The following is a 72089-nucleotide window of genomic DNA, read 5'->3' as shown; positions in this document are numbered from 1 at the left end:
AACACCTCGCCTAAGTACTATTATCATATGTTTTCATGAGTTTTTTAGCTTTTTGTATGATCTAATATTCTCAAAGTTTTCCCAGAGGTTAGCTTTTGCTGCAAAAGCGAGTTCATCTAGCAAGGCTTCAGTATCTCAAGGAGATAGCTTTACATATCGGTTCTGTCTCATCTTACTGATCAACTTTTAGGCAGCAAGGCTTCACTCTTAAGACATACTGCATAACAGCTTTTGACGTTCGTAATATGCTATCAGCATACGAACTTGGAAGTCTGCATGTTTTCTCACTAGAGATTGGATTAACTACTCGGATCTCATGAAGATCAACACGGCTTGTACCTCGACTTGATGAACGGTACAAAATTGTTCGTCATGGCCGACTCTTTGTAGGACGGACAACACTCTTTCCCATGAATACGTCAACCGACAACGGCACACATGATCGGCATGGCCGACTAATTGTCACCGTTTCTTGAAATCGGCAGCAAGATTCATTGACAGGAGTACTTAATGAGATCTACAATTATACAAGGTCTATTATTTGTGAATGATCGACAAGGTCAACTTTCTTTTGATATGGCATACATCTGTTAGCATAAATATGCAGTAGCTATGAGCTCTCAGGAACTCCATAAATAATTATGTGAAGCAAGGCTTCAATTTATACATCTTGTATTGAAGTTGGTCACGTTTGGCATATGCTATGAGCATACAAAATTGGGAAGGAATAGGCAATGTGTTTGCAGGTTATTTCATATTGCAAGTTATTTCATTTTGTACCAGACGGGTGTATAGGATATACGAGGGCATCTGTGCAGATATGGCTATGGGCCGTTTTGGAATGAGTTTTTTCTTCCAAATTTCATGACAATTGGTTGCAGCAACAATGACCAGGTTAGCCAAGTAAGTTTTTCTTGTTTTTCCCTGTTTACACCTTACTTGGCAATTACTGTCATTGTGCAAAGCAAAGTGCTTTGGCAACTTTATATGAAACAAGGATTCAGGGAACTGGCAAAATAGGGAATCACAGCTCACTGCATCCCTACCAGTCTAAAATTGTGCAAGGCACTTAAGAATCCTTACAAGTCTACACTGCGAAAAGGCACTTATAGTTTTGGTTCTCACACTAGAGGCCATCACTCTCCACAAGGGCTTACAATTATGCATGCAAGGCATCCTAGGGAGATGGATTCAATTCTACCGCTTCGTGCATTACACTTCTTCTATCACACTTGCAACTCTGTCAAGGACAATCACGACCCCTGCAAGGCCTTTGGATCGGACTGCGTTTTGTGTTTTTCTGTTACCTCTCTCAATGAGACAGTCATACCAAAAACCTGGGGAATGCTTATACGATAAGCTGCAAGTCAGGCATAAGATGCGTAAGAACACATAGCTTGGGCACACACTCTGAAAACTTAAGGAAAGTTCCTCAGCCAGCATGCTCTTCTTTTCGTTCTCTATCTCTCTCTCTAAGGAAAAACTGAAAATCTTCTAGGAAGCTTTTCATATAGGTTTTGCTCGTGAGTCAGCTTGCGCCGAGGTGCTCTAACTCACAGCTAGCACGTGGCTAAGATGCTACTCAAATTAGTCTTCATCGGTTCGTTGATTGCACACTATTTTGCATAGGGGCTATGATCCAAACAGGCTATGAGCCATTGTCAGGCCAAGGGTAAGACCCAACTATTGGCATTTGATGAGGACATGAACATCCATGTACTATTACATTCAAGTTGACTACTCCCAATGTTGGTGTTGGGTTCTTGTTGCATCCTTTGATAGTCGCTATTCCTGTTGTCAATGACTGACTTGTTGCTTTCTTGTACGTGGAATAACTGACTGCATTTACTCTAGCTCTTGTATCGACCAAAGCATTTGTGCTATGATTGTTGAGTTGTACTTTGATGCGAAGGTCCATTCCATCTAACCAATCATCATCCGTTGACACTGCATCTTTCTGCAATTTCCATTGTCGATCATCTATTTCCAGTGTGTTGATCGGAATAGGTATTTGTTGATCCTTGAGAGCAGCTTTCCTTTTGAGTACCCAAAGCTGAGCTTCCTCTTGGGTTTCATCAATAACCTGTTGTCGTTTTATCTTCCTTTGCTTAGTTGCATTCATTCTTTCTAGCAATTCATTGGTTAGTGGTAAATTGTACTTCTTTAAACGACATCCACTAATCCAATTAGCTATTGGTTCACCATTTAGGGTGGACAACTTAACTGCTCCACTTGGAGATACATTTTCAATGATAAACAGTCCGTTTCCCTTTTTCTTAAACTTGGGAGTGTGTTGTTTAAGGGAATAGACTAAAACTAAGTCACTTTTTCTGAATATTTTTGTAATTAAATGGGAATCAAAAAATTGTTTTTGTTTCCGCTTTTTTGCATATATGTGAGCTACAGCAGTTAGCCTTTGCTCATCTAGATTCTCTAAATCTTCAAGTCTCTCTTACAATTCATGTCCAGTCCACTCAAGATCCTTAGCTACCCTTAGTGTCGGCAATAGAAATTCTATTGGTAGTATGGCATCGAGACCATAAACAAGGTTAAAGGGTGTAGCATTTAAAGTTGTTTTGAATGAAACTCGATAAGCCCATAGAGTAGCATGGAGATTCATTTCCCAGTCTGCCCTTCCTGAGCTAAGCACTTTAGTCAATACCGAGCTAAGAATCTTATTTGTATGCTCAGCTTGTTCGTTTTCTTCTGGGTGATAGGGAGCTGATTTGTTATGGATGACCATAAACTCATGAAACAGATACTCGATTACCTCATTAAGAAAATGAGTTCCCCTATCACTGACAATTTCTATTGGCAGTCCATATCTTGTGAATACATACTCATATAAGAATGTGGCAGTGGTTCTGGCATCACTCTTTTGAGTTGCTTTAGCCTCGGTCCACTTAGTCAAATAATCCATAGCTACAATGATATATTGAGCTTGGGTTCTATAAGCGGGTGACTGTATTGGCCCAACAAAGTCTATACCCCATTTTGCAAAAGCTCTAGCTCCCATCATTGGTCTTAAGGGCATGCTATCTACACGTGTTGGCATTTTTGCTCGCTGACAAGCATCACACCTCCGAATATATTCTTTGGCATCTACAAAAAGTGTCGGCCACCATATGCCTGCCATTAAGATTGCTCTTGCGGTGGTCTCACTAGAAAAGTGACCTCCAGCTAATCCAGCATGTGCTTGTTCTATAATCGGAATATATTCGTCTTCATTTGCACAAAGACGAAATTGTTGATCCTTACCTCTCCAATACAATTGGTTCCAATAAGAGCATAGTCTCTTGCTTCAGCTTCAATTGCTCTTTGACGACGTTTACTCATATCCTCAGGAAATGTTCGGCTCGATAAGTAAGTGACTAGATAGTTACTCCACTTAGGAACAAGCAACATTTGAAACAATGTTACATGAGGTATGGGTGTTTGTTTTTGGCATTGAGGACAATCCTTTACAAAAGGGCGAACATCACTCCTCATAGTTGGCCAAAATACTCTAAGTCTCAAGATCCTTTGCATAGTTTGGTCTTCCGCAAAGTGAAGTCCTACTATGGTAATATGTGCTTGACTCAAGTATTGGGATTTCTCCTCAGCATTAATGCATAAGAGCAATATTCCATCTCGGTTTCTTTTGTATAGCCTACCAGCTAGTAATTGATACATAGCCGATTGCTCGATTAATCCAATTGTAATAGGAAGTGGTATTTGCAAATCCACTTGAGCTATGTTCATCAATGATACCATATTTTTTGACCATCGAGGTATCATTTCCACAGAGAACAGATATACATCTGGTAGATCATTATCTACTCCTTTAGGTGGTTCCCCTGAAACAATCCTAGACAAATGAATATGCTCTTTGATGAGTGGTGCCCTTTTTCACAACTACAATGAAATCAAATTCTTGAATAATGATGAACCGTCTCACTATTCTTCCTGTGTTGCATGGCTTGTTGAGCAAGTACAATAAGGCTTGGTGGTCCACAAAGAACACAAATTTGCTTGCCAATAGGTAATGTCTATACTTTTTTACGGCATAGATCATTCCTAATCCTTCCCTTTTTGTGGTGGTATGATTCTTTTCCGCCATGTTCAACTGTCGGCTAGCATAAGAAATAGAAAATCAATTTTTCGTCTCCTGGTTGAGCTAGTATACACCCAATGGAAAAATTGGAAGCATCTACATGTATGTGGGATATCTTATTCCATTCTGGTGCTTTTATTATTGGAGCTGAAGTGAGAGATTGCTTAAGCTTCATGAAGGATTCTTCACATGCCTCTGTCCACTCAAAGTGTGTAATCAAGCTATACATGGATTTTGCAATTATAGCTTACATGTAAATGAATCGTCTGTAATATCCACAATGTCCCATGAAGGCTTGAACCCCCATGACTGTTGTCGGTCTAGGCAAATCAGCAATAACATGAATTTTATCCATATCAGTAGCTATGCCATTTTTAGACACTATATGTCCAAGAATTTTTCCTTGTCTACCCATGAATGTGCACTTTTCATGATTTAAGCAAATCCTATAAAGTCTACATATTTTGAATACCTTTTTGAGGTGTTCAAAACGATCAGCCCAGACTGATGAATGTACGCATAGATCATCCATATATACTTCCAAGAATCTCCTAAGATATTCTTTAAAAGCATGACTCATCAATCTTTGGAATGTCGTAGGAGCATTAGTTAACCCAAAAGGCATAACCCGATAGTCAAAAATATCCCATTCCATTGCAAAAGCAGTTTTATGTTGATCTTTTAGGTCAACCAAAAGTTGATTGTATCCCAAAAAGCCATCTAAGAAGCTGTAAGCTTCTTTTCATGCGACTTGTTCTAAAACATGCTCACTGAATGGAAGAGGAAAGTTATCTCTAATGGTAGCTGCATTCACTTTCTTGAGGTTGACACACACTCGTAGTTTTCCCTTTTTCTTGGGTACTATCACAATTGGAGACACCCAATCTGTGTTTTTAATTTCATAAATGAATTCAGCTTCCTTTAGTTTCTCAATCTCTTCTTTGATCTTTCGGAAAAATGTTTCATTTGTACGTGTATGGCCTTTGTCTACTTGGTTTCGCATCATCTCTCATGGGTATGGTATGTTGACAAATTTCTGGATCAACACCCTTGAGATCCTTGTAAGACCAAGCAAAGATATCTCGGTATTCCTTTAGTAGGCTTAGTCAAAGCACTTCTTCTTCTTCTGTTAGGTCATTTGCAATGTAGGCTTGCCTAGGCTCTTCTCCCGGTTTAGCCAAATCATTCCATAAATATGGTCTGATTTTGAACAGTTCTCCCAAAGTAAGAGTGCATTGGATGGGTGTAGACATGATTGAATGAATGTTGTCTACTTCTAGGGTCTGTTCCGCTCTTTTTAATTGAGTGGTCTTACACACTATGGATTCATCTTTGCTTTCTCCCAAGTAAGAGGGTAATGTTTTCAAGGTCAATGGTTTAGACATTCCTGAAGCTTCACATCCGCAATCTTCATACAAGGATTGTACATCCATGTCCATATCAGGAGGTAGGTTGTCTAAACAAACATCCTCTATACGAACTGACTTTAGAGTTAGCTTCAAATTTGACTTTCCAATATTCGGCCTCTTTAACAGTCTGTCTATGCATGTTAGACTCGCTGAATATCACGTGAGCTGCAAATAACCTTTCTAGATTTTAGGTGTCAGAGACGATATTCCATCTCTCCATCTGCACCATAACCAATGAAGATGCACTTGTGTGACTTGGGATATAGCTTCTTGCAAAGTTTTTTGAGAATGTGTGAGAATGCTTTACACCCAAACACACGTAATCTATCATAAGTTAAATTCTTGCCAGTCCACATCTCCTACGAAATCTTGAAATTCAATAGAGTACTAGGCGATCTATTTATGATGTGTATAGTTGTCATGAAAGCCTCTCCCAAAAACTCAAGAGGTAAATTTTCCATAGATAACATGGTGATAGCCGTTTTTTTGGCTCTTTGTAATTGCCACAGTGAGTTACCTCACCCTACCAAAATCACCCAAACACTGTGGCTATCCCTACCATTTCACTGTACATAGGCGTGCGTGAGTCACAGGACTTTTCCCATATCTTCTTAAAAACCCTCAGCTAGCTAGTCACTGGGCTAGGTGAGCCAAAAATAAAATAAAAAAAATAAAAAAATAAAAGTATATTATGGCCTCTTTGTGTGTAAATATTTCATTGTATATATGGCCTAAATATAGGGATTTTTTATAATTATTTTGGTATTTTATTTAAATATTTCTACTTAGGTGTGTGTTTTATTAAACCTATGTACACCTTCTTTCATCCTCTTACACCATAATTTTATTTTTTGCCAATATGTACATACTCTAACCTCATATTTTTCCTTTATACAAATCACTCCCACATTTTCACCCTCACCCTCGTGAAAACAAAAAATTGATTTCTACTCATTGGTTACTTTTATTATATTATTTACTTGCATACATTTTCCTCTTTCACCCAAAATAATTCAAGAAGGGACCATATCATATGATTCCAATATCTTTCCATATCCATAACTCCTCCATATTTTTATTATTATTTTTACTCATTATTCTAACACCATGTGCTCATTGAGCTAAAGTCCATGAATAGTCCATACACTAGTCCCACCATGTATATATTTCTTATTTCACCAATAATCCTCCTCCATGCATGGGTCAAGGGCAACTTGAATGCTTTGTATTATAATATGACAAAGGAGGGCTCACTCTTGGATGCATTGTACAAATTCAACAAAGGAGGGGACCACTAAAAGACTTTTGCAGGCCTAAAAAACAGGCTTTTTGGTGAGAATTTTGGCACCTATCTCCACTCCGAATTTGGAGCGGTGGTCAAAAGAGAAAATGTAGCCCACGCTCTGAATAATCACCCCAAATTTTTTCATGATTTTTGGAGCTACCAGCTGTGAGCTATGATTTTTTTAGTGGACCCCAGTTTTCCCATGCTATGCAGCCACACTCTCTCTTCCACTTTATCATTTTCCTCTTTCACACACACTTCTCCACTCATCATCCCCATCTCTCTCACCACTCCTCTCTGCACACTACTCACCTTCTCCTCAACCTTGAAGAATAAGAGAAACCATGGTGAACTCATACCTCCCACACACAATTCCATTCCAAAATTGACCACCTAGTCTCATTTTTCCTCCTCCAAATTACCCATATCTATCAAAAAACCACAAAATTCAGCCTCTTCTCTTAAAAGACAGCATCATGGTGGTTGATTACTCAGCTTCAATTACCTTGTCTCCCAAGGAAGGTCAAGAGTGGAGAAAAAATGTACCGTCAAAGCTAGTGGACCGTCAACAAGCGTCAAAATTGGCCCTACTCAAGACACTTGGAGCATCAACCTTGTAAGAAATCCACCTTTTCTTACCTCTTAAGAGTTTTTCTTCCTTATTTGTATCCTACATGGATACTCCCATTGTAAATATTCAATTCCATTTGTAAATTAATACTAACTCTACTAACACTAACCCACTATGAAAAGTCCTATCACCTCCATTTCTCTCCTCTCTCTTTCCCCACCAACTTCTTGATAATTCCAAGCAAAAGAAATTAGATAAATTGCTGAAAATCTAACCCAACCATGGTTAGAGGAGTAACCCTAGCCTTCAAAATTGCTATAAAAGGAGGGTGTAGCTAGCATAAAAGGGGGGAAGCCATAAGCAAGAGCACTATGCTATAGCTTGAGAAGCCAAGCTCAACCTCTCTAGAAGGAGCTCTTGAGTGGAAGCTCATTGTCTTATGCATGTGCATGTGTTGTAATAGGGGATTAGCAAGGGAAATCTATGCCATTGTAAGAGAGAGAGTGATCATTCAATTGAGAGTAGGAAATCTATCATTTCTCCTACTAGTGTAAGCCCAACATTCGCGGAATCAAGGAGGGTGGATTTGGACTAATCTTGGATATTTTGTCTCCCTTCCAACGTGAAGTAATGGACAACAATGATGCGTAAGTGTCTTGGTTTTTTTTTAAGTTCTTGATAGCTTGTCTCTGGTGTTGTCATCAATCTAGCCATAAATCCCACATACTGTAAGAGGGCGACAGGGTGGAGAGGACTCCCCTGGCCTTAAGACAGTGATTGGGGTGGCTTTTCTAGTGATGTGTTGTGGTGAAATTTACGCAAGCTATGTTGAACAAGTACTAATCTCACTTTGATTTGTCATGACAGATTTGTAAGAAGGTATTAATGCAACAAGCACCCCCTCCCCCTTTCTCTCTCTTTCTTAAATATATAGTGGTGTTTGCTTGATCATCGCCGATACGTTTCAAAGCAGCCCGAGCACTATCTCTCTCTCTCTCTCTCTATCTCTCTCTCTCGTGTTTTAGTGTGTGAGAGTATTCCATTGGTGTTAGGGTTAGTGTAATTCCTTGCTTGTTTGTTGGTTGCTCTAACGATTCTCCTCTTTTGCGTCCTAGTTCGCTCTTAAACTAGGTGGTGCCCCTTGTGTAGTTGGGATTTGGCGGTGGGTTTGTTGTTTTGGTTTGTGTTGTGTTGTGCCCCAGCCCCATTGAGCAGCACGGGAGCCTTGAAGGGTGTCTAGAGGCCACTCTTCTTGTTGCCCGCCCCGAACCGCCTCAATGGTTGTGACTCTTTCTTGAATTGTGTGATTCATACGCTCATCAGTAATGCCATTCTGAGCAGGTGTATGCGACGTATGAACTCTCATTGAATCCCTCATTTACTATAGAAATTATTGAACTCTGTGGAGACATACTCTCCACCATTGTCCATTCAGAAATAATTTAGCTTTCTACCAGATTGGTTCTCAACCATGGCCAATAATTTTTGGAACGTAACAAACACTTCATCTTTCCCCTTCAAGAGGTAGACCCACACCTTTTGAGTAGAGTCGTCTATGAATGTTAGGAAATATAGTGCTCCCCCTAGATATTTTTGCGGCATAGGCCCACACAAGTCGTTATGAACCAAATCTAGAGTCTAACTTTTGATGTAATGGCGAGGAAAGTTTGCCTAGTTTGCTTGCCGTAGATGCAATGCTCACATAAATTGAAATCAAAGTAGTTTGACACATGTAAGTAGCCCAAGTGTTGAAGGATTTTCATTCCTTTCTGGCTCATATGGCTTAGTCGCATATGCCACAACTTAGTAGAAGGTTGCTCGGCTACATAGATAGAACTCTCTTTGACTGAAGAGACATACAAAGTGTACAATGAATAATATTTGTGACCTTTTATGATAACCATGTTTGCCAGCTGACCAGCTGACACCAAACTCTTAGTCAGTTTAGAAACATGTATGACTCCATGAAGCATAAATTCAGTGCCATTCATCATGCATAATTTGACATCTCCCATACCGCATTTATCAACCTAATAGGAATCTCCAATCTTGATTGAACCATGCATAGCAATATATGTGGAGAACCATTCCCTATGGGGAGTAACATGGAAGCTAGCACTTGAATCAACGGTCCAATTTTGTGTTGGAATTAGGGTTGCAGGAAAACACACATAGCTTAGAGAAGACAAAGGAAGCTCAAGGAACACAACAAGGAGTGTTTTACTTAGTGTGTTATGGAAAGGTAAGATAGCCCTCGAGTGATGGATGTATATACAATGCACGGGGGAAAAACCTCCTATTGAGGGGAAAATACCCCGACGGTCCTAAGTGTGTTCACACACATCAGTACCACATGTATATGGTAACAAATCTCCCTTGGGAGTGATGCGGTGAATGAGAGCTAGCACATAGTGTATAGAGAAATTCCATGCCCTATGAGGGCATGATCAGTCCACAAAGGGGAGTAAGCCCAAAGCTTTGCGGAAACATTCAAACTTCTCATGAGATAATGCCTTTGTGAAAAGATCCACAAGGTTTTTGTGTCTTGGCACATAAACCAAGTTGACCTCTCCTACTAAGAGCCTCACCCTGACATAGTGGTAATGCACCTCAATGTGCTTTGTGCGAGCATGAAAAATTAGGTTCCTCGCAACTGTCAATGCACTCTGATTGTAAGTGTAGATAGTGTTGGCAGTGTCCTGTCCAACACCCAAATCATCCATAAGGCGTCTAATCCATACACACTCAACCTTAGCTATGAAGGTTTCCCTGTACTTAGCCTCACAATTGGAAGGTGCCACAATAGGCTGCTTCTTTCTCAACCATGATATGCATAAATTACCAACCATGAAACAAAAACCACTTGTGGACACTCGCATGTCAAAACAGCGAGCCCAATCTGAGTCCAAAAAAACATCTAGATCTAGCGGCAATGATCCCCCCCTTGAGAAAAAATAACCCAAGGTGTAAAGCCACTCAAGTATTGAAATATTCGCTTGACAACCTGCCAATGCTTAGACCATGTGCTATGCATAAATTTGCTGACGTTTGAGATTGCAAACTAAATATTTGGCCTTGTGTTGCCTAAATAAATGAGGCATACAGTAGCAGTTTGGTAAAGAGTGACATCAACAAGATCACCAACATCATGAAGACTCAATTTCAAACTTGTTTCCGTGGGAGTGGCAATAGGTTTTCAATCCTCAAGTCCAAACTTACATAGCAATGTATGTATGTAACTTGTCTAACACAAGGAAATACCACCATCACACTAATTAAACTGTATGCCCAAGTAATGATGCAATAGCCCCAAATACTTCATCTTGAAAGTAGCATTCAAATTAGCCTTAAATTCAATAATATGTCTTTCATTTGGTCTAGTGATCAGTAATCATCCACATAGAGAACGACAATGAGAAGTACATCACCCTCATGCTTTACATATGATGTGCTTTCTGTTGGAATGTTACAAAAGCCTCATTTGACCAAATGAGTATCACATTTCTCATACCAAGAACGAGGAGATTGCTTCAACCCATACAAAGATTTCTTACATTTACACACTTTATCCTCGTGTCCTTTCTTGACAAAACCGTGAGGCTGCATTACATAAACTTCCTTGAATATGTCACCATTCAAGAAAGCAGTAACAATGTCTGATTGATGTACATCCCAACCAAAATGAGCTACCAATGCACATAGAAAACACATAGTAGTCATACAACAAGTGGGAGAAAAAGTCTCTTCATAATCTATGCTTTTTTGTTGTGCATAACCCTTTGCAACAAGTCAGACCATATAGCAATCAATCTGACCATCCGTCTTATGTTTCAAATTGTAAATCCACTTCGTACAAATGGCCTTTTTTCCAGGAGGAAAATCACATAAAGTCCATGTGTCATTTTCTATAAATGCATCATATTTTGATTGCATGGCAGCCATCCAGTTTTTTGAATTTTGTGTTGCATCAAAAGTTAGAGGTTCCTCAACATCACATAAGCTAGACACAACCAAAGCATAACAATATGATACATAAGCTGCATGGTGAGAACCTGAACAAGTACGACTAGACAAAGCTGCATTCAATTTACTCTTACGCAAAGTATGCGCCATCATTTTTGGCATACCTCTAGCCTGCTCATTCTTAGCCCTTTCCTCATCAAGTACATCATGTACATCTGCATCACTAATAGGCTGATCTGTAACATTTTTTGGACCCCACATATGATGTACATTTACCTCATTGGAATTTACATTCAAACTTCCACCACTAAAAAGAGAAAACAAAGTCATAAATTTCATGTGAGCTTACATTACTGTCTCTAGTACATGACAGCAAGGGTTGAACAGAATCTTCCACAAACACAACATCACGTGAGACCAAGATACGCTTTGTTTGTGGATGATACAACCTATAACCTTTTATTTCAGCACTATAACCAACAAAAATTCACTTGACAACCTTATCATGCATGCACTGAGTTTGTGGCACCAAAGCATAAGCCAAACATCCAAAAACACGCATGTGCTCAATAAATGGTTTCCTATCATGCAATGCTTCATATGCAATCATAGACTGCAAAGCTTTTGTAGGACACCTGTTGAGTACGTAAGTGGCACACATGATGGCCTTAAGCCAGAACAAATGTGGCAAAACTTGACTCTTGATCATACATGTTCCCATCTCTGTAAGTGACATGTTCTTTCTTTCAGGAACACCATTTTGCTAAGGCTTATATGGCATTATACATTAGTGTTTTATCCCACGAATAGCCAAAAATGCATTCAATTTATGAGACATATACTTCCCCACTCGATTGGAATGGAGGGCACCCATAGTATATTTTGAGACATTTTCAGCCATAGCCAAAAATTGATTGAAGCACATAAACACTTTGGACTTTGCTTTAAGAGGATACACCCATGCATGCCTGGATTAATCATCAATGAAAGTCACAAAGTAAAGTTAATTGCTCAAGGACGGGGTTTGCATGGACCCACAAACACCACTATGCACAAGTTGCGACTTGCATGTAGCCCTAATTGAACCATCCTTTGGAAAATTTGAATGTTGCATCTTACCCAGAATAAAACCTTCACAAACATGCTTAACAGGTGCTTCAAGAGGTGGCAAAGAAGCAACCATCTTAAATTTTTGTAAACGCAGTAAACTGGCAAAATTGAGATGCCCAAAACGTGCATGGTAAAGTTTTGCATCTAAAATAGCCTTAGAATCCACAACTTCATTTTCAAAATTCTGTCCACACTTGTCATACAAAGTGAGATTATACAGCCCATGACATAAAATCCCTGATGAAACAATCTCATCAGCAAAATTGAGATCATGAATTGTACATCTGTCATCCACAAATTTGACAACAAGACCAAGTCTAGCTTGTGCAAATACAGACAAAATGTTCTTCTTATCGGCATGTTGACGCTTGCCAAAGCTCACAAAAATCAGAGAAAGTGAGTAGGTGTGTGCTGGAGATGCTGGCAATGTGCTTAGAAGGACGCAACCTGATCTGATACCCATTGTTGGAATCGAGGTTGCAAGAAAACACACACAGCTTGGAGAAGACGAAGAAAGATCAAGGCACACAATAGAGAGTGTTTTGCTTAGTGTGCAATGGAAAGATAAGAAATATGTACAATGCACGGGGGGGGGGGGGGGGGGGGGATCCAAGTGAGGGAAAAAATGCATCGGGGGTCCTAAGTGTGTTCACACACATCACTACTACATGTATATGGTAACATTTTGCACATAACACTCATCAAGAGCCAATAATGCATCTGGACTCAAATTGAAAGTGAGAACAAGCACATCTGATGGTTGTTGCACATTAAGAACAACATTGATCTCCTCTATCTCTACACTGCTCTTTGGAGCATCAAAATTTACAATAGCTTTGGCCCTTTCATGTTGTAAAAGATGGCAATATTTTGTTAAATGGCCTTTCTTACCGCAACTCTACATTTCTCAAGTCATGGCCTCGACTTTTGCTACGATTGTGGCAATCCTTACAATCATGTGAACAACAGCGGTTGTGACTACATCCACCTCTTTGCCTATGGAAATTATGGCCACTTTCCATAAATGCATCTCTATGCCCACCATTATCGAGATATTGGCGTCTAATCTCTTCAATGAGCAATGCACTAGTAGCATCACCAACCTTTAGTTTACTGCTTGGTGATGAATTACTAATGGCAGTATTGAATGTATCCCAAGAAGAAGGCAAAGAGCATAACAAGAAAATGGCCTTCATCTCATCATCAAAATCCAACCCTTTTGATGTCAGCTAAGAAAATGTGCTATTGAACTCATTCAAGTGTACATTAACACTGCTACCTTCTTTCATATTCAAACACATAAGTTTTTTCATCAAGAAAACTTTTTTAAAATCAGTTTTTCCATCCCAAGCTACACATAGAGAGTCCCAAAGCTCTCGTGATGTAGTCTTGTCCATAATCGTAAAGAATATAGTCTCACCAAGATGTAATATAATCATGGCCATAGCATGGGCATTCAACTCTTCCCATTGATCATTAGCGTAAGCATGCTCTCTACGCTCCTTCAATGGTGCTACCAGGCATCAAGCATATATTGCTTCCAAATCGTAAAGTTTGTGCCATCAAATTTTTTTATGTAGTAGTCGCTCCTTTTTGAAGCACTACTAGTAGCCATGACTCAAGAGAAAATGAACAAAAGATTTATGATGGCGAAAATTGATGGGAGAATTTTAACAAAGTTTCCCCTAGAATAGAAGAAGAAACTCAAGACAACATGCGATAGAATCATTGGTTATAAGCACTCAAAGTGTGAAGAATGCATATGGTCAACTCGCAGAAAAAATTTGGCAGGGTCTCCTCTATACGGGGAGCAAAATCTCAACCCCGACAGGACAAAATCAATGCATAAACTAAGAAAAGTAACCACTCAACATAAGATTGATGTAACAAAGTATCATGTGACTGCCAACTCAACGTCAAAAGAAAAAGTGTTTGTCCAGATACATGGCCTATGGTGAGGATACCGAAAGATGGGTACTCCACTAACCTGTATCACCGAAAGTGTCTCAACATTTGAGAACACCCTATCTTAAGAAAACCTCACGCAAAAGACCCTGGCTAAGTAGACTTGTGACACAACACAGAAGAATAAAATACATTGATGAATAAGAAAATAGAGAGTACATAGAATACATAGATAAGATAAAGAATCTGTGTGAATATAAGGTAATAATTACAAAAAGAGCATAGCTCGTTTCATAACCTCCCGACCACCCGCGAGCTATCTCAATCTTGTACACAATCACACTCTTTATCTCAATCATACTCTCGATCACAATCACACTTGCAATCTCAATCTTTGGATGGCAATGACTATCATAATTTAGATTGCAACACGATCACAATCTCAATCTCATGACACCTTGCACAGATCTCGCTTCCCTTTGTTGAGTCGAGATACACCTTACACAAATCTCACTTCACTTTGTTGAGTAGATATCTCATTGGTTTCTTCCACGCCTGTGTATGGCTGTTTTTGTAAGCTAACCTGTTGTTGCTTGTAGGTTATCATGTTGCTATTGGCAATTTGTTTATGTCATAACTTTGTGATATGAACTCAGAATATAGACGTCAAGGTACTCAAAATGACAAGAATAGGTCTGGTCTATGAGGCCTCGTAAGCAGAACTTAAAAAATCCTCTTCTTTTGGCTAAAAGTGCAGCTTTTAGATCACCACTCATAAAAAGGCTATTTTTAGGTCTCCATAAAAAGCCTATATTTAGGTCTCCACAATGTTTTTTAACTTATTTTAGGTTTGTCCATGTATTTTAAGCTAAAACACATAAAAATAAAACATTGATATTGATAAAACATCAATTTCAACTACGTTTTTTCTTTATTGTTTATAGACAAACTATCCTTTATTCACTATTTTTTTTAAAAACATGTCTTTAGAATATTATTTAAAAAGAGAGAATATATTTTTTCTCTCAATATCTTCTACTCATTTGTATAAGATTAGTACTCTCTACCTAATGTACTATTCAATAATATTTTAAACCATGCTCACAACGAAAGATATGTCCTATTGCATTATTTTCGACTTTAAAAATTTTCATAAATACCTCCTATCACATTCTTTCCTTATTAACATTAACTTTGTCCTTGGAGTTGGAAGGAGGGGTATTGAGCATAAAAAGCATCGAAGTCAACTGACCAGATATCTTTATAGGATAATATCTCACATAACCAAATCTTCAAGAAAAATCCTCCTTCTAATCTACCTAACTCTACAATCAAAATGATTTCTAGTTCTACCTTTAAAACAACTATTTCACTATTTCATATCATTTGTTTAAAACAATATTATCCTTAAAAGAAAATATTTTGACATTCGTACAAAATTTGATGTTTGAAAGAGAAATTTATAGAGACACATAAGCCCGAGCCCACACCCTTTTAAATATACGTAGAGCAGCTTGGCTTACGCGTTGAAACAGGATAGCCTTACAAAGGCATTGCCTCATGAGAAGTTTGAAGCTTTCTGCAAAGCTTTGGGCTTACTCCCCTTTGTGGATTGATCATGTCCTTATGGCACGGCACTTCCCTATACACTATGTGCCAGCTCTTGTTCACCGCATCACTCCCAGAGGGGATTTACCACCATATATATATGTGGTAGTGATGTGTGTGAACACACTTAGGACCACCAGTGCATTTTTTCCCTCACTAGAGGGTTTCCCCCCCCGTGTATTGTATATACGCCCATCACTCTAGAGCTAACTTATCTTTCCATTGTGCACTAAGCAATACACTCTCTAGTGTGTGCCTTGAGCTTCTTCATCTTCCTTAAGCTATGTGTGTTTCCTTGCAACCCTATTTCCAACATATTCCAAATGCTAAAATACTCATTCTTTGATTAAAAACAATAACTACATGATTATTAGATTATATTAGAGCTAAAATTGTTTGACTTTAGCTCAAAATAAAGAGGAAATGTACTAAATTAACTTGAAAACTTATGAAATAATTTCCAAAGTTGCCACATATTGTTACCAAGCTATAATAGTTATATCATAAATATTAGGATTTTGATAATTATGAATGCTAAAATGATCTAATTTTAACTCTAAATTAAATATAAAAAAATTTACATGAATTTAAAAACTTATGAGATAATTTTAAGAGCTGGCAAACGCAATTACTAAGTAGTGCTAATTATATCAAAATTAAATTTATAGTTTTTATCACTAATAAAGTAAAAATAGATGTATATTAGAGTGGAAATATACTAAATTAACTTAATAACCCATGAGAGAACTCCCTAAGTTTCCACACACTATTAGAAAGCTCTAATAATTATAAAACCTAAATTGTTTGATTTTAGCCTTAAATCAAAGAAAAATTATGTTCAATTGAAAAAATTATGAGGTAATTTTTAGAGTTGAAACACACTGGTAGGAAGCTAAAATAAAAATATCATACTTATACTTTGAGTTTAAATTTTTATTAAACCTATTTTTTGATTTTGATAATAAATTAAAAAAGTGAAATTATCAAAATAACCTAGAAACTAATGAGATAATTTGAAGAGTTCAAACAAACTACTAAAAAGCAGAGAAATTAAAAAGAGAAATTATCAAAATAACCTAGAAACTAATGGGATAATTTGAAGAGTTCAAACACACTACTAAAAAGCAGAGAAATTAAAAAGAGAAATTATCAAAATAACCTAGAAACTAATGAGATAATTTGAAGAGTTCAAACACACAACTAAAAAGCAGAGAAAATAATATCATAATCAAATTTTTAGTTTAAATGTTTAATAGGACTAAAATCTTCTAATTTTGATAGAAAATTAAAAGGGAAAATGATCAAAATCACTTGGAGAAATATAGGGTAATTTTCAGAGTTCAAACAAATAGCTAAAACAATGAGATAGAGGTATCAAAATTTGATAGTAAATTAAAGGGAAAGATTATCAAAATACCTTAGAAAAATATAGGGTAGTTTCCAGAGATTACATTATGTTTTCAAAACACATTATCAAGGATTGAGATAGACATATCAAAATTAGAGTTTTATTCCGAATATTTATGAAGGGAAAAATATTTTGATTTTGATAGTAAGTTAAAAGGAAAAATGATCAAAATACCTTAGAAAAATATAGGGTAATTTTCAAAATTAGATTTTTAGTTCAAATATGTATCAAGAGCAAAATATTTTTATTTTGATAGTAAAAGGCAAAATGATCAAAATACCTTAGAAAAATATAGACTAATTTTTAATCATGGATATTGCCGAGGACAACAAATTAAAAATAAGGAGAAAGTGTTACGTCCCCAGACATCAGGATGGGTGCCTGAGCTATGTCCCACTAGTGTGAACTGACCATGTGTGTGAGCACACCCTTAGTTGAAGGGAGGTTAAGAAGTCCTATAAATAGGACTGAGGTCTCATTTTGCGAGTCATCTTGTGTGATCACCACACTTGGACTCTAGGCCCTTGGTAGGTCTGACCACACACCAATACTGGTGTGGGTTTGGTGGTATGGGACACCGACCCTTGTGGAAGAGTCTAGCCCGCTTGGCTACGGGCTCCCAATCTCGGGGAGCCCGTATTGGCTCTATGGCTGGGAGGTGAGCCTGATGTCCGCTCACTACGTGTGTCTAGATGTGAGTTTGGCTTGTGTTATGTCTTGTGTGCAGGATGTCTAGATAGGGACTAACATTTGAAATCAAGATAAGATTATCGTAGTCAGATTCTTAATTTAAATATTTATTAAGGCCATTTTTTTAAAAGTTTGATAGTAAATTAAAGAAGAAAATTTGTTAATAGGCTAGAAAATAATATGATAAATTCCAAATCTGGAATAGAGTATTACAAAACCATGATAAAAATATCACGGCAATATTTATTATATATAGAATATAGTCACTTAAAAAACTTGAATTCTTGAAAATTTGAAAAAAAAAGATTATATTAATTTGAAAACTTAGAAGCTTAGATTGCCATGGCAAATTCAATCAGTTTTTATACTTTACCTAATGGTTATTTTTTTAAAGAAAAGGATAGTTAATATGGCTCTAGAAAGGACGAGTTCTACTTCCATATGGAGGAAAAGTTCACTCTGAAGAGGGCCAGTGCCACATACGACAACGAGGCTAATTCAAGTAGTGTCCCTACCAAAAAGAGCATTCATGCATCAATATCACAATGAATTATAGCTTCAAGTGATCCCTAGGTGGATTATTAGTTTTTACAGACTCCACATTAGTGTAAATTATTATAAGTTGTAACATTGCATACGTTAAATACCTTAGAAATGATAAAAATGAATGAAAATGAAAGATTAACTTCTAAAAGACACGGTGCACTTGGTGAAACTTGTTGAGAGTGAAATTTGGCTATGTGTCCACTACTAAGTCATCCATTCCCATGGTCGACAAGTCTCTACCTCATCTCTACTTTGTTCATGTCTATGTTTCTAGATATGTTAGGATACCATTTTTTAATCCTAGGGGGAGCCACCGAGCTGTATGGGCAACTGGTTAGGGTGTATGGGCGCCCTAACCCTTTGGGTGATGTCTTCTTTCACCTAGAATTTGGAAAAGAAATGGGTGCCATTTTTTACCCCTATATAAGTGATCTTGAGATAGGTTAAGTATTGATCACGATTGCTTTTATTGACAGTGCCTTGTCTTAAGTCTAGAGATGTCTATTTTCCAATGTTGTTTTCAAGTACTATTTAAAAGAGACTCATGTTATGTAAAACCATTATTTTACTTGTCAAAAGAGTATGGTAGTAATTAGAAAATTAAAGATAAGAATTTCTCAACTCGACTGGCACTCGACATTGCACATGAGTATCTTTATCCCCATTTATGCAAGCACTCCTTATTCAACAAAATATCTCTAAAGAAGTAAACGGCCTAGCAAAAGGTAATTTCAAACTTCAACAACATCCAAAAAATGTACTTCTTTAAATCACCACAAGCATCTATCGATCTTATTGCTTGAAAGAAGAATTTCCCACATCAATTGGCAATGGAAATTGCACATGAGTATCTTTATCACCATTCATGCAAGTACGTCTTATTTCAAATTGGGACAAAAATCTAAGCAAGCATTTTACAACAATTTCAAGAGATTTACATTCAAAATTTTGAGATGCACAACCTTTCCCTCTCCCAAGCTGGTCAATAAACAACTCATTCGACCATAGAACAATCCACGTACTCACAATAGTTGGTCAACCCATTGTCCCATTGCAACAACAATACCCTCCCAACATAAATGCCAACCATGAGTAGAACAATCACATGATGATTTAGTGATAATGTACTGTTCCACCCAATAGTTCAAGATGCTTTGCACTATGAATTGTAATGATTATTTTTTTGAGTGCCACCACGAAAATTAAGGTTGTAAAAGCAATTTGAGTGTTGAAATGTAAAGAAATAAGTGCCAATAAGTACCATTTATAGACTTGAAATCCAAAGCCTGAGTGAGGAACAAGCCCTCACCTTTACTGTAGTGGAAATCTTGCTAATGCATGTGTTGGAGTGAAATGTTGCCTCTCATTTTGGTGGGGAGCACCAAACTCTACAATGACATAGATACAACAAAACTATAAGCCCATAAACTACCAAGTAAAACATATTGTGTAATGGAATTGGCCTATTTAATTTGAGAGTAGCGGAAATTAATGAGAGTACTTTTGAGAAATGACTTTGTGAGCATAGCGGGTGAACACAATTGAAGATAGCAACATAATCATAGCAATTAGTTCACTTGGCACGAACAATACTTTTGCAAGAGAGAGAATTTAGATAACATGACAACAATTGAGGATCGGATTTATGTGGAGCCGGTCCCCCCTCCAATAGGCATTTGTATTATGATTTCTCCCATTAAGAGAGACTTGTTACAATACAATCTTTGGGTTCCTTGTGACCTAGGTGATGCAATGAAGATGGAAAGATTCATGCATCATAAACATAACATAAACTTGAAGAAAGCTTTAACTATCCCAAGACTCAGTCCCAAGACCTCAAACACCTTCGAAGGTGGAGAGAGCTAGCAGGGAATGAGGGTAGGGAAGAGGAAGAAGAAACATTTCATAGGAGAAAGAATTAGTTCCTCACTTATCATAACTCTTCTTGCTAGCATACATAATAGCATAGTAATGAAGAAGAAGGAGATGGCAAGATTAAGCATTGAAGTATGGCTCTTGGTTGGATTTGCACTCCATAGCCAAGAGTGTTGGTGTAGGCTCTCAACCTCTACTTGCTTGGAGAAGGAGAGGGAGCTCTTGCACTTTGCATAGCACACAATGAGAGTGTTTGTGAGTGTGTGTGGGTGAGTATACCCCATAAGAAACCCCCTAGCTTGCTTGGGTCGACCCCCCCTTGTAGCTCATGCGTGAAGCTCATTGGACCCTCCAGGCCTAGCCAATCACAAGCAGGAGGCATTACAAGCAACAAGGGTAGCCTTGGGGCCTTGGGATAAGTGTCGCCCTTTCCCCTTTGAGAGAGAGGGCTTGATAAATCCAAAATCAATTAATTAAATCTCCTAAATTATCATTGGACCCCTTGGGTGGCCAACCAATAGGCTTCAGGTACACCATGAGGGCAACATGATGAGGAACTTGACAAGTGTCCCTTTTGCTTTCTTTGTACCATGCATGCCTTGTGTGAGTGTGTGGGTGTTCTCTCTTATCCCCCCTCATGTAGGGCTCGCCCCCTCCTTGTAGGGATTGAATATTTGACTTTTTGACACCTCAAGCCCCTCATGCATAGGCCCAGTTCCCACCACAAGCTTGGCCCTTAAGCACTTTAAGCTTGGGCTGGGTTCTCACCTCAAGTGCAACCCTAGAATCTCAAGCATGTCAAGCACCTCAAGTATCTCAATCATCAAGCATCTCAAGCATGTCAAGCACCCCAATCATCAAGCACCTCAAGCACCTTAGTCATCAAGCATGACAAGCAAGAAAAGCACCTCGAGCTGGGTCGGGTTTTCGCGCCTCAAGCTCAGCCCTAGCTTACTTAAGGTCAAAGGACTTTTACACACATTATTGGAGGTCTTCAATGAAGCTAACCCTAAGGTCTTATGCTCCATTGGTTAGCCTTGCTCTTTGATAGACCATCTCTCATTTGGGCCCCTTTACCATTGGCCCCGTGTTGAGATAGATCTGTAAGCACATGTCTATATCTTAACCCCTATTCCCGTTTATTCTCCCACATTAAGTGATCAATTTAATATGAGAAAATCATTTGGGTTGGTTAGATATTAGATATTAGATTTTATGACATAGTGTCTTATGCTCATGAGAAAAAACATAAGGAAATTCATGCTTATTTGCAAAGCAAGGAAAGAACCACAAATTTCTCTTTGCAAAGGAAAATTAGGCTTTCACCATAGATTTAAGGACCAAGCTTGATCCCCCAATGGTACCTCTCTAAATTGTTCAAATTTGATTGTAGAGAGAAGGGGGGGAGTGTGTGTGTGTGGAGGGAAGAAGTCGAAGAGAATTTAACGCCATGGGAAACTATCCCAAGAGACCCGACTGAACTCAAGATATCCCCCCCCCCCCCCCCCCCCCCCCCCCCCAAAAAAAAAAAAAAAAACCAAGCATTATCATAATCCCTCTTTCTACTACTTGCCCCTCGTTCACATCAGTGTCAATGACACCATCGTCCCCATTCCTAAATCTACGTTTGTTGTGAGCCCCGACGGTGTGCATGGTGGCAACATCCCTGACGCTAGCACACTCATTGCAAAGCTCGAGGCTAACATCTACTTGGCCGTTATTGCTGTCCTCAAACGTTTCACACTTGTCCGAGGAAGTGCAAGTGTCTACGACACTTGCTACACTTATCCCATTCATGATGATGGTTCTCTTCCCTGTGAGGACTATCTGGACATTCACATTGTCAAGCTTATCAACCTTGACTTGCATTTCAACAATGGTGTTGTGCTTGCGATCCCCAATAGCAACACCCTCGTCAATGTGCGAGCCAATAAGATGTGTTTGGACGTTTATGCAGTACCCGCTAGGCTCGTTTCATGCATGTTGTTTCCATGTCCCTAGGGCCATTCCATTGCCCAGCCTGAGCCCATGCAAATGTTCCCTCTCTCTCTCTCTCTCTCTCTCATTCATTAAATCTCCATATTAATGTATTTCAAACTTTAACAACCCATTCTCCTCTTGGCAATGGCATTCTCTCCCCCCCCCCCCCCCCCCCCCCCCCCACACACACACACACTCACCTTTTTGTCTCCACATGCCCATCTGAACATAGTTGATGCTCCAAGAGGATTTAAGCTATCTCCCGCTCCTTAAGACTTGCCACATGATTAAGGATCTTCGTCGTGTCAACTTAAATATTAAATGTCAACTTAAATATTAAACTGGGCATTGGGGCAAACAAATAGAGCCACGGCCCATGAGCGTTAACTTGAGCGAGAGATTTGCCGATTCGTCAAAGAGGTAGGATTCGTCATTCAGGAGTTGAATTCATCATTGATGGGCTACAGCTTGCGCATGAGGAGATAGCTTCAGAATCTTTAGATTCACCAACAAGGGTCCAACCTTTAGGGCCTCATAAACCGTTGATTGTCGAGTCGGAGTCTCGACCTAAAGGCTGAAGCAGCAAAGCCTGCGCTGCTGAGAAACTTGAAACTTTGGAAGACGATGGACTTCAAAATCCGGATGGAGTTGGAACTTGGAGGAAGAGAAAGGAGTCGAGACTCGCGCGTGACGCTACTATCGACACAAATTGCATGCAAAATTATGAGTGCCCATTAATGCTCCTATGTTAAGTGCAATATTCAGATTTCACATAGGTTATAAGTTATAACACAAGATACACAACACATTACACACACACACACACACACACACACACACACATGACATCTTGCTCCTTAGACTTGGGAGTCTAATGACACCTTGCCCCCAACACAAAAGCTTCATGCATATGCCTATATTGACCATTTTATGCTTCATTTGACGCCCAAGATGCCAATGACGCCCAAAATGGCCTCCAAATTTAAGGTTTGGTTTAAGTTTAACTTCAACTTCAACTTCAATCTCATGATCTTAAAACTCAATGTTAGCGAGTATGTGCCAACGATTTTAAAAGAATCGTTAATAGCACGAATCTAGGGTGATGCCCTCTCAGAAGCCGTAAAAAGGGCAGCAATTGGGATGCATTGGCGACGACGGAGTCGTCCTCACGAGCAAGGCGGGGGGAGTAAAACGCATGGGTTTGGGGCGCGGAGGGAAGCCATTGTAGCTTCATAAGAGGAGCGAGATGTAACAGGTCACGAGGAGGGTAATCCCTTTTTTGAAAAAAAGCGAGCCCATCTTTCGAAGCGTGGGCATGCATCTGGATGGCTTATGCCAGCACCCATAGAGTTATAGCATGATTTGCTGAGGGTTCAAATCCACGCATCTCAGTTTTGATGGATAATTCTAAAGGGAAAGCTTGCACCAAATGGCATCTAGGCAGATTCCATCCAATAAATTGTAGAACCTACCATGCCAATTTTAAGTGAGAGATCATATACTGGGTCAATTCGACATTCTATTAATTAATTAAAGGCATAGATTCCATCTCTCACTTTGGATAAAGTAAGACCTCTCCCTTCGACGCAGTTCCTACGCTCAGCTCCCATGACGATGAGATCCTTCCCGTCGGGTTCGATCTCTGCCTAACTCCATCGCTCTCCACCCCAGCCTAGCATTGTGCGCATCTGCTCCACTGCTCTAGACACAACAAAACGCTACCAACGATGCCTTGCCAAGCACTGTATCGAGTGTGCATTCAGCCCTGCCTGCGTACCCCCTGACTCTGTTTCTCCCTGCGCTGCCCTGCGCTCCAACAAGGTGCAACTGCTTGCACACACTGTCTGCCTTCCGTGGCCTTCCATACCTTGCGTGCCGAGCACACCAGCGCGACCATCGCCCTGCAAACAGAAACAGAGATGCAAACTTGCAGCTCGGACGTGCGTGACTCTCTTCTGCCCATGCTCATTTCCTCACTAGCACTGCCAACCTTGGGGCGCCCCACGACCGCCAGCACGAGCTCTCTCTCTCCTTCTCTTTGACACGGGGGACACGCTGAGGACGGCCAGCACCAGGGCTCTCTCTCTCTCTCCTTCCCTCTGACAAGTACGATCTCCATCCCTTTTCCCCTTAAAAGATTGCGAGCATCTTCCAAGATTCGCAGTAATTTGACCTGCTGCCAAAATCGCGGGAACATACCGAGTGTAAAAAGAAAAAAATGAACCTCCGAGCATTTCAAAATTTAAGCGTACAGGTTCAGCCGAACTAGCAGGTTCATCATTTCTGATGTAGCGCGAGACTCTCTCTCTCTCTCTCTCTCTCTCTCTCTGTGTGTGTGTGTGTGTGTGTGTGTCTCTCTAATTTAGGGTGGGGAAAGCTTGTCCTTATCATAGCAGGATGGGCGGACACAATCAAAGCGGGAGCTGCAACAAGTAACTTTCCTTGAAGGCCAGCTACAATCATCGGTAACTGGTCAAGGAGCTACTGAACGTAGTGCTATCAAATACAAGGAATCTAAAGCACAGCTCAAGCAGATGGAATCTTGAAGAGGCAAAGCAGCAATCGTGGTAGTAGCTTTTGGTGGATGTTCGAACGCCTTTGTTAATAGAATCTAAGCGCTAATGCTCCGGAAAGCATGTAGAATAAAGCAATGCTAAGTCCTGTGTACGGTACTTGCAGTATATTGTGCCTCTGTGCGAAAGGGAACTCCAAGCTCTTGTGTCGCTCCATGTCCAGGGCTGCAGTTTTGACCACCAGAGCCCTCGAAGGTGAAGCCGGCACATTGTCCCCTCAAGTGCTTCCGGCTCTGCCTGAGCATGTTGATGCTGCAGTGCTTGCCCTCAGAAAGGGCCTTGTCATTGCCGTCCCTACCGATACTCTCTATGGGTTTGCAGCAGATGCTTGGTAACTACTCCTGTCTCTATTTTGCTTTTGTCGATGTTTTCTATTTATGTGCAATATTACCCTTTGGCAACAATGTCTGATGTGTAAATAGTTAGTTGGAGCAACTGAGCTGAAAATGAAACCCGATTTACTTTTTAAGTATGCAAGTTGTGACTGTCCAATGAGTACATCACCTCAAAACAAAAATCCATTTGCATTATTGGAGGCTTAGGTTAAGCATATATCATCTCTTACTCAGGGATCAACCTTTATGTGCAATTTAAACTGAGTGGTAGGGCAGAAGCTATATAGCTCGTTGTTACATTGAACAGAGTCAAAATTCTGCACACATTATGTACGAATGGAAGATAAGCAGGTGATGGTCTTCCATCATCTTAAGGCAAAGCCATTCGCTCCATTTCTCATTGTGGGATCGTATATTTAAAAGGGTGTGGCTAACAGCAAAGCAAGCGTGTAAGCAAATTTAATGGCAAAGCACAGCGCACAAGAGCCTCAGCAAAGCAAGTGTTAGCAAATTTAAATGGCAAAGCACAGTGCACAAGAGCCTTGGTATCATGCATCATGCACGCACACCTCAAAATTATGCAAGTGAAGGTAGCCAAGAAATGGTTTATCGGACAATTTCAAGTGTATCAGAATCCTGTTACTCTTATCGCTGAAAATGTAGACATTCAATCAAAAGTTACTGCTTAAATTTTTGATCTGTGCATTTGCAGCTGTGAAGAAGCAATTACGAAAATCTACTCAATTAAAGGCAGGAACAGCTCCAATCCTTTAGCAGTGTGCCTTGCACATCCAGATGATTTTGAAAAGTATAGTGTCACAAACTGTCTTCCTGACGGGTTGCTGAAAGATTTGTTTCCTGGTCCTGTCACTGCTGTGCTTTTGCGAGGTTAGTTTCTCTATTTGTATCTTAATAGTTGTGCATTTAACTGTCTTCATATTTGTGCTCTGTCCCCTTGTTCATTTTCTTGAGAATGCTCTCATTCAAAAGATTGTCTTGCTCTTGTTGTTAGAGTTACACCACTCTGCCTCTATGCTCCTTCATCTAGGGTTAGGGCATGTCGCAAACTACAGACGTGTCAAGTCACTGAAGAACGGAGCCAACTTTGAGATCTTGGTCGAGGGGTCTAAACCCTAAGAAGAAGAAGCAGAAGAAGCCGAAGCAACAGAAGGAGTTTTACCAACTTGCAAAGTCTTGTCGAGTGGCCTATGTTTAAAGGGAAGTTCCTGCCAACTTATGGGAACCCGTTCGATGGGGCCTATGTGACCCAAAGACATCAAAGTAAAGCAAGCCCCCACACACACACTCAATTGTGTGGCGAGTTGTTGATGTGGCAGCAATACGGAGTCTCGGATTTTGCGTTGACAGAGCTGTACGGATTTTTCGATTTTACAATGGTATGCTGACGTGGCAGACCTGTACGGATTTTTGCATTTTACGCTGACTGTTGACGTGGCAAAGCTGTACAGATTTTTGCTTTTGCGCTAGCAGCTTTTGGGCATGTGCTTTTGGACCAGATGCTTTTGAGTTTATAGCTTTTCACGTAAACTGCTTTTCATAGGCTAAATATGAGCCAAGGGCTCATTCTCAAAATCTCAGGCATGCACCACGTGAGGTGCAGAGGATGGAGTATCGATTATGTACGGAGTTCAAGCAATATAAAGAAATACCGAAAGGGGCGCCAAGGTTTGGGGCTAGTGCTCTTCGGGGTGGAACTCTGCCACTCTCATCTCGTGTGTCGTGCACGCATCTCTTTCAATTCAATTGTTACTTGAAGTGCTTCAGTTGTTCAATCTGTTCTTTTTCGTAGGCATGTGGTGCACGTCTCATAACAGTGGTATCATAGCTTCAAGCGTTTGCTTTTTCTGAAAGCATACCGGTCCTACCAAAGAGTAGACATAGCAAGTTTGCGCTTCCAAAGTTTCTAGGAAATATTATGAAAGAATCTTCGTACCCGACCCCGAACTTATTAGCCACTCCCACCCTTACTTCATCGCGCATCGGGCGCGCTCCCATCTTCATCGCTCTGTCTTACAGGGCATAAGCCATAAAGATCACTTGCAAGAGAAGGATCAAAGATTTTTCAAGCCGCTATTTTTTTTCTCAGAGGCAGTGCCATGCAGTGGTGGATGTCTATAGCTACCAAGCCACACTCCAAGGACTTCGCAAGCTTTTAAGAAAAATTTCTCCCGAAGTTACATGGTTTTGGCAGCTTCCGGCAAAGTGGAGTATCCTGAAATGCTTGCTACAGAAACCCTTGCAGATTACGACTTGAATTTTCTCGACATCTCTCATCAGGTGTCTCTTCCGGAGCTAAAAACCTTGGAGGTCCGGTGTGATTGCTATGGCTTGGGACTACCATCGCCGCTAGAGGAACACTATTTGTCCAAGAGCTGATGGACCATGCTGTGGTCGGCTACAACCTTATGGAAAGAATCTAACCCTAATTTTTGGTGTAGGTTTCAAGATGGAAAGTCAGTCGACTTTTCGAGCTCGATTGATGTCGAGATTGCTTTTTAAGTTTGAGTTCTGTTTGAGAACTTGTTTGGTGATCCTGTTTGGAATTTGTTTGAAATATTGATGGTATTTGTTTTAAACTTGTCTTAGTGCCAATTTGAATTGTTTAACTCTGGTTCTAATACTGGTTTTAATGATTGGTGATTTTACTCCCGGGTGGAGTTTTGAGAAATGATGTTTGAGAATGCTTGTTCATACTCATTTTGGTTATTTGCTGGAGGAGTATTGAAATGTTTGAAAAGTGCTGTTTTTTTTACTCATGGTCCGAACCTGGGAGTATTAAGAAGTCAGCAGTGGTCACTCTTAGCACCTCCAAATGACGCAGGCTGTGGTCTGGGGGGCGTTTGGTTGTAAAAGGCTTTATGTTTCTATGTCTTGTAAGATGCATATGTGAGCATTGTGTTGCATTGTGATGTACCAATCACTGCATATTCCTTATTGGATGAGATACTTTTGGGAAACCAACGATCGAGGATATCAAGAGTTATGATCTGGAATGTGACTCCTTATTGGACGAGATACTCCCAAGATATCAAGAGTTTCGATCTGGATTGAGACTCCTTATTAGATGAGATTCTTATGGGAAGCCAACGACCCAAGAAATCAAAAGCTTCAATTTGGAATGAGAAAACTGATTGTCCCTCATATTGTCCCTCGGAATGACCCTTGGAATTTTTTGAGCTAACTTGAGTTGTTTTGCAAATATGCTGTAATCGTGGACGATTACTTTCTTCAAGAAGGGGGGATGTCACAAACTGATGACGTGTCAAGTCACTGAAGAATGGAGCCAACCTTCAGATCTTGGCCAAGGGGCCTAAACCCTAAGAAGAAGAAGCAAAAGAAGCCGAAGTAGCAGAAGGAGTTTTACAACTTACAAAGTCTTGTCGAGTGGCCTATTTTTAAAGGGAAGTTCCCGCCAACTTATGGGATCCCGTCCGATGGGGCCCAAGTGACCCAAAGACAGTAAAGCAAGCCCACACACACACTCAATTGTGTGGCGAGTTGATGAAATATCGAGTCCCGGATTTTGCACTAACAGAGCTGTACGGAGTTCCGGATTTACACTGGCATGTTGGCGTGGCATACCGGTACGGATTTTTGCGTTTTACGCTGATGACTGATGTGGCAGAGCTGTACGGATTTCTGCTTTTGTGCTGGCAGCTTTTGGGCATCTGCTTTTGGACCAGATGCTTTTGAGTTTATTGTTTTTCATGTAAACTGTTTTTTCATAGGTCAAATAAGAGACAAGGGCTCATTCTCAGACATTCTCTGCGTGAGTTGCAGAGGATGGAGTACCGACGATGTATTGAGTTCAAGCAATATAAAGAAATACCGAAAGGGGTGCCAAGGTTTGGGGCTAGTGCTCTCTGGGGTGGAACTCCGCCACTCCCGTCTCGTGTGTCGTGCATCTCTTTCAGTTCAATTGTTACTTGAAGTGCTTAAAGTTGTTCAGTCTATTCTTTTCCGTTGGCATGTGGTGCCCGTCTCGTGATAGTGGTATCAGTGTCACAAACTGGTGACTTGGCGTGCCCACAGTACACACACAACACACTTGTCCCCGGCTGGTAGGAGACTGGGCTCCTGGAAATTCTGATCGACTACTAACGTGGCACTATCGTACGGACATCACCGAAAATGCGGCGCTTTTTGCGGAATTGTACGGACAGATGACATGGCATCAGCGTTCGGAACTTTTGCTTTTTGGCTACGTATGGCAAGGCTAAAATCCTACGCAAATTAAGGGGCAGCTTTTGGGAATAAGATGCTTTATTTAAAAAGCTTTTAATTTTGAAGCTTTTGGGCTCTGCTTTTGGCATCCCTTGTAAACTCTTTAAATACGTGGGCAGGCTTCCCACTTCTCAAAGCATCTGGACGCAGAGTTTGAGAGTGAGCTCCTGCCTACTCTCTTATACTTTGAACACATATTAATATAAAAAGAAATACCGAAAGGGGCGCCAGTCTTTGGGGGCCAATATCTCTAGGCCCGGACGGGCCAGTGTCGAATCAATTGTGAACTGTGAACTGTTTGAAGTGAATACTTGTGGTGTCGCGGTAGATTCTCGACTTGGAGTGTCCAAGTCTGTTACAACGGTATCAGAGCGCGACCGATTTCTCTGCTACCGGGAAATCTGATCCTTTTTATGCGGCACTTATGGCTTCAGACAAAGATCAGGCGACTTCCGTTGCATCCGGAGATGCGGGAAGAGATCACAACGAAGATTCATGCGAGAAGTATAGCCCGCCTCGGCCTACTGAGGCAGAGATCAAGGAGATGGAGCGTTGACAATTGATTAGCGATGCAACAAAGATGACGCTAAATTTTGCGAAGGACCCGAAATTTGCAAAATTTATGAGCCAGACCTCCTTCGACGAGGTGTATGCACAGTGGCAGTAGACCATTGAACCACGCCCCAAACCAGCACTCAAGAAACCTCCTACCCCAAGGATGTTTACTGAGTAGGAATTAGAAGAGGTGGTTGATGCACGGATTTCTCAGCTTTTTGACGCGCAGAACAAAGCAGAAACGCACGACAGAAAGCAGAAGAAAGGAATGACTTCCCGGGTTATTTGGGTCGTCAATCTACTTTTGCCTCTGCCAAAAAGCAGAAGGGTGTACGGTTTGAAGGATTACCTAGTTCTTCTTCTTCTTCTTCTTCTTCTTCGAGTTCTTCTAGCTCTTCTGATTCGAGCGAAGAAGACAAAAAAGGCAAAAAGCGAAGTAAAAAGCAAAAGGGCAAGAAAAAGGCAAAGAAGTCTAAATCTTGCTCAATTTTAGATAGTTCTACAGAGGACTCGTCTTCAGATAGTTCGGAGTCCGACGACCGTAGATTCTATTAAAAGAAGAATTTTTTTTACAAAGCCAACCAGTATGACTTTTTGGAAGATAAAAGCAAGAAAGTCCGAGAGTTCAAAGAAGGTGAACAGTCAGTTAAATTTAACACTTTTTCTGGTTTTTGAGATGCTTCGAAGGCTTTGGCCTTCATACAACAGTTTGACATAGCTTTCTTTGGAGAGCGTTACTCAGAGCACTCCAAGATTTGGAGGGCTACTTCCTATTTCAGAGAAAATGCTCAAACTTGGTGGTCCAGACTCCACACTTCTATTGAACAGGAAAGCGCCAGCTAAATGGCTGAAATTGAAGTGCCTTTTTTTTTCTTCTTGGCTAACTCGAGAGTGCGAACGCGACATACAAACTGCTTGGAACCATCTACGGATGACCAAGAAGGATACTTTGGATGCATATTGCGAGAGATTCTAGAGCTCTTTTCTACCAGCCTCTTCATTTAAGAAGATCTCGTTTAGAGAGTAGATTGAGCAGTTTACCTTGGGTCTTCCTACAGAGATCCGAGATCATTGCTTAGAACAAAAGTAAGATTCCATTCAAGAATTGATGAGTCATGCGAAACGGGGTTTTGCCATTCACTTTGGCAGTTTGACCTACCCCACAGATGAAATCATGACACAAAGGAATGAACAGACTTCGAACAATGAAAGTAGAAAGAAGAAGAGTAACCCAGAAAAGAAAGAAAAGGATGCATGACCCAAGCTTACTCTTTCACAAAGAGCTTTTTACATCAAAGAGGGGAAGTGCTTCGGATGCGAAGAAACTGGGCATATCTTCGCAAAGTGCCCTAAAAAGGCACCGAAAGAACAAAACGACGAGGATGAAGAGAGGCCAGAGAGTTCAAGAATACCTGAGGACCGTGGACGAAAAGGCAAGATGAAAGCAGGATTGGGTTCCAGATTGCATGGGTACTGACCCAAGCACGATTGATGAGAGTACAGAGCTTTGTCGAGCTTGGGGCAAAGTGAAAGACCAAGAAGCTTTGATTTTCTTTGATGGAGGAGCCAAGGCGAACTTCGTTTCACTTGAATTGGCGGCACGGCTTGAGATCACACCCGATTGGATGGGACCACTAGCAGAGACAGTTCTAGCGGCACCCGGCAGGGACGTAGCCATTACACCTGTCATTGGCAAACTTCGGTTGCATTGTCAGGGGTATTTGGGGGATGAGGACTTCTACATAATGCCTTTGGAAGGTTTTGATATCCTCTTGGGAATTCCTTGGGACCACAAGAACAACGCCGTGGTCGACTATCGAGCGAGAAAAGTGACTTTGACCACAGAGAAGGGTAGAACCATTGTACTTGATGTGAAACCCAAGGGCGAGTTTGTCCCTATTGTATCGGCTATCGATTATAGAGCTCTCAACAGAATCACCATCAACAACAGATTTCTGATTCTTAGGATCGATGATATACTTGATAGATTACAAGGATCCTCGCGCTTTAGCAGGATCCATTTGAAGAGCGGATATCATCAGATCCGAATCGCGCCGGGAGACGTCTACAAGACAGCCTTTCGGACGACTTTTGGGTTATTTGAGTTTTTGGTGATGCCTTTTGGCTTAACCAATGCTCCTGCGACATTTAGCCGGATGATGGACATGATTTTTCGAGAGTGCAGACTATTTGTTGGCACTTTCTTTGACGACATCATTGTTTTCTCCAAGAGTGAGGCAGAACATAGAGAACATTCGCTTCAAGTCGTTCAGACATTACGAGATCACAAGTTAGTGATTAATGCGAAGAAAAGTGAATTTTTCCTACCAGAGATACAATTTTTGGGACACATTGTGTCAGCAGCAGGAGTGCAAATGGATCCGGCCAAGATAGAGACTATCTGTGATTGGCCTGATTTGAAGAATGTCCATGAAGCTAGAAGCTTCTTGGGCTTGTGTTCGTACTACAGGCGGTTCATTCGAAAGTTTGCAGAGGTTGCTTCCCCTTTGCGTATCTTGACACAGAAAGGAGTATCTTTTTCGTGGGGACCCATAGAGGTGATTGCCTTTCAGACACTGAAAGAGAAATTGACTACATGACCAATTTTGACTTTGCTGGACTTGTAGAAATCATTTGAAGTATATTGTGATGCTTGTGGTCGTAGTCTGGGTGCGGTCTTAATGCAAGAAGGACATGTCATTGCTTACGAGAGCCGATTGTTCTCAAGGCCGGAATTGACAGCACAGATTTATGAGAGAGCTTTGGGCGGTTATCCATGCTCTTACTCAGTGGCGGCACTACCTACTCGGAGCGGATTTTACTGTCTTTATAGACCATCAAAGTTTACACTTCTTGTCACAGAAGCAGCTATCGAAAAAGCAGATACGGTGGGCGAACATCTTGTCACAGGTTCACTTCCAGATTGTCCATGTTTAGGGACAAAAGAATTTGGTGGCAGATGCTTTGTCTCGGAAGCCGTTGGTTCTGGCTATTTCCGCTATACATCATAGGATCTTCTAGGACATGGTCGATCAGTATGTCATAGATATAGATTTTGTAGATATTTTTACACGAATACGGGATGGGGAGATAGTAGCGGGATATTCCATTCGGGATGGCTACTTGATGAGGAAAACCATGTTGTATGTTACAAAGCCGTTGAGGGAAAAGGTTATGACCACTGTCCACCTTTTACGGGTCACCACGGTATTGCTACCACCTTGAAAGGGGTAGAGAGATACTTCTTTTGGTCGACATTCAAGAAGGATGTGGACGAGTTTGTGCGTAGGTGCTTGGTATGCCAGCAGGTTATGTGTGACAGGCATAAAGCAGAGGGATTGTTACAGCCTTTGCCCATACCCACCCGCCCTTGGGAAAGTATTGCAATGAATTTCATTTTTGATCTCCCGAGAACACAGAGTGGTCACGATGGTATCTAAACTGTTATTGACAGATTTAGCAAGCAAGCTCATTTCATTTCAGTGAAGAAAACAATCAAGATGGATCACTTAGCGAGATTGTTTGTGGCCCAGATTTTCAAATTACATGGTATGCCTGAGACGATTGTCTCCGATAGGGACCCCAGATTTACGAGTTTGTTTTGGAAGGCTATTTGGGAGAACATTGGCACGCGGTTGCAGTTCTCGTCATCTTTCCACCCGCAGACTGACGGCAATCTGAGATTGCCAATTTAGTGGTTCTAGATTTATTGAAGTCTTACATCTCAGATCAGAAGACTCAATGGGAAAAGTATTTACCTTTGGTGGAATTTGCCTACAACAACACGGTACACTCTTCGACGAGGAAGGCCCCATTTGAGATTATTGAAGGTGCTACGAAGGTTCCACCCTTCCGAAGCACGAAAGATAAGATTTTTGAAGCCGATGAGTACACGCGCGACTTGGACACGGCTTTTGCCAAGGTCTGCGAGGCTTTGGAGAAATCTCAAGAAAGACAGAAAAGACAGCAGATCGCCATCGTCGCGATTTGAAATTGAAGGAGAACGATTGGGTGCTCTTACGCTTTGAGAAGGCACGCTTGAGAAAGAAAAAGGGAAAGGAGAGGCTTTTTCCAAAGCTTAGTATGCGGAATAACGGACCTTTCCAGATTTCCGAAAAGATAAATGATGTCTCCTTCCGACTGAAGTTGCCCGAAACTTGGAGGATTCACAATGCTTTTCATGTGCGACCTTTTAGAGGCGATGTGCTCGAAGATGGGGAGCCTCATCAGCAACCCGAAGTGGAAGAGATCCTTGTTCCAGATTAGATATTGGCACATAAAGACAGAAAGATTAAGGGTAAAGTGATAAGGCTGTTCTTGGTTAAATTCAAGAACTATCCTGCATTGGATGCGAAGTGGATGGAGGAGGAGGACCTAGCAAATACTCCTCAAATTGTGAAACTTTACCTTGAAGCTTTTGGTTTAGCATAGTCTATTCCAATTGGAACCCCCGAATTCAGCTTGGCCGGAAATCTGGTGCAGTGGGTATGCACAAGAGGGGAGTTACTCCGCTCCTTTGTCAACAGATGCCATGAATTTTTAATACTAGAGTCACTGGTGTCTCTTTGAGCTTTAGGGATACTGAGAGCTGACATTATTCTGCTGTAATGACTTTATGAAATGGAATTCCCGATAATATGATACTGATTTGTGCTTGACTTGTTTAAGTGCAGGAACTGATAGACGAAATGACTGCAGCATTTTGGTATGAATGATCTCGATAGACATGGTTGCAATAGGGATTAGTCAATCGGGCATCTATGAGGTCTTGAGTGGATCTAGACGCGATTGCTAATTGCATTGCCGCTAAATCATGGTTTGAGATCCGAATAAATGTTGAATCTGATTTGTCATGTGATGTCAAGTGATGTCCTGTGATGTCATGTGATGTGACTGTTGATTGGTACATGTGCTAGATGTGTGTTCCTAGTGCGTTGGTACTAATAGTCAGTGTTTCCTAAGACAATTTAATAATTTATGGCTTCTGTCTGTTTTGCAGGCGTAATCGTGGGCGATTACAATGCTTCAAGAGGGGGGTATGTCACAAACTGGTGACGTGGAGTGTCACAATACACACACAACACACCCGCCCCCGGCTGACAACAGACTGGGCTCCCGAAAATTCTGACCGATTGCTGACGTGGCACTGCCGTACGGACATCACCGGAAAATGGGGCACTTGTTGCGGAATTGTACGGACATATAACGTCGCAGCAACGTATGGAACTTTTGCTTTTTGGCTACGCATGGCAAGGCTAAAATCCTACGCAAATTAAGGGGCAGCTTTTGGGAATAAGATGCTTTATTTTTAAAAGCTTTTAATTTTGAAGCTTTTGGCATCCCTTGTAAATTCTTTAAATACGTGGGCAGGCTTCCCACTTCTTAGAGCATCCGGACGCAGAGTCCGAGAGTGAGCGCCTGCCTACTCTCCTACTTTGAACACAAATTAATATAAAAAGAAATACCGAAAGGGGCGTCAGTCTTTGGGGCCAATATCTCTAGGCACGGAATTCTACCAGGCCAATGTCGAATCAATTGTGAACTGTTTGAAGTGAATACTTATGGTGTCGCGTTAGATTCTCGACTTGGAGTGTCCAAGTCTGTTACAATCAGAGCTTCAGGCGTGTGCTTTTCAGAAAGCATACCGGTCCTACCATAGAGTAGACAGAGCAAGTTGGCGCTTCCAAAGTTTTCAGGAAATATTATGAAAGAATCTTCGTGCTCCGACCCCGGACTTATTAGCCACTCCCACCCTTACTTCATCGCGCATCGGGTGCGCTCCCATCTTCATCGCTCTGTCTTACAGTGCATAAGCCATAAAGATCACTTGCAAGAGAAGGATCAAGGATTTTTCAAGCCGTTGTTTTTTTCTCAGAGGCAGTGCCATGCAGTGGTGGATGTCTATAGCTACCAAGCCGGCGGCCGCACACTCCAAGGACTTCGCAAGCTTTCAAGAAAAGCGTAGAAGCGATCTATTCGAGATAGATTCACTCCTCCTACTTTGCGGTCAGAGCGAGAGAAAGCTAAGCTGTCTGAAGACCGCACAAAGCCTGCATGTTGCCATACATCTGAGATCCTCAAGGTCAGACATAATTGCTCCCAAGTTGCTGTGAGAGAGAGAGAGAGAGAGAGAGAGAGAGAGAGAGAGAGAGAGAGAGAGAGAGAGAGAGAGAGAGAGAGAGAGAGAGAGAGAGAGAGAGAGAGAGAGAGAGAGAGAGAGAGAGAGAGAGAGAGAGAGAGAGAGAGAGAGAAATGAAATGAAATGATATATTAACGTCTACAAGAGGCCAAAATGACCTATGAGACCAACTGATTACAATGATGAGTCTAGTACCAAGTCTGGGTACAAACAAGAAAACTAAAAACAAAGAACTGATAGGAGTGCTACCGACTCCTATGGGTGGCTGGTAGGCTGAGCAATGGTATCACCATAAAGGTACAAAATGGGGATAAGTGTCACCATGATACAATATAGCAGTAGCATGAAGCCTATCCCGATCGACATTCTGGGTGTCGTGCTAGAATCCTGTGGATCCTCTGCCGCAATCTCCGCCGGTGCTGCGTGGCTCCCCTCCTCAGTCGCGGTCGTCTCGATCTCCCTAACTCTGTAGCTCGATCAATGAGAGTACCGCTGATGTGTGTATGGGTGGGACCCGAGCTCTTTGGTGGTGGTGTCCCCTCTGACTCTGTGGTACTCAGACTGAAGAAATCGGAGATGCGTCTCTGGGACTGTCTCTGTCTTTGCCCATTCAATAGAGCGTCTCTATGTCTCTGAATCTCAAGTAGGAATAATCCGAGACATCTTTGATCCTGATATCTCATGACTCTGTCTAACGAGTTAAAACCATCTCTGAATAGACAATGAAAGCGTCCCCGTATCTCATAGTAGACTGTGCAGCGACATATGTAGTGAAACTCTGTCTCTGGCTCTGCATGGCATAACTGGCATATCCTACTGTCTGCTGGTATGCCTCTGAATCTACCTGTCTCAATCCCAAGCTGGTGTGAAGATGTGCGAATCTGGCCAATAGCACATCGTAACCTATGAGATAGATGTGTGTCCATGTAACTCGGCCGTGTGACAAATCCGTCTGTCGTGAGTTGAAGAAGATGTTCTCTATAGAAAACCCTCTTCGTACCCAACTCCCGTGATGGTTCTATCCATGTCCTCTTGCTATCAAGCTGGATAAGATCCTGCCGAATGAGTCTAGTAGTCTCCATCCGTGTAAGAGCCAAGGATGGTGCATCAAGAGAATACTGGAAAGGGGGCAGCTTGTCCATGCTGAAACCATGCCTCTGAAACCATGAGCTCATCTGTGCATACCAACATGATGTATCTCCCTGTAATGCCAGATGTCTGGATGACTCGAGAGCAAGCCTGGCATACCTGTCCCTGGTGGTGTCCCATAAGCTGTGTACAAATGATACTGATCTGGTGAGTGCCTCAACCTCCATAGGTGGGGCAGCCAGCTCCGCTCGTATGATGTCATGTGGGACTGAGGCCTTGGCTCTAATCAGCCTAGAAATCATAGATATCAGGGGTCTCTCCATATTAGTCCATCCAGCACTGTCAATAGACGGTCCCCAAACCTGAACCGCGTAGTGCATAACTGAAGCGACCAAAGTATCGAAAAGCCAAAGCTTTGTTCGAGGTTCCTGGAACTGAACTTGCGAACAAATCCTCTCTAAACCACCTAGGGCTGCATAGGCACGAGTCAATCTAGTGTTTGCTGCCACTTTCAGTGTGAACCTCGGTCCACTAAAGACCACCCCAAGATATGTGTATGCATCAGTGTACTCCATACTGTCCTGTCCATATGTGAAAGTAGGTGCTGATCTCCTAACCCACTGTGGCGTGGTATTAAATACCATGACCTTGGTTTTACCAAGGTTGACAGACAATCCACTGTCCTCTGCAAAACTATGCAATGCGTCCAAATGTCTCTGCAAACCCTCTGGCGATTCTGATATCAACACGATATCGTCAGCATACAATAAAAGAGGGATCCATGTCCCTGCAAGCTGAGCACCTCTATCTCCTCCTCTGTCAATATAATCAGAGACCCCATCAACATACATACCAAATAAAGTAGAGGACAGTGGGCATCCTTGTTTCACTCCGATGGTGGAGTGAACTATGTCGGATATCCCCTCTGATGTGCGTACATGACCCATCACTGAGCTGTACAATGCCATGATCCCCCACATCAGCTCTGTGGGTACCCCCAATTCCATAAGCCGGTGCATCAATCTGGCCCTCGGCACTGTGTCAAAGGCTTTGCGAAAATCCACAAAGCTGCAGTATATCCGTCTACCATGTGCTCGACCCTCCTCAATGATAGCTCTGAGTGTAAAGACATGATCTAGTGTGGAGAAACCCCTTCTGAAACCAGCCTGCCCAGGTGCTCGTATGCCCATAATCTCTGCCCAACTGTTCAGCCTATGCTCGAGGATGGATGCATATAAACGTGCCAATGTGTGTCCTACCATGATAGTACGGTAATTCCCCGGCACTGTGGGGTCACCTGTCTTGAAGATAGGTACAATAGTAGATAATCTCCAAGACTCAGGGAGACCCTCACACATGACACGGTTGAATAGCCGTGCAAGCATCTCTGCCAACAAATCCCCAGCATGTATAATGTGCTCTGCTACCAAACCCTCATGATCCTGTGCCCGTCTGGTCTTCATCCTGTCAATGGCCTCCTGTACCATCTCAGTGGTAAAGAAGGTGCTCGTATCCGAACATGGCTGTGGTGGGTCTGGTAATGGTGGTTGTCCAGGTACAATGTATAAAGATGTTGCATACTGCCCCCATATCTCTGTAGAAGTAATCACTGGTGGGGGAAACTTCTCATGGAATAGACGCCAAGCCTCTCCTGAATCTCTACTAAGGAAGAGCTGATATAAATCTTGCTCCATCTGGACCAAGAAAGCTCGCTTCTTCCGCCGCACTAGTCGTCGTGTAGCAATGCGAGACTGTCTATAGGTGATCACTCCCAATGTAAGGTCCCGCTGTATCTGAGCTCTCCTCTGTCGACATTCCTCATCATACCAGTTGTTCTGAGGCATGTGCCCAGAGCGACGTCTCTGCCCAGGCTGAGTGTGTGGATATGCCTCTGTCGCTGCCCCATGTAATGTCACTGTCAGCATAGATGTGATCTCCTCCACTGTGTATACTGGCTCTGATGTGCATAAAAGCCTACGTATCTCCTCTACATAGACTGAGTCAGTCTCTGGTGTAAAAGTATAGCGTGTATGTCCACCACCCCGTGAGGCTTGAGATGTATTGTACTCAAAGGAGACTAATAATGTTAAAAGTGCATGATCTACTGCTATCCCAACTGGCCTGGGCCCCACTGTGAAATCCTGAATGTGAGAGATAAAGCTCGGATGTGTCAGAACATAGTCTACAGTGCTGGACCCATGTCTATGTGGAAAACAAGTAAAACCTGTAGACAATGGGAAAGTCGTTAAGCCCATGCGCAGTTCTGGTGCATGTCCTACAAGCTGTCTCCCATCTGTATCTTGATATGTGCGGCATCAACTGTCCTGGAGCCTGATGAGTCTCTGAGTAGAAAACAATGTCTCTGTCTCTGAAGCTATCCTCAAAGGCCCCCACATCAAGTCTATACGAACCATTACAGTTCCAAACTGCCATCTTGAGAGTGGTCCCATAGGTCTCGCACCGTCATGTAGAGCGGTGCTCTGTAATCACTACTCGTCCATTTTTGTAGAAAGCTAACTTCCCCTTCTCCCTTGCTGCTATAATCTCTGGCATGACCTCTCTTATATGCGCAAGCTGTGAGAGCGTAAGATCATCTCCTAAAAAGATACCTGTTTTCTTGAGGGTTGCTCTTCTTTAAAAAGTCTTTCTTTTCTTCCATGGAGGGAAAGCGCAAAATGAGAGCCCGTCCTTTTGAACTCTCCCCATTGCCTTCACTCTTCTTGCCCACTCTCCAAGCTTGTGTGTGCGAGGGCTTCTCCACCCCCATCATGGACATGAGGCTCTTCACCTCTTGGTCCACCTTATCTGAATCTTTTAGGCCGGTTACTCTCACGTGTAGAGCGCGTACCCTTCTTCGTTGTTCCTCTTCTAGTGTTTTGTTGATGATGTCGGGTGTAGTCGGAATTTCTTTGCCCTTTCCCTTCTTGACAACTTCAATCCATTTTTCAGCCTCGTCCATTTTCTTTTGCGTTTTGGAGAGAACCTCCACCCATGAGGTCTTCATTTCTCCTTCCTCCTTAATTTCTTTGACTTGTGCTCGTATACTATTCAGCTCGTCAATCATTGATGGCTGAATTTCCCCATCTTCAAGGCGTCTTCCCTCTTTGGTTTCGTGGAGTTCCTCCCGAAGGGCTGAGATGCTACTTTTTAAAGCTTGAATTTCATCCCGGAACTCCTTGCGTTCTAGTTCCCTCGCTTGTTCCTCCCTCTTTTTCCATTCGAGAATTAAATTCTTCTCTTTCTTCCACTCATCCATGTGGGCTTTGCATTCTTTCAACTCCTTTTCAATGGCTGTCATCCTCTTGCTTGTGACCATGTAGTGCGCCGCCATTTGTCTTGCCTTATTTGTTTCACTTTCTGAGAGAGAGGAGAGAGCAACCTATACGCACCGCATTATGCATACATATGTTTCCCCATTCAGCCTACAAGGCATGTGTTTGCTTTCTGTATGTGTCAATTTGTAATTTCTGTGAGCTCTGCAGTTTCCAAATTCCTTGCAAATAAATCCCTGCAGGTCTGCGCTGCTGCTCGCTGTTGTCAATTCCCTTCTATGCTGCCCGTGTAACCTTGGATAATAGAACTGCTGTGTCCAATGACTCTGGATCCTGCGCGTTACTGCTCACCCTGCATGCGCTGCTGCAGAGAGATAGAGAGGGCCTGCTCGTTGCCCTGCTGCCCTGAGACCTGCTCACGGAGAGAGCTTCCCTCACGCTGCCCTTCACGCACTCGCTGCTGCCTTCCCTTCACGCGCGCTGCCTGGTCGCTGCAGTCCGTGTGCCCTCCCCATGGGCTGGTGGTGCTGGGCGGCAGTGTTACTGGTCGCTGCAGTCCTGTTCGCGCTGAGATAGACCCGCCACTGCCTTGCTGCACCTGCGCGCGAGCTTACTACAGCAGCAGGACGGGGGGGTTTGCGAGGGGGTGGAGCTGCACCTTGCGCGCTGCCACTGCCTTGCGCGCTGCAGGAGGCGGGAGGGTGCAGAGCACGCGCACGCAAGCAGGTCGGGTCAGAGAGAGAGAGAGAGAGAGAGAGAGAGAGAGAGAGAGAGAGAGAGAGAGAGAGAGAGAGAGAGAGAGACGTATGTACGTACATAGTGTGTGTGTGTGTGTGTGTGTGTGTGAGACTTATGAATGATGGTTTCCACCAAATGCAGAATGCAGAACGAGTAAAGAAGGTGGTAACAGCTTTATTACTGGAATTTCCTGAAGGGACATTCGAAGAGATCAAATGAATAGAAAATACATGTGCTTGCAGTTTGGCTTTTGAAGAAAATACTTGAAATTTCAAGTCCACTGTTTGTAAAGGAAAGCAGCAGCTAGCGCAGTTGTCATAAGACTCTCATGAACAAATTTTTTTTTGTAAGTGACCTTGTGTTCCTAGTGGAGAGAGCAGCTTCTCCCATGTCACCGCAGCCCATTTTTGAACGCTGTTGTGACCTTGGAGAGGAGTAGGTGCTTTCTGTAGACGTTGCTTTACCTTGAGGCTTTTAGTTTGGCTCCGACGAGACATGAGGTGTGGAAGGGGAGGGCGATCAGTCTCCCACTCTCTCTATATCACTGTAGCCAAGTGCTGTGCAATACATAATGACAAGAGCCACCTTGGCACCCTACATATACTGGGTCCAGGGTGAGGTCGGGCAAAAACCCACGACCCACCTCAAGGGAAAAACCAACGACCATCTAAATATGAGTGGATGCACCTATGTGAGGGAGCCTGGGCAAATGACCAGGTGACCGGCCCAAAAACCGGGCGGCCAGACAATGCAGTCTATATGTGTGTATGCATGGGTGGCCAGCCCGGAGACATATTAGCCGTACATGTATGCCCTAAACCTGAGTGAAGCAGAAGAGTGGTTTATCATGAAATCTAACACCCCCTCTCAGCACCAGATGCTAAACGAACCACATGAAGCCGAAGATGTGAGGAAAATGATGAACATGTCTGCTGCCATGTCCACTGAAGGACAATACTCAACGAGTGTAGCAGTAGTCTGGGATGTAACAAACCGCCAAAAATCCTCCATGGTAAAGTGCCGTCACGAGCAGTGTAGAAAACTGCTGTACTCTGCCGATGCAGTGTGTACTGCGTGAAGGTCCTGAACTGAGTGTAGAAACAACTTCTTGTGGTAAAAGAAGTGCCATAGGCCTGCAAGTGTCTTGCCCAAGTAGGATCTGAGGTGTCTGTAGTCAAGAATCGTCTGGAGAAGATGGAGAAGCCCAGGAGCCGTAATAAGCATGATTGGAAGCCTGTCAAATTTCAATGCATGAACCTGTAACCATGAGTGGCCAGGTGGCTAGAGAGAGATGTATCAAACTCTAGGAAGACGAGATGTGAAATCTGCGCCGTACACGTCCTCCGAATCAAGAAAAGTTAGACTAAGCAGTCTGCACTGTAGAAGCTACCGTAAAGCTGCAGCAGTCGCCAAGAGACCGCACGGACCACCACCGGATGGTGTCCTGTCAGTACGTAGGGCGAAATCCAAGATGAGGGTGTAACCAAACTAAGTAGTCTACGCTGTGAAGGGGCCTCTGAGAAGAGGTGAGGTCAGACGAAATGTCTGCACCGGGGAAAATCCTCCGTGAAGTAGGGAAGCCAAATTAAGCAGTTTGTGCTAAGGAGAATCTGGGAATCAATGGCCAGACCAAGATGTCTGCGGCGACCTGCCTTTAACTCCTGCCTCCAGTCCTCTGGTGTAAACCAAAACATAATCCCGCCAACAATGCCACCAAACCGCAACTCGGTGTGGCTCTCAATGTGAATGAGCTGGGAGTGGCCTACTGCCCAGGTCGGGGGAGGAGGCTGCTGTGAGGTTACCGAGGATGAGTATGAGCAACGCTGAAGGTAAAAATCCAAAGGATCAAGAGTGTGAAGGAGCAACTGCACTACTGTCCAAGCCAACAAGCTCCGGGTGACTCCGGAACTTGGAAGTAGTCGCATGAAGATACCTGATCTCCCACATCTCGTGGGTAAACCCTCCAAGAGAGTCCAAAGAACTGAAGTCCCACTCTAGGCTGTAGATCCAAACAATGAACCTGTACAAGAAGAGATCCAAAGTCCTCTCCCTAAGTCCATGTAGATGCTCTTGTGTAAGCAAGTAAAATGAAATGTCGAGGTCAAAGTGTCTGTCCACCCAAGATGGTGGTGTCCTCTCTGGGAATGTCGGAATCCCATATGCCATGAGCATGGCTATATCTCGTGTGAACTCCTCTGATGAATGCATAGGTGTGTCCATAACAAACCACAAGTCACCACCCCCTCTGGACTGTGCAACCGCCGAATGATGGCTGGAATGAATGGATCTCCCAAGGATCGTATGCCCGTAGATGATCAAGCCAATGTCGTAGATATTGTGTACTGCAGCAGTCACTGAGAGACCGCACGGACCACAACCGTATGGTGTCCAGACAGGAGGCAACTCCATCCTTTGTAAAACACAAGCCAAGTGTCTGCTGTCCACCCAAAAACACAACTGCGAGGTGATGAAAACGCTGCTGTCCAGTGATTTTCAGCGTGCTCGTGTGCACTCGTCATAGCCCGGTGTCGGGGGTTTAGTGGTTCGAAGATGAGCCGGGACAGCACCGGGCTGCTAACTGTGAGAAAAGTGAGGAGAGGAAGAAGCACCACAGCGTACAGTAGACCAATAGTTGCCTTGTAATAAGATTTTGTATGAAAACAGAAGGATACTCTAATCATGAACATAGCCTTCAAAGAAGCTTATTTTACCTCCTCTTGCTCACTTTCTCTCCATGGAAGCGGAGCTGCACGACACTAAAGCATTGCAGATGGTCTGGAATGGATGGTGAATCAAAGTAGCTGCCCCAGATGGGCTGAAAACAGAGAAAACAGCAAGCAACACAAAGCTGAAATCTGATCTGAATGATGAGGATTGTGCCAGCGATGCCCCGGATGCAAGGCCGGAGGGTAGAGGCAAGATTTAAGGCGGTGAGGGGCAGGCGGTGAGGGTCCAGGCGCTCCTCCCATACCTGGCTGAAAAACGCAGGCACCACCACCAAAAAACGCAGGCCCTTCACTGGGTCAAAAAACGCAGATGGGGTTGGGGGGGACTCTTCGCGACAAAAACGTCTGAAAGTGGCTATGAAGGCCAGCGCTGGATGTAGGAAGGTGCTCGCCATCTGTAGGAGGAGAAAACGCAGGTGGGAGATGATGTCCTGTGACAGAGAAGCATCTGCTGCCATCGCTTGTCTGGCTCTCCATCAATCGCTGGCTGACCATGTCACAAAGTGATGACGTGGCTACCGAGAGCAGATACTGCCAGAAACCCTAATTCCTGCAAACCCTAATTTCTGCCAGAAACCCTAATTTACAGAAACCCTAATTTCTGGAAACCCTAACCCTAACTTCTGGCTGAAACCCTTAAGTAGCTGGAAACCCTAAAACAGTCGGCAAATGCCACGTGGCAGTAGTACGGGCCTCCGGATTTTACGGCGCTGAAAAGCAGCCTTCTGGGCGATGCAATTTGGCAGAGAGAGTGAGAGAAAGAGTTTAAATAAGCAGTGAGGGGCTCACTGTGTAGAGCATCTGGACGCAGAGTCTGAGAGTGAAACCCTAACCGCTCTCTTGTACTTTGACATTGATTTAATACATAAAGAAATACCGAAAGGGGCGGTAGTCTTTGGGGCCAATATCTCTAGGCACGGAACTCCGTCGGGCCAGTGCAAATCTATTGTGATCTGTGAATTGTTTTGAAGTGGTTATTTGGTGTTGTCGTGATTGATTCTTGACTTGGAGTGTCCAAGTCTGTTACAGTGGTATTAGAGCACGACCGATTTCTCTTCTACAGGAAATCCGATCCCCAAAATTTTTTCAGCGGCACCTATGGCTTCACGCAAGGATCAGTCGACTCCCTCTACATCTGGAGATGCGGACAGGGATCACAACGAAGATTCCGGCAGAGAGTATAGCCCGCCTCGGCTTACTCAGGCGGAGCGACGAGAGATGGAGCGTCGTCAATTGATCGACGATGGAACAAAGATGATGCTCAATTTTGCGAAGGACCCAAAATTTGCAAAGTATACGAGCGAGACTTCTTTTCAGGAAGTGCACAAGCAGTGGCAAAAAACCACTACACCCTCGAAACCCGCTCTCAAGAAACCTTCTGCTCACAAGAAATATTCAGAGAAGGAGTTAGAAGAGGTGGTTGATGCACGGATTGCTCAGCTTTTTGACGCGCAAAAGAAAGCCAAAAAGCACGGCAAAAAGCAGAAGAAAGGCACTGACTTCTCGGGTTATTTGGGTCGTCAATCGACATTTGACAAAGCAAAGAAACAGAAGAAGCGTGTTCACTTTGAAGGAGTACCCAATTCTTCTTCTTCTTCTTCTTCTGACAGTTCTAGCTCTTCAGATTTGAGCGAAGAAGATAGAAAAGGTAAAAAGTGAAGCAAGAAACAACGCTTCGGAAAGGGAAAGAAAAAGGCAAAGAGGTCTAAATCTCGCCCAGAGACTGACAGTTCTACTGAGGACTCGTCTACAGACAGTTCAAATTCCGATGACGGAAACTTTTATGCGAACAAGAAGAATTTTTATAAAGCCAAGGCCCAACCAGTATGACTTACTGGAAGAGAAAAGCAAGAAAGTCTGAGAGTTTAAGGAAGGTGGACACTTGATCAAATTTGACACTTTTTCAAGATACTCAGATGCTTTAAAGGCTTTGTCTTTTATATAGCAGTTTGACATCGCTTTCGCGGGAGGACGCTACTCAGAGCACTCTAAGACTCGGAGAGCTGCCTCTTACTTTAAGGGGAATGCTCGCACTTGGTGGTCCACGTTTCTTTTAAACAAGACTGCGCCAGTTAAATGGATGAAATTTAAGAAGCTTTTTATTTCTTCTTGGTTGACGCAAGAGTATGTACGCGATACACGAGCTGCTTGGAACCATCTTCGGATGACCAAGAAAGATACAATAAATGCTTACTGTGAGAGATTTTGGAGCTCTTTTCTACCTGCCTCTTCATTCAAGAAGATCTCGTTCAGAGAACAGATTGAGTGGTTCACCTTGGGTCTACCTATAGAGATCCAAGATCACTGCTTGGAGCAGAAGTCAGCTTCTATTCAGGAGTTGATGAGTCATGCGAAGCGGGGCTTTGCCATTTACTCTGGGAGTCTGACCTACCCCACAGATGAGGCCATGACACAACGAGCCGAATAGACTTCTGGGAATGAAAGTAGAAAGAAAAAGAGCAAACCCAGAGAAAAAGGATGCATGACCCAAGCTTACTCCTCAGGAGCGAGCTCGATTCATCAAGGAGGGGAAGTGCTTTGGATGCGGGGAACAGGGACATATCTCCGCGAAGTGCCCTAAAAAGGCACAGAAAGAACAGAATGATAAGGACGACGACAGGCCTGAGAGTTCGAGAGCAGTTGAGGAACGTGGATGAAAAGGCAAGATGAAAACAGGACTGGTTCCAGATTGTGTGGGTATCGATCCCAACACTATGGACGAGAGTACAGAACTTTGCTGAGCTTGGGGCAAAGTGAAAGATCAAGAGGCCCTGATCTTCTTTGATGGAGGAGCCAAGGCCAACTTCATTTCACCGAAATTGGCGGCGCGACTCTCGATCGGATGGGACCACTTGCGGAGGCAGTTCTAGCGGCACCCGGCAGGGACGTAGCCATTACACCTGTCATTGGCAAACTTCGGTTGCATTGTCAGGGGTATTTGGGGCATGAGGACTTCTTTATAATGCCTTTGGAGGGTTGTGATGTTCTCTTAGGGATTCCCTGGTACCACAAGAACAACGCCATGATCGATTATCGGGCGAGGAAAGCGACTTTGACTACAGAAAAGGGCAAAACCATTGTACTTGATATTAAACTGAAGGGCGAGTCTGTCCCTATTGTATCGGCTTTGGCCATTTCAAAATTAATGAAATCCAGTCTGTTTGTTTACTCGATCTTTATGAAAGAATTTAGCGATAAGGATAGGACAAATATGTCTAAACTTGATAAAGAACGCCAAGATTTTCTCCACTCTCACGCCGATTGCTTCTTAGAGGGCCTACCAGGCGAGTTACCACCTGCTCGTCCTGAAGATCATACCATTGATCTGATACCTGGAAGCACACCACCGAACCGGCCACCTTACCGTGTGAGCCGAGCACAGAATGAAGAGATTATGAACTAAGTGAAAGACCTCTTGGAAAAGGGTCTTGTCTAGCCTAGTACTTCACCGTATGTTGTTGGTTTTGAAGAAAGAAGGATCTTGGAGAATGTGCATTGATTATAGAGCTCTCAACAAAATCACCATCAAGAACAGATTTCCGATTCCTAGGATCGATGATATACCCGACAAGTTACAGGCATCCTCGTGCTTTAGCAGGATTGACCTGAAGAGTGGATATCATCAGATGCGAATCGTGCCGGGAGACGTCTATAAGACAGCCTTTCGGACTACTTTTGGGTTATTTGAGTTTTTGGTGATGCCTTTTGGCTTAACCAATGCTCTTGCGACATTTAACCGGATGATGGACAAGATTTTTCTAGAGTACAAGCTATTTATTGGCACTTTCTTTGACGATATCATTGTTTTCTCCAAGAATGAGGCTGAACACATAGATCATCTGCTTCAGGTCTTTCAGGCATTAAGAGATCACAAGTTAGTGATTAATGCAAAGAAAAGTGAATTTTTCCTACCAGAGATACACTTTTTGGGACACATTGTCTCAGCAGCAGGAGTGCAAATGGATCCGGCCAAGATAGAGACTATACGTGATTGGCCCGATTTGAAGAATGTCCATGAAGTTAGAAGCTTCTTGGGACTGTGTTCGTACTACAAGCGGTTCATTCGAAAGTTTGCAGAGGTTGCTTCCCCTTTGCATATCTTGACACAGAAAGGAGTCCCTTTCTTGTGGGGATCCACAGAGGTGACTGCCTTTCAGACATTGAAAGAGAAATTGACTACGGGACCAGTTTTGACTTTGCCAGATTTGTAGAAGTCATTTGAAGTATTTTGTGATGCTTGTGGTCGTAGTCTGGGTGTGGTCTTAATGCAAGAAGGCTATGTCATTGCTTATGAGAGCCGATTGTTCTCTAGGCCGGAGATGACAGCACAGATTTATGAGAAAGAGCTTTTGGCGGTTATCCATGCTCTTACTCAGTGGCGGCATTACCTACTCGGAGCGGATTTTACTGTCTTTACAGACCATCAGAGTTTGTGCTACTTCTTGTCACAGAAGCAGCTTTCGGAAAAGCAAATGCGGTGGGCGAACATCTTGTCACAGTTTCACTTCCAGATTGTCCACGTTCAGGGACAGAAGAATGTGGTGGCAGATGACTGAATGCCACTGTCCACCTTTTACGGGTCATCGCGGCATTGCTAACACCACGAAGGAGGTAGAGAGATCCTTCTTTTGGCCGAGACTCGAAAAGGATGTGGAAGAGTTTGTGAGCAGTTGCTTAGTATGCCAGAAGGTCAAGTTTAACAGGCATAAGGCACAGGGATTGTTACAGCCTTTACCCATACCCACCCGTCCCTGGGAAAGTATTGCAATGGATTTCATTTTTGATCTCCCGAGAACACAGAGTTGTCACGATGGTATCTGGACTGGTATTGACAGATTTAGCAAACAGGCTCATTTCATTCCAGTGAAGAAAACAGTCAAGTTGGATCACTTAGCGAGACTGTTTGTGGCCCAGATCTTCAGATTACATGGCATGCCTGAGACGATTGTCTTCGACAGAGACCCTAGATTTACGAGTTTGTTTTGGAAGGCATTTTGGGAGAACATTGACACGCGGTTGCAGTTCTCGTCATCGTTCCACCCGCAGACTGATGGGCAATCTGAGATTGCAAATTCAGTGGTTCTAGATTTATTGAAGTCTTATATCTCATATCAGAAGACTCATGGGAAAAGTACTTACCTTTGGTGGAATTTGCCGACAATAACACGATACACTCTTCGACGGGGAAGACGCCATTTGAGATTGTTGAAGGTGCTGCGAAGGTTCCACCCTTCCCCAGCACGAAAGATAAGATTTTTGAAGCGGATGAATATACGCGAGACTTGGATACGGCTTTTGCCAAGGTTCGCGAGACTTTGCAGAAGTCTCAAGAACGACAGAAAAAGGCAGCGGATCGCCATCGTCGTGACTTGAAATTGAAGGAGGATGATTGGGTGCTCTTACGTTTTGAGAAGGCACGCCTCAGAAAGAAAAAGGGAAAGGAGAGGCTTTTTCCAAAGCTTAGTATGCGATACTACGGCCCTTTCTAGATCACTGAAAAGATAAATGATGTCTCTTTCCGATTGAAACCACCAAATAGTTGGAGGATTCACAATGCATTTCATGTGAGTCTCTTGAAACCTTTTAAGGGTGATGTGCCTAATGATGGGGAGCCTGATGAGCAACCCGAAGTGGAAGAAAACGAGGAAATCCTTGTTCCTCAACAGATTTTGGCACATAAGGATACGAAGAATAAAGGTAAAGTCCGAAGCCGGTTCTTGGTTAAGTTCAGAGAACTATCGTGCATTGGATGCGAAGTGGATGGAGGAGGAGGACCTAGCAGATACTCCTCAGATTGTGAAACTTTACCTCGATGCTTTTGGTTTAGCATAGTCTATTCCAAATGGAACCCAGAATTCAGCTTGGTCGGAGATCTGGTGCAGTGGGATGCACAAGAGGGGAGTCACTCCGCTCCTTTGTCAACAGATGCCTTGATTTTAGATACTAGAGGCACTGATGTCTCTTTGAGCTTTAGGGATATTGAAAGCTGGTAGTATTCTGCTGTATGACTTTATGAAATGGAATTCCTGATTATGATATCGATTTGTTCTTGACTTCTTTTAAGTGCAGGAATTGATAGACGAAATGACTGCAGCATTTTGGTCTGATTGATCTCGAATAGACATGGTTGCAATAGGGGTTAGTCAATCGGACATCGATGAGGTCCCGATTGGACCTAGATGCGATTGCTAGCTACATTGCCGATAAATCATGCTCTAAGATCTGAATGAATGTTGAATGTCATGTGATGTCTTGTGATGTCTAGTGATGTTCTGTGATGTGACTGTCGATTGGTACATGTGCTAGATGTGTGTTCCTAGTACGTAGGTACTAACAGTCAGTGTCTGCTAAGACGGTTTATGGCTTCTGTCGGTTTTGCAGGCGTAATCGCGGGCGATTACAATGCTTTCAAGAGGGGGGGGGTATGTCACAAAGTGATGACGTGGCTATCGAGAGCAGATACTGCCAAAAACCCTAATTTCTGCAAACCCTAATTTCTGCCAGAAACCTTAATTTACAGAAACCCCAATTTCTGGAAAACCTAACCCTAACTGCTGGCTGAAACCCTAAAGTGGTTGGAAACCCTAAAAAAGGCGGCAAATGCCACGTGGCAGCAGTATGGGCCTCCGGATTTTACGGCGTTCAAAAGCAGCCCTCTGTGCGACGCAATTTGGCAGAGAGAGTGAGTACAATGCTTTATTTTTAAAAGCCCTATAGAGAGGGTTTGAGAGAGAGATTTTTTGCTTTTATTTTTGGAAGCTTTTGGGGCTCTGCTTTTGGGCATCCCTTGTAAACTTTAAATAAGCGATGAGGGGCTCACTTTGCAGAGCATCTGGACGCAGAGTGTGAGAGTGAAACCCTAACCGCTCTCTTGTACTTTGACATTGATTTAATACATAAAGAAATACCGAAAGGGGCGCCAGTCTTTGGGGCCAATATCTCTAGGCACGGAACTCCGTCGGGCCAATGCAAATCTATTGTGATCTGTGAATTGTTTTGAAGTGGTTATTTGGTGCTGTTGTGATTGATTCTTGACTTGGAGTGTCCAAGTCTGTTAACAGACCACCATCTTTGGAGAGGAGGCGGATGCGGAAGATGCCCAAGTTGAAGAGCTGGGCTCTGATACCATGTGAGAGTGCGCGTGCGAGAGAGAGAGAGAGAGAGAGAGAGAGAGAGAGAGAGAGAGAGAGAGAGAGAGAGAGAGAGAGAGAGAGAGAGAGAGAGAGAGAGAGAGAGAGAGAGAGAGAGAGAGAGAGAGAAGACACATGAGGTGTGGAAGGGGAGTGCGATCAGTCGCCCACTCTCTCTATATCGTTGTAGCCAAGTGCTGGGCAATACATAATGACAAGAGCCACCTTGGCACCCTATATATATTGGGTCCAGGGTGAGGTCGGGCAAATGCCAAAGACCCACGACCCACCTCAAGGGCAAAACCCACGACCATCTAAATATGAGTGGATGTACCCGTGTGAGGGAGCTTGGAAAGTGACCAGGTGACCGGCCCAAAAACCGGGTGGCCAGACAATGCAGCATATTTGCGTGTATGCATGGGTGGCCAGCCCGGAGACATACTAGCCGTACATGTATGCCCTAGACATGAGTGAAGCAACAGAGTGGTGTATCATGAAATCTAGCAGTTGCCAACTCAGCCCCATGCACAGTAGCATGACTACCTTCAATCTTGTCTGTGGGGTCCTCCAGCATGTTGAAGTCTCCCCCAATACACCACTGCTCAGCTTGCGGCAAAGACTCTACAATATGTGACCAAAACTCAGCTCGTGCATTGCCACATTGGGCGCATAGATGTTCACGAAGCCCATGAGGCAACCATGAACCTGCATAGTAATCCATTGGGCCCTACCTGGCACAATTATACCTCTACCCACAATGGCCTGTTGCCATGAGTCCGCAATAGTCATACATACCCCTCCTTGAATGCCTCCAGGCCCAAAAGCAGCTGACCAAAAAGTCTCATAGTGGCCACGCAGAATCTGACCACATTGCCGAATACGGCTATCACAGAGATGGTGCTCATGAAGCATAAGAATATCACTCATACCACCCACAAGGCATCTCTGAAGCTCCTGGCGCAAGCGGCCTCTCTGGCGCTAAAACTGGGGCCCACCTAAACCCTGTACATTCCATGAGACAATCCTCATGGGATAAGTGAGAAAAGACCGCTGTTGCAACAACAACCAATCTCGCCATCTTCGAGGCCGGTTTGGATGGGGAGTAATCGGCATCCGAGCAACGACCTCTGGACAAACGCATCTGAAGTGACTGTCCCACTCAGGCCCAAGCAGAGCGTGCAGTCTGCAGGGCTACATCCTTTGTCCAAGAATCCTCATGTACAAATACATAGCAAGGGGGGCTTTGAGTGTCAGTAAACAAGTGCACCACAATGTGCCTACATCCTGCTGCATCCGACGGCGTCACATTGAACTTGGCTAGAGGCCAAAGTGTGTGTACCAAATCTGTCACCCCCAGGTCCCCTGTGTGGTGTGAGAACTCAACAGCATGGACCTGGAGCCAGTCAAGAACTGAGTTGCAAGGTCCACTCTATGTGGTCCCTACTGCACAGTGGAAAGGAGAAACCTACTGTTGTATCCAGAGCCTCGAGCTGCTATAAAGAGGAAGTGAACTCGAAAGCAAGCTGCCTCAAGGTCGGGAGAAGGGTCACCAAGGAAACGTGTGAAACTGTAATTGAAGAAGTCCTATCGTTTTCCAATATCAAAACTGGTCAAACCACTGGGGACTGTCGCAAAAGGAGAGGTCTGAACGAGAAGTGGCATCCTCAAGTGGGGCTGTCTGTCACAATTGTGACTATGTTACAATATTACATCTACTCCTAGTTGCAGATACGCAAAGTGCCATGCCAAGGAGAACCCCTATGCTTGGATGGTCACGACCCTTTGCTCAAGAGAGATGTTTGCTGGATTGTCCGTTGTAGGATCAGACTCCAAGTGAAGATCTCCAGCCAAAACCCACTCCCGAACATAGTGGTACTGCACCTCAATGTGCTTAGTCCGAGTGTGAAAGATAGGGTTCTTGGCAATAGCAATGCAACTCTGATTGTCGCACAAAAGACAAGTCGTAGCAGTCTGGGGAAAACACAACTCTCCCAGTAATTACCGTAGCCATATGGCCTCACAAGCAGCATAGCAAGCTGCTTTGTAGTCCGCCTCTGTAAAAGATAGTGCAATGGTGGTTTGCCGCTTACTGCTCCATGAAATGGGTCTCGAGCTGAGTGTGAAAACTACTCCTGCAGTAGAGCACCGAGCATTTGGATTGCCTGCCCAATCTGAATCGCACCAACCAAGGCGCAACCCTTGGAGCGACCATAGAACACACATGGTCCAAGGTGCCGCTGATGTATCGCAAAGTACGCTGGGCACACTGCCAATGTCGTTGACGAGGTCGGGTGTTGAAGGAACTAAGGACAAAAACTGTGTAACAGATGTCTGGGCGGGAATAAGTCAGCAATACGAGGCAGCCAACAACATTCCTGTACTGCTCTAAGTCAATCCATGGGGAAGGATCGTGAAGTGATACGTTCTCTCAGTGCCAATTGGTCTGCAACCTGTCATTTGGAATCTCACCAGGATAGCATTCGCATACTTCTGTTGACAAAAGAAGATGCCATCTGGTGTCTGAAAAATTTGGAATCCAAGAAAATAGTGCAGAAGTCCAAGATCAGTCATCTTGAAACGCGTCTCCATTGCTTTCACGATCAACTTGATCCTGCTGGTCCAAGAGCCTGTGAAAATGAGATCGTCTGCATAGACAATCGCTATTACAACCAAAGAGCCATCAGAAACAACATAACAATTGGAATTTGATGAGGTACGCCGTAACCCCAGCTTCAAGAGAAACTGGTCAAGTGTGAGGTACCACTGTCGTCCAGCCTGCTTCAGTTTATACAATGCTTTCCACAATTGATAGACCCAATCCTCCTTGCTTGGTATACGAAACCTAGGAGATTGCTCCACATAAACTTCTTTATCCAAATCTCCATTCAGAAATGCACTTTTGACATCCATTCGGAAGATAGACCAACCAAAGTTGGCTGCGAGAGCAAACATTGTGCGTATGGTAGTCATGCGAGCGGTGGGAGCAAAGGTCTCGTCAAAGTCCACGCTTGGTCGTTGTGTGAAACCCCGAGCAACAAGTCTCGCCTTGTGTTTGTCGAGGGAACCATTGGCCTTGTACTTTGTCTTGAAAATCCATTTCGTAGAAACCACCTTCTGCTTGTTGGGCCTTGGAACCAAAATCTAGGTTTTATTCCGCTCGATAGCGTCCATCTCTGTCTACATGGCACGCTTCCGGCAATCATGCTGGAGTACTTCCTCCACCGAGGAAGGCTCAACTGGTGAAGCCTGAATCTAGGACATGAGCGCAAAGTTCACGAACTCTACGCCATCATAAACTTGCCTGTTCTTGAGGTGTGCAGAACGTCAAGGCTGTCCATGGTCTGGCGGGTCTAGTAACTTCGTGACTCCAGAGCAAGGAAACGTAGAGTAAAGGCAGCCAGGAACTAGCTTCTCCTTGCGAGGTGGGACCGCCTCCACCAAAGGAGAACCATCATCCACATCAGAATCGGAATCTGACATGGCATGATCGGGTGAAGTAACTGGCTGCAGTGTAGAGGGAACATGCATAGGAACAGGGATAGGATCAGGTGTAGGAGGTGGACGAGGAGGAGGTAGGGAAGGTATAGGCTTGGATGCTGCCCCTCTGCAGGAGTGTTGAAGAGCTCCATGAAAGTCACATCATGGCTAACTATGGTGGCCTTGGCGTCAGGATCGTAAAGTCGTATCCGTCAGACTCTCGTGAATAGCCCAGGAAGATGAGCTTCTTCGCCTTGAAGTCTAACTTTTGTCGCTTCTCCTTTGGCACATGGACAAAGACCGGTCACCCAAAAAATCGAAAGTGTGAGACCGAGGGCTTGCGCCCGTAGTAAGCCTGATAAGGAGTCATGTCTTGCAAAGCATGGGTAGGAGAACGGTTCTAGATGTAAATTGCTATGTTGCACGCCTTTGCCCGGTAAACCCGAGGCAAAGAAGCATGCGCAAGCATCGCACGAGCCATCTCCATGATAGTCCGATTCTTCCGCTCAACAACTTTGTTCTAGGAAGGAGTGTAAGGAGTACTCAGCTGGCGCTGGATGCCCTCTAACTTGCACTACTGTGCAAAGTCCTTCGAGGTGAACTCACCCCCTCTGTCTGAGCGAATACATTTGACGTGCAAGTCCTCCTTTTCAACCATCGTCTTCCAATTTCCAACGAAATTGAAAGCCTCCGACTTGAGCTTTAGGAACCAAGCCCAAGTGTACTTGCTGAAATCATCCACAAGCACAAGAAAAAACTGTGAGCGAGAAAATGAAGGAGTGCTCATCGGGCCACATAAATCAATGTGAACCAATGCAAGTGGTGTTGAAGCTCTGTTGGATGCCTGCTTCGGAAAGGCAACCCTGTGTTGCTTGCCCTTCTGGCAAGCTTCATCGTGCATGCCATAGAGAAGAAGATTCCGTGGTCCTAGACAGAAGAGCAGTGAGGCAGTATAGGAAACCATTGCGCTCACCGCGTGCAAGGATAGTACCTGTCGTCGTAGAATCAGAAATGGTGACTGTGCCACTCCCAAAGTGTATGTCAGCTCCTTGAGAGTCCAAACTCGACATAGAGAGGAGGTTGAAGGCCATGTCCGGAATGTAAAGCGCCTCCACTGAGCTGAACTTCGGGTCTGAGGTAGAACGAAAGAGGGTAATCTGGCCTGTGCCAGACACTAGAATCTCATGGCTGTCACCCATAGTGACGGTCTGCCCGTGAGTCTCTTTGAGAGAGCTAAACCATAACTGTTGGGGAGTCATGTGAGTGGTGGCTTCACTATCAACAACCAAGTACTTGACTGCGATGTAGCAACAGTTGGTCCATCGTCGCGACAAGAGCAGTCCCCGTCGTCTCATGAGAGGCTACAACTGCAATCAAGGCTGGCTGTTTCTCTCCGTTGGCCTCGTCTTGCTTCTTCTTTCTGTATTCTGATTCTCTGTGCCCTTTCTTGTCGCAATGGTAACATTCGATGTCCTTGTTCTTCTTCTTCTTACCTTTACCTTTCTTGTTACCTCCTTGAGCTATCAAAGCTCCTTCTACATCAACGGCACCTCCGGCTCAGAATGCGGAGTGCCCCTCAATCTGTCTAAGGGAAGGGAGAATCTCGTCCCAAGTGGGAAAAGAGGTACGTCCAGATGTGAGCAAACTCTAAAAATATGGATCAAAGCGTGGGGGAAGCTTGAATAGTAAGAGGCCAGCCGTACATGCCGAGGTGATGTTGCCTTCGGCAGAGACAAGGTCGTCCCAGAGTTCTCGCATGTGGCAGATCAATCCATCAAGTGAGTTGAAATCCTTGAGCTGGAGGTTGTACAATCCCCGTTCAAGTGTGATTTGTCTGGCAAACGAGGTCTCCTCAAACCGGTTAAGAATCCGTCTCCAGAATGGATGTGCATGCTCCTCTTTGGAAACTTCCTTCGTGATGCGGTCCGAGAGGTTCATCATAAGAAAGGTAAAGACTCGTATGTCCCGATCCACCCACTCGTTGATCTTGGCTTGAGTGGCGGTGGGAAGGGAAGGCTGAGTAGCCGAATGGGTGAAGTCATTCAACCATTCCCAGAGTCGATGGTAGGCAATAATTGTGCAGACTCGTATCCTCCACACAGAATAGTTGTGTAAATCCAACTTCTTCTCCTCAGCAAACTGGGTGACGGCATAATTGTTGGATGTAGTGTTGGTAGATGCCGACGTAGTCACAAAAGTGGAAGTGGCTGTAGTCGCAGAAGACGTAGTGGCCCCCTTCTAGGACTGCTGTTGTTGTCCCTTCTGCTTCGGAGTCGACATGTCGCGTGCTCAGAGAGATTTCCCAAAGGTAGATCGATAAGAACCGCAAGTCGTCGAGAAAGGTACCGTTCCCAAGGCTGTAGCAGTCTAGATGACCGCACAGACAACCACCGGATGGTGTCCTGACGAGCAAGGGATGGTTCAAGCGCATAAGAGGTAAAAATTCAGCCTGTTGTCCGCCCAAAAAACGTTGCTGTAATAGAGATTTTCAGCGTGCCTGTACGCCACCGGTTGGTGCGGAAGCGTCGCAGAGCGTCAGAATAGAGGGTTCTCGTACTTTTTAGCCGTCCAGGGGCTGAAAACAGAGAAAAAAACAGCAAATATAAGTACCAAAAATGGTGCCGATTGGGTGTAGATACCCGTAGGTGCACAAGATCAGCGTTTTGTGGAAAATGCCGCAAATCACCAAAAACGCCAGCAAAGCACGGAAAAACGCACCAAGATCTGTGTTTTCTGCAAAATGCAGATCTGTGAAAAAACGCTAGCAAATTTTTGGTGCCGGTTTGGGCATTTCTGTTGCAGGAGGGAAGCGCTAGGACTTGGTAGCAGATCAGGGCCGCAAGTGCAAAAACGCCAGATTGTTCTTGCAAAAACCGCTAGGGCTGAAAAACATTGATTGGCGTTTTGGAGTTCTGCCGCGATGGAAACCGGCAGAAGTGCTAGTGCTAGCCTCAGGAGTAGATACTAGCGATCGATGCAGATTCTCCGTTACTTGGCGATTGATACCATGTGAGAGTGAGTAGCGGAAAGTGTGTGAGCCACGCGTGCCGAAACCGCCGGAGGGAGAGAGAGAGAAACACAAGTGCTCTGCAAATGATGCTCTCAATACACAATCTCTAAATGACTACAAGACCCTAAGCATTCTATTTATAGAATCTTAGGTTGAGGTAGGGCAAAAATGTGTAATTGGTGCAAAAAACATAAAAGCCCAAAAATGGCTAAAAATGTGTGCACCCAGCTAGGCTCAAAAAATGACCGGCCGGACACGTGCTAAAAGTGTCTGCCCATGCAATCTACATGATGTGCGATGGGTGGCCAATCCGGGACAGTCACTAGCCGTACAAAAATGGCGAAGCAACGGTGGTGTAACTCTAACATCGTCGTCAAGTCCAGGACTGCTATGATGATGACGAAGGTGTCGTTGTCAAGATAGGGATCTGCGATGACGATGACGATGTCGACGACGACGATGGTGTCGACGATGATTGCGTTAAGGCTGAAAACTGAAAACGCTAGATGCTCTGTTGGGGATTTGCTACTGTGGCGGCACTGCGGCTTGGATCTGCACAGTGCAACCGCCGAGTCGTGCAAAGGCTGAGAATGCAAAACGCTGGCTGATCTGGGTTGGAATTGCAAAACGCTGGCTGTCTTGGCTGAAAACTGAAAACGCCAGGCTGATCTATTGCTGGTTGGTCAATGCGGCGAGGAAATGTAACGGGGAGTTGCGGTCCGGCGAAGCTAAGGGCTGAAAACTGGAACGCTGGTGACTGTGGGCTGAAAACGTTGAACTGCTGATGCTGAAAACGTTGGGCTGAACTGCTGAGAAAACGCTGGGAAGCTTGAGGGTGCCTGCCAGTCTGCTGTGGTGCCTACCCTTTCTGTGTCCCTGCTTCTTCTGCTTCTACTGAGTGCCCAATAGGTTTCATTTATAGGAATTATATGCTGGGTAGGGCAAGCTTCCCAACAAACTTACAAAAAGAATTCCAAAAGTCACTTTCAATAAAATGTCTTATAAGAGGTGGTTCACGTGGTAAAATGCCTGCATGATGAAATGACTGCTCTTGTGCAAGAGAGGGTATGCAACTATGACCGGCCTGTATATGCACGTCCTACTAGAGGCTCACAAAGTGCCAGGCTCAGTCCTAAGCTAGGCTATGATTGATGCGAGACTATGGTAGAAGCATGTCCACGTAGCGCAAGTGAAGTGCGCACGTGACATAAATTAAATCAAGATTTTAAAAAAAAAGTGTGTGTGTCTACATGAGAGACTCTTATATAGGACAAGCTGATGCTTCATAAACTACCTTTCATAAGTTAAAATAAAGGTGGCACCAAAAAGCAGCACCATCTAATAATTTACATTAAACACTACCACCACCCCCTGCTCCAGATTGTGATCTCAGTTTATAAAGCACCGATTGTGCTTTTTAATACCTACACAAGAGGGAGAGAGAAAAAAAGAGCAAGGCTACTCTCTCACTAGCTAGAGAGAGAAGCTCCTCAGCCTTTATAGAGAGGAAAGGCCTCTGTAATTGAGAGAAAAAGTTTGCCAAAAAAAATACAGAGCGAGAAAAACAGCAGTTTCTAGAGAGAAAAAATTCGAACTGTCCCGAGCTTTATAGAGAGGAAATTGCCCTTTTCTAGAGAGAGAAAACTGTTCTAGAAGAGAAAACAGCAAATATTAAGTTGAGAGAGAAAATCAGCACTCTCTTGAGAGAGAAGGAAGAATCTAGAAGAGAGAAAGTCAATGTGCTGCTAGGAAGATTCTTGATATGACTCGGAGATTGGTCGGTAAGAAATCTGCAGAAGTGATCAGTTGTGCTACCGGTCAAGACGCAGAATCCACAACTCCATTGGCTAGTTGGAGGAGTTCTCAGTGATAATGTTTGGGGTACGCCTTGGGCAGATTTGTGCAACACTGTACATGAGTTATCAACCTCTTCAGCTTCCTATCCTCCCTGTCTGCACATATGTTGATACCTGTACTGATCCATCGGTTTAACTTTTTCCCCTTAATTGTTATAATTTGTGGAGAGCTCCAGGGGTTTTTCACCTATGGTTGTATCTTGTTTGTCGTTTGGCAGTCTTCCTTTTTTGTAATATCAAAGTGTCCAAGCCCCATTTTTTTCTTTTTGTGTGTGTGTGTGTGTGAGAGAGAGAGAGAGAGAGAGAGAGAGAGAGAGAGAGAGAGAGAGAGAGAGAGAGAGAGAGAGGGAGGGAGGGAGGTTGTCTTGAAGTGCTGACAAATTCTTTTGTCCCATGGACAGGTGATCAGAGTTTACTAAGTAAGCGCTTAAATCCTGGCATTTGTAGCATAGGCATTCGAATTCCAAAAAGTGCTTTCATTATGCAGCTGGCTGAAGCATTTGGAGGAGCCCTTGCTCTAACAAGTGCCAATGTAAGTGGGAAGTCTAGTACCATAAGAATACAGGAATTTGAGTCCTTATGGCCATATTGTGCTGCGGTTTTTGATGCGGGAGAAATTCCGTCCACCAGAGAGGGTTCGACTATTGTTGATCTGACAGTACCACGCGTCTACAAAATTCTAAGGACAGGAAGGTATGGTATTCGCTTGCATTAGGAAATAACAAGCTGTTTTCCTGTTTTTTCCTTCTGTCTAATAGCTTTCTGTTTGGTGCTTAGTGCTTTGGACTCCACAGTAGCTGTTCTCGAGAGACATGGCCTCACAGAGGCGGCTTCAACATCGAAGGGTAGCTGAAGTGGGTACAAATGGAAAATGAGGAGCAGCATATACAGATTGAAGGTGTACTTAGAAATGAGGCATATTGAGATTGCCATCACTCCCTTGTATGAAGCTTTTATTTCTGAAGGTTCGAAGTGGGATCTAGTGCAGTCTCAATCTGGGGAGAATATAGTGTGCCCCTTGTGTTATTGTCAGCTGAGTATTGCTAAAAGTCCTCCTGCTATTAGTGGAAATAGTTTCTCACTGAGATTGCTTTGTGGTCTATTGATCGACTGCTTATGCTTTCTTGAGCACGGTGATTTATGATACTCTCTCTCTCTCTCTCTCTCTCTCTCAAATTTGTTAGCATCGGCAAAGCCTATGGATGGCCAGTCATGATCTTCAAGTAAGGCCCAATAGATGGCTGGCCATAAGGATATGGCAGATGTGACCAAGACAACTAATTTTCAAAAGGAGGTGCAGAGCATGATCAGCACTACTCTCATTTAGGTGTTTCTCTAGTGTAAACTCGAATGCCGACCGAAAAGCTCTTTTCTTAGTGCTCTTTGACATGCAGTGTTTTGAGAAGCCAATGAAGGTTAAATTGTTGTAGATTTTTCTTCACATCAATCAAAGTAACGCTAGTTTTCACTAGTAGCTCCAACAAAATCTTTTAAACCCTACATCATTCTTCCTAACATTTTTGATGGTTTTTTCCTAGTGTTGTTGGATTTGAACATGGACATTTTCAATGTGAGTTCTTGCGCTTGTGACACGAGAGTTTGAGAAACGGTGTTGTTAGCCGGGCTTGTGCTAAATCGTATTAGATTATTCCTTTTCTTAGCTTGTTAGAGAATATGCTGTCTTTTTGGTCCAATTCTCTAATAGAACTAAACAATTGCCTTAAGAGTGTTTTTATTCTTGCATTGCCAATTGATGCTTAGTCAAAGCATGCAAAAACTATGGGCTCTGTTGTATGAGAGGTCTGAACTTTTCATCTACTCTTGATCATAGCAAATCCTATGAACAAATGTGGAGGTAGCTTTCTATACTAAAAGCTTTTTGAAGGAACTTCAACCTGGGTCATTTGAAACAAGCTCTCAGCTATGTCAAAGGCAGTCTACTTTCTACCTCGTGTAACATTCACCTTTTCTGTTAACCCTTTCCCTTGTTTTTATGAATTTGATTGCTTGCCAATACATTGTCATTGTAAAAATGTAAGATTTTGGAACAATGTACTGTGGTAGTTGTAATCTCCTATACCACACACATGCGTGCAACAAACTAGACTACTTGTTGGAATTCAACCGTACATGGGTAGAGAAGTACACTACATGAGAACTGCAACATTGTATGTGAAGTTATCTAATTTTTTTCAGAAATCTCTCTCTCTCTCTCTCTCTCTCTCTCTCTCTCTCTCTCTCTCTCTCTCAGATTGGTTATGCCATTTCCCTCTTGAATAACAGGTTTTGAGTTCAACTCTCCCCGTCGGATAGATCTTTAATGTCTCTTGGGATAGTTTCCTACGACGTTAAAATTCTCTTCTTCTCTCTCTCTCTCTCTCTCTCTCTCTCTCTCTCTCTCTCTCTCTCTCTCTCTCTCTCTCTCTCTCTCTCTCTCTCAAAGGTGCCAATCATACAATTTTTATTGATTTCGTTGTTATAAATAGAGGTCTTTTATCTTTTACAAATAGAAGATTTTACATAAAATAGACCTAGTTTAGGTTTTGGGCGTAGTATATGATAGGTAGAATTTATGTGTTCATGGAGCCGCTTGAAGATGCTTCAAATATATTCTCTTCCTCCAAGAAGCCAAACTTTGCCTTGTCACTCTTGCTAGCTTGTGCTTCAATCCAACATTCTCAACTTTCTTCTAGTGCCTCGCAACAAGCACACACTCCTCTTGCTAGCTTGTGCTTCAAGCCATCATTCTCAACTTCTAGCGCCTCACAACAATTAAAGCCCTTTTTGCATGGAGACTCTCCTTGGTTTGCCTCTTGAGAGTGAACTTGTTCTGTTGGGCGTCCCTTACCCACCCTCGACATGCTAGGACAATCATTTCAATCTACTTTGGACCGCAAAAAGTAAAAATAGTAACATTCTTGCACAATGTGGATGGCTATTTGGTTGTTATTTGGGAATTGCTTGTATATGTGTACTGATTTGGCGTGCATATGCTTTGCCAAGATCGTGTACTGCAAGCCAAATACCTTCAAAGGAGGGGACCCCCTTGCGTTGCGAATAACCTTGGAAGTGTGTGCAACACAAAATGGTTTGGGCACAACTCTTTGCATTGCTTGTAGCTCAATGGCTCTCTGTCGTGGTCTGACTCGTCCTCTTGAGACTCTTTCAATGCTCTCAGATTTCCCCTAGTAACCCGAATCCTCCTCTTTGTAGATTTGTTGTGCTAGTTTGTGGTTGAGATAGGAATCCTAATGATCATCTGGAGGTACAAAGGTATGCCAACATTTAGAGGTACGTCCTCCACTTACGCATAGCAACAAAATATGCGTTTGCTATAGATATGCTATGTACTCAACTCTTGAAATATTTCAAAGACCCAACTTGAAACATTTTAAATACCAAAATTGAAATATTTTAAGAGACCCTACTTGAATATTTTAAAGATCCAACTTGAAATTTTAACATTTTAAAGGCCAAACTTGAAATATCTTTAAAGACCCTACTTGAATATTTTAAAGATCCAACTTGAAATTTTTTTAAGACCTAACTTGAAATAGCATTACACATATACAACAATGGCACTCCATGGCTCATCCTACTTTAGTAGAATTGACATTAAAAGAGATCACCTTAAGGTCAATCCTACTTAGTATAATTGACTTTAAAAGTGGTTATTACCAAATGCAAATAGTGCCATTTAGAACCACTTTTGGTTTATATGAATTGATAGTGAGGCCTTTGAGACTCCCTAATACACATGCTACATTTAACCGGATGGTGGGGATAGACTATTTTGTAAGCATCGAGTTTACACATAAATCATCTTTGATGAGATCATAATCTATTCCAAAACTCTTGATAACCATAAGAATCACCTAAAGGTGATTTTTCAAGATATGCATGATCATAAGTTCTATATCAATGACAAGAAAAATGAACTTTCTTGGAAGAGATACAATCATTGGGTCATATCATTTCAAAAGATGGTATACAGATTGATCCACAAAAACTCAAGGTCGTAGAGGAATGACCTATTCCAAAGAATCTCCATGACCTTCAAAGTTTCCTCGATATTTGCTCCTATTACGAGAGATGGATAAAAAGAGAACTAGAAGATTTTAATACTCTTAAGCAAGAGCTTCTCTCTCACACGTGTTGATACTTCTTGATCTCTCCAAGCCTTTTGATATCCATTCTGATGCATGCGGAGATTGATTAGTTGCTATCCTATAAGTGTATTCTTGGCATATATTCAAAAGAAATTCTCATGGTAATACATGCTCTTAGCTCATGGAAGCATTATCTTTTGCATGCCCCATTAACTATTTGCATGAACCATTAGAGTATCAAGTACTTCATCAATCAAAAAAGTTATCCAACAAACAAATCAGGTGAAAAATTTTTCTTTCGCAATTTCATTTTCTTATTATTCAATACTCACATTCTTGGCAAGCAAAATCAAGTAACTTATGAACTTTCTCATCGAACTAGAGATAATGTGTCTATTGCATGTCACAATGGTCTCATTGCAATGATAAATTATTACGATGCTATAGATCTAGATTATGCTGATGTTATGTTGTCACTGGCCAATGAACATAATATCCATTCACACTAAAAGATGGTTTTCTTCTATATGGAAATAGACAAAGGCTCTACATGAGAAAGTAATGCAAGACTGACGTGCTCCACCTTATGCAAGACATTGTGGGATTTCAGCTACCAGACATGCTATAGAAACATATTTCTATTGGGTATCAATGAAACATGATTTTGAGAATGACATGCTCCAAGACATTGTGGGATAGCAACTACCAGTTATTCTACTATAGAAACATATTTCTATTGGGTATCAATGAGAAAGGATATTCATGATCATGTTACCCAATGTATGATGTTCCAAAAGTGAAATACAATAGAGAAAAAAAACCAGGTTTACTATTACCATTACCTGTACTTGAGGCTCCATGGGAGAGTATAACCATGGATTGGTTAAGTCTCTTCAGGGGAACAATGGTATTTGGACTAGTAGATAGATTTAGCAAGCAAACACATCTCATACCTGTCAAGAAGAATTACAATCCTCAAAGGTTTGGTTAACAGGTTTCAATGGATTTTTTTGGGAACAAAACAACCTAAAAATGACCTTGTGTCGACATTTTTAATGTTCAAGAAGCCCTTGAAAAATAGGGGAATGTACATAAGGATGTCAAAAGCTCAAGGAACATCCATTACGGTGTGGGAAACCATTTAAGGAACTTGGTGTTATTTTATGGGACAAAATGGGTTCAAAATGACCTCCTATCCTTGATTTCATTATTCTAGGATTGATACGAGAAATGCATGGGAAGGCCAGCATATAAAAGGGGGCCTTGTGAAAAGTGCACAGGCTGCCTATGGTAAATAGATAGCTCAAGGAAATAGGGATTGAAACAAAAAGTAGGCAAAAGAGGCCAAAAGTAAGGGGAAAGTCTTGGTGGGCAAGGCATTTTCTAAAAAAAATAGATGCCACTCATTACACGATGTCTTCTCCCTCTTTGTGTATGTGTGTGTGTGTGGAGCAAGCTTGGAGCCATGAAGAGTGCTTTGGCTCTTTGAAAAACTCTTCATGGCTGCTTCTTCTTCTCTTCTTTGTGGCTATGAATACTTACAAGGCAATCAATTATGGCACATCAAAGGGGAAGGATTCTCTTAATCCAAGAATTTTCTCATTTAAATGTTTTAAGAATGATTAATTAATTATGTTCTAACTCCACTCTCTCTCCCTCTCTGTAGGGCTACCTGATTTGCATAATCGTATGCCTTTGAGAGGTAGGCAAGTATTACAGGTGAAGGTTTGACAAAATAGAGCTTCTAGTTCTCTGTTTTGTGAAGTTCTAAGTTTTTACAAAGCACAATACTTTACCAAGATCTTGATAGATTAATGTTTTATTTGCATACAACTGTAATTTCTCTATTCATAATGGAAATTGCTTTTGAGGGGGTCAATCTCATAAAATTCGACCATATCATGGCTCGAATTGTTTAATTGGGCAACCACTACCAAATTATGTGTGTGCAAGCTTGTAAGTGTGTTAATTGTGCAAAGTTACACACTTTGAATTGATTGAAATGCTGATCTGATGGTGTAATTAATCAATGTACAAAAATTTATCTAATTAGGCCACTAATTAGACTAATGTTGGGTCAAATTGGGTCAAAAAATGATTAAAAACGATCAAAAATTGATTTGATTTCAATTTAGTTACACTGTCAAAGTTCAATATTCGTGTCACTTACAATGGAGGGTGTGCAAGAAGGTGATTCCAAATATGGTATGCTTTACACACATTGAGAGATGCACCCCACTTTTTGGCTTGTGTACATAACTTTTCTAATCTCTCTCTCTCTCTCTCTCTCTCTCTCTCTCTATTTCTTCAATCCCTCAATTACTCTCTCTCTCTCTCTCTCTCTCTCTCTCTCTCTCTCTCTCTCTCTCTCTCTCTCTCTCTCTCTCTCTCTCTCTCTCTCTCTCTCCTCTCCCCCCCCCCCCGCCCCCCCCACCACCACCAAGTACCAAGCGACTTTATGCTTGTGGTTTCTCAAATTTATGAGAAGGTAAAACTCTCTCTCTCTCTCTCTCTCTCTGTCTCTCTCTCTCTCTCTCTCTCTCTCTCTCTCCAATTACTAACTGAGTTTATGCTTGTGGTTTCTCAAATCTGTGAGAAGGTAATATGTCAATTGCACATGGGAAGAAGAATTTTAGAATTTTTTCAAGCATGAAAAAAGGATGTCCTCAGTCACCAAATCTCTTTGGTCTATCATTGATCAATTGGAACAAATGGTACTTGACTTTATGCACCAAGAAGGCATGGATGAGGCAACTATTTGCACTATGATAATCATGATTTTGTTGTATTCATTTGAGATAGTGTTTATATCTCATATTTTAGGGGATGCAAAAAAGCTTACCATTGTCAAAACTTTTTCTTGCATAGTGGGCTGATTGTAAATGAATTCAAAACAAAGGTTATGCTAGTGAACACTAACCATAAAGAGCCATGCATTGATATACAACATGGAGATACTTGAAGTTGAGTTCTTTAAGTACCTTAACCTTGAGGTTCTGGCCAATCACACGTAGCATGAATGTTTTATGTGTTAAATGGAAACAGGGACGAGAGCATATTATGCATTTGAGAACATGTATAATGTGGGAGATGTTAAATGTTGGATTCTAAGGGAGTACCTTTTTGACACAATGGTGATAGCGGTTCTTCTTATGGACTTGGAAGTGTGGGGTGGGAGCATCTCGAAATCTACTTGGAAGGATTTTGAGAAATGTCCAAATGTGTTTTCTTACAAAAATTCTCTAGGTTAAGACACAAAAACCATATATGCTAATTCTTGAGTAGAAATCTCTTCCAATTGAGGGGAAGCATTGTGGAAAGCATGATAAAGATGCATAAAAGTCGCCCACATTGACTTCTTACATTTGCAAGAGAAGCAAGAAGAAAAGTTCAAAAGATGCATAAATGTAAGATCGTGAGCATGAGATGAATGCAAAACATAAAGAATTAGTTTGGGAGATGGAATGCATTACACTTGCTACATGATGGGATGCATTACACTTGCTACATGATGCCTCAATAGACTTCCAAGTGATTGAAGTTTTTTTACAATTACAATGTATTATGGATTTGAAGGAATCCGGTGGGTTGTGCTTCATACATTACACCACCCATGTGTTGCCAACTACAAAACCATTCTCTTCACTAAAAGAGGAAGCCATTGTCACCCTTATATGCTTGAGCCTATCCCCTTTTCGGTGATACACACCATCGTAGCCATTCGGCTTAGCTCACACTCCCTTTGATACCAGACAAGGAACTGGAGCAATGGAGAAGAATCACATTGACTATGCACATTATGTTCACTACACGTTTGGGAGTCTGAGTACGACACCCTATTTGCATGCTCACCTTTTGCTCCCATCCAAACTTGCTTCCCTCACATTTTCAGTGACTTAGACCTACACACTTTCCTCTCCTAGCCATAAGGTGGGCTCTTCATTGCGATTATCATCACCACAATCCAGGACCATTGAGAATCACTCATTAGTCTCACACATAGTACATCACATGTATCCTTTGTCCCACATGTCATATTTGACATCCAAGAGTGATAGTTAGATATATCTATCTATCTATATATGTTTGCCTCTCTTTCTCCTTATATCTCTCAATAAATCTCTCTCTCTCTCTCTCTCTCTCTCTCTCTCTCTCTCTCTCTCTCTCATGTGCACGCAAAGAAAAGAAAATGATTTTTGTTATTTATAATGTAACATTTAATGGCCTAGTAACTTGTTTGTAGCGGAAAATAGCATGAACATAGTGATAATTTCATTAGAATAGATTCCTAATGAGCATAACAAGAGTGCTTGGGTGGAGAGAGCAACAAAAAGTATAACACCTAGTGAGATAGCATGAACAATACTTCAAAAGAGAGAGAAATTAAGCTATTGACAACAATTGAGGACCGGATTTTCATGGAGCCGGTCCCCCTCCAAAAGGCTTTGTATTATGGTTTCTCCCATCAAGAGAGACATTTTACAATACAATTCTTTGTGTTCCTTCAATACTAGCTAGTGCAATGAAGATGGAAACTTCAAGCACTAAGCAAAACACTTATAAAATACAACATCAATTCCCTCACGGTCTCAGACCCAAGACCAAACACACCTTCGAAGATGGTGAGAGCTAGCGGGGTATGAGAATAAATTGAGAGGAAGAAGGAGTAGTCTTACGAGAAAGATATACATCTCCTCACATAATCACTCATATTAGCATAGCTTAGCTTAGTAATTAGCATGGTAGAGGAGGTGAGCATGCATTGAAGCTTGGATCTTGGTTGGATTTGCATCACAAAGGCAAGAGTTGTTGGTGTAGGCCTCCCTTCTCACAAGCTTGGAGTAGGTGATAAGCTTTCCATTAAAGCTTGAGAAAGAGAGAGAGAGAGAGTCTTCTTACTCCACACATGGACTAGTGTGAGTGTGTATGCAATAATGCCTTGAGAAAATAAGCCTCCTCTCTCTCTCTCTCTCTCTCTCTCTCTCTCTCTCTCTCTCTCTCTCTCTCTCTCTGTCGAACCCTCTTGCTATTTTCTCATGCTCACACCCTATTGGACCTCTCTAGGCTTAGCCAATGGAATTTCAAGAGCATAAGTAAATATCCTTCTGACATGTGTCCCCCTTTCCCCTTTTGTGAGAGCTTTAGGTAATTAATTAATGCAACTAAAATCTCATTAGACCCCTTTGTCTCCTGGCCAATAGGAATCAGGCAAGCCATTGGGCTGCTGAATGCTCATTGGACCCCTTGGGAGACTATCCAATAGTCTTCTAGAGAGCTTAATTCCTATTGGTTCCTTTATTGAGTGTTTTTAAATTAATTAAACAAGATTTTCTCTAGCCTAATTCTGATTGGTCCACCTCCATGGCCATCCAATAGGAATTTAGTACACCTTGTGGGCATTTGGGCTCGGGAGTTGACATGTGTCCCTCTTTCCCTTTGTGTAAAGGAAGCTTGTGAGTGTGTGTGTGTTTCTCTCTCATCCCCTACTTCTAGGGCTTGCCCCTTCATATGTAGGGATTATGAAGACTTTTTTAGCACACATTAAGCATCCAATTTTCCTAGTGTGACGTTTGGACACAACCTTTGAATTTTGGAACCTTAGCATTTCGGAAGTCTTAATGGGCTGAACCTTGAGGTCTTTTAAGCCCATTGTTGCACATTGCTCTTTTGCAGATGCCCCCCCCTTTGGATCCCTATTTTCCCTCCTTTGGATCCCTATTGTGGCCGGTCTTCCAGCTTAACCAATATTCTAGCTTTTTTTCCCGTGGCACTTCCCCATATTAAATGATCATTTTAACATGAGAAAATCATTTAGGAGAATTAGATATTAGTTATTATGATAGTAAAATCCCTCAAAACGCCCAAATGGTGTTGATTGTGAGGGCAGGTACAAAATAGTTTACAAAGCAAGCCTGAAACATATGGAAAATGAATACAACTAGCCACATCGAAAACTATCAAAATTTTACAGCTTGGGGGGGGTCACTATGTATAAATTATGTTTGAAAGATAGGAACTCCCAGTAAAATCTCACTTTGTAGATATATACCAAAAACCATAACTACCAAAAATCCCTCCCCGAGAGGTGCCGTGATAATAATCTTCTAGAAAATTGTCCTTAAAAACCATTACTCCCTTCCCTCTCTCGTACTCCAGTGCCTTAGCCATCTGTAAACTGCATTACTCATTAAGCCACAGGTGTTGAGCATCATACAAAGGTATCGTGCCTCTTGATATTCTTTCCTTCATATGTACACCTTTACTATTTACCCCTAACACTTGCTCTACGTAGCTGGTTATCTTGTGTCCTGATCCGATTGCAGAAGCATGATATGAGGGATTCTGTCCTCTCAAAGATACTAGTGCTACCTCCTTCAACAACTACAAAAAGAGGTAAGGGATTCTCTTCCCCTCACTTAGCCTTGGCATGCGTGTGTTTTGGAAAGAGAGTTGAGCATGTGTGTTGCATGAGCTGTGTTGTATACTGGCTCTTTATTTCGTACCAAAGAAACTCCATGGAGATGGTTGAACAAAACCTTCCTTCACATGTTGGTGTCGCACTAATTTTGAAAACAACCAATTGGGTTTTTTTCTGTTTTCTAAAATTACTGCAGTGTTTGGGGAAAACAGTCGTTCGCTAAATAACCTTAACTTGCTGAGCCGGTACTGATACTGGCATTTGGAAATTTTTTTCGTACTCTGACTACCTCATTTGATCTGTAGATCGCAAGTGTATTGTGTAAATCTAATTTTTTAGTTATGGGGATCGATTGAGAAATATGGACTCCTTTCCCCCTTGATTTCATATGGTTTTAGTTGTTGGGTTTGCTTGGCCTAATTCCTAGCATAAAGTCGTATAAATGTGCAAACTGGATCTGTGGTCTGCTAGTTTTTATGAAAAATACTCCCGAGTAGGGGAGTCCGCTGTGACATTACTAGACGGCATAAACGCATTGCAGATTGATATTTTGGTTTTTAAAAAAAATACTAGGCTTGCACTAGAATGTTTTTCTTACTTGGCTATTGAGCACCTTTTTTTACTAGACATGGTTTTTGATTAATGCACACCCTTGTAGTACTACTTTCTCATTCCCGACCAATATGTTAAAGGATACTCATCTTGCTAGATTATAAATGTTGAATGATTTAGTTCTACTACTTCTGATCACATAAAAAGATTCTTGGTTACCTGTCACTTTCATGTTATGCATGTGACTCACAAAAAACTTAGATCACTTAATGATTCACCTTTCTTACTATGCATGCACTTTGAAACAAGTTTTTTGATCATATACCATAGCCAGCCTGACTATATCTAGTATTATCATATTATTGAAAGAATAAGCTAACTTATACCATACTTTGATAATAAAACTATATAGACCTACCTACCTGAGTGCTTTTGGTCTAGTATTACTTCAAGTTGTTTCTTTTACACTTTAGACATTTTGTTTTAACTAGTCTCTCACAATAGTTAAAGCAAACCCTGATTTTAATCGATATTTCAGGTACACAGTAATGACAAGATGACTGCTTGCATGAGAGTCATCCGTGACCCACTGAAACACGCAACGATAATGGAACAAATTGCACAATACTTAAAAGCTACACATAGAGAAGGCAAGTCGAGGGAAAAAACTGCATCCAAAAGCACCAAGGAGGCACAACAAGCTAAAACCTAAAAATTTCTAAACTTTGGCTGAATGTTTGTATGTTTTTACATGAATTTTAGTTATATACAAGTCTCACTTCAAAAAACTCACTAACGGGTACTTACAGTAACCCGACAGCTGGCACTATCCTAGTGACTTGCCCTGCATGTACATGTGCCAATATCGCACACCCTTTTGACATTGGGCATCATGTCTGTATGTAAATTTACAAAAAATGGAGTGTAAAAAATACACCCAACATAGTTTGCCACACCTCAGCCTGCTAGATCATTCACAATCAACAGCAAAAAAGAGATCTTGTAAACTAGATGAGGGAGTTTTCATTTCATCTTCATAATCAGCCACATGATCAAAAATTTCCTCAAAAGAAGGATCATCCTCAATCACAATCATCAACCTTGCAAGATACTTCTTCAACCTGTTGCCACTCACACGTGCTTTATGTGGGGCACCATCTAAGTTAGCAAGTTGATAGGTGCCATTTGGAAACCTGTTTAAGACCAATTAAGGACATTGCCACTTGATTTGAAACTTCTTTTGAAAAGTTCTATCAAGATTACTGTTGTACCAAAGCACCATGTCACCTTTCTTGATGTCTTTTTCCTTCACCTTCTCATTTGCCTTTGTTTGATTGTTCTTCAAGAACTGTTCATAATGCTCAAAAGCTAGCAACCTACCGAATTGTACACACTGCAAATATAGAAGCCTCTCCTTGAGTG

At 42.6% G+C, this 72089-nt stretch overlaps 1 protein-coding gene across 3 annotated transcripts; it reads left to right on the top strand.

Annotated features, from left to right (window-relative positions):
• The first annotated feature begins 24693 nt into the window (after nt 1-24693).
• On the top strand, nt 24694-60975 carry LOC147426167 (uncharacterized). Of its 3 annotated transcripts, none has more exons than XM_086499093.1 (5): nt 24695-25007; nt 25123-25347; nt 26064-26239; nt 59990-60281; nt 60366-60975. In XM_086499093.1, the coding sequence occupies exons 2-5, from the start codon at nt 25172-25174 to the stop codon at nt 60439-60441; spliced, it is 720 nt and encodes a 239-aa protein (XP_086355219.1). In that variant the 5' UTR covers nt 24695-25007; nt 25123-25171; the 3' UTR covers nt 60442-60975. The 3 variants fall into 3 exon arrangements, with proteins under 3 accessions (XP_086355217.1, XP_086355219.1, XP_086355218.1); XM_086499092.1 differs by having other exon boundaries at nt 24695-25010; XM_086499091.1 differs by having other exon boundaries at nt 24694-25347.
• The last annotated feature ends 11114 nt before the right edge of the window (nt 60976-72089 follow it).

This window comes from Adiantum capillus-veneris, chromosome 24, assembly GCF_014529385.1.
Source record: "Adiantum capillus-veneris isolate H3 chromosome 24, ASM1452938v2, whole genome shotgun sequence".
NCBI classification, from domain to species: Eukaryota; Viridiplantae; Streptophyta; class Polypodiopsida; order Polypodiales; family Pteridaceae; genus Adiantum; species Adiantum capillus-veneris.
This window is presented reverse-complemented; position numbering and strand designations above follow the sequence as displayed.

What these genes read in the sequence shown, in the direction of transcription:
- LOC147426167 (XM_086499091.1), top strand. Translation starts at nt 25,094, where the DNA reads ATGCTAAGTCCTGTGTACGGTACTTGCAGTATATTGTGCCTCTGTGCG. An exon ending in GGGTTTGCAGCAGATGCTTG is followed by an intron (nt 25,348 to 26,063) that starts GTAACTACTCCT and finishes GTGCATTTGCAG; the next exon opens with CTGTGAAGAAGCAATTACGA. An exon ending in CACTGCTGTGCTTTTGCGAG is followed by an intron (nt 26,240 to 59,989) that starts GTTAGTTTCTCT and finishes TCCCATGGACAG; the next exon opens with GTGATCAGAGTTTACTAAGT.